Source organism: Saccopteryx bilineata, chromosome 1 (genome assembly GCF_036850765.1).
Source record: "Saccopteryx bilineata isolate mSacBil1 chromosome 1, mSacBil1_pri_phased_curated, whole genome shotgun sequence".
In the NCBI taxonomy this organism is placed as follows: Eukaryota; Metazoa; Chordata; class Mammalia; order Chiroptera; family Emballonuridae; genus Saccopteryx; species Saccopteryx bilineata.
Genome location: NC_089490.1, coordinates 128,507,258 through 128,576,646, shown reverse-complemented (window position 1 = coordinate 128,576,646; position 69,389 = coordinate 128,507,258). Strand labels below are relative to the sequence as shown.

The 69,389-nt window shown below is 48.8% G+C and overlaps 4 protein-coding genes across 4 annotated transcripts in view; all 4 read left to right on the top strand.

Annotated features, from left to right (window-relative positions):
• The window catches only part of LOC136320086 (keratin, type II cytoskeletal 75-like), a 10,637-nt gene extending 1,360 nt beyond the window's left edge, over positions 1–9,277 (top strand). The window contains exons 3-9 of the mRNA XM_066253231.1: positions 907–967; positions 1,809–1,904; positions 2,732–2,896; positions 4,777–4,902; positions 5,044–5,264; positions 6,632–6,666; positions 8,617–9,277. Coding sequence (XP_066109328.1) covers positions 907–967; positions 1,809–1,904; positions 2,732–2,896; positions 4,777–4,902; positions 5,044–5,264; positions 6,632–6,666; positions 8,617–8,837 — 925 coding nt within the window. The 3' untranslated portion in view covers positions 8,838–9,277. The remainder of the gene's footprint in view (positions 1–906; positions 968–1,808; positions 1,905–2,731; positions 2,897–4,776; positions 4,903–5,043; positions 5,265–6,631; positions 6,667–8,616) is intronic.
• A 1,470-nt stretch (positions 9,278–10,747) lies between these two features.
• LOC136329454 (keratin, type II cytoskeletal 5-like) lies at positions 10,748–24,728 on the top strand. Its single transcript, XM_066265627.1, has 9 exons — positions 10,748–11,250; positions 13,457–13,665; positions 16,373–16,433; positions 17,232–17,327; positions 20,035–20,199; positions 21,010–21,135; positions 21,620–21,840; positions 22,439–22,473; positions 23,788–24,728. Exons 1-9 carry the CDS (start codon positions 10,774–10,776, stop codon positions 23,994–23,996), a joined length of 1,599 nt encoding a protein of 532 aa, XP_066121724.1. The 5' UTR covers positions 10,748–10,773; the 3' UTR covers positions 23,997–24,728.
• A 3,277-nt stretch (positions 24,729–28,005) lies between these two features.
• Positions 28,006–41,463, top strand: KRT82 (keratin 82). The gene is made up of 9 exons (XM_066265674.1): positions 28,006–28,410; positions 30,635–30,843; positions 33,536–33,596; positions 34,278–34,373; positions 34,701–34,865; positions 38,656–38,781; positions 40,277–40,497; positions 40,703–40,734; positions 41,202–41,463. Exons 1-9 carry the CDS (start codon positions 28,006–28,008, stop codon positions 41,441–41,443), a joined length of 1,557 nt encoding a protein of 518 aa, XP_066121771.1. The 3' UTR covers positions 41,444–41,463.
• A 10,009-nt stretch (positions 41,464–51,472) lies between these two features.
• KRT84 (keratin 84) lies at positions 51,473–60,228 on the top strand. Its single transcript, XM_066265577.1, has 9 exons — positions 51,473–52,110; positions 53,318–53,526; positions 54,155–54,215; positions 54,667–54,762; positions 55,670–55,834; positions 55,987–56,112; positions 57,011–57,231; positions 57,636–57,667; positions 59,083–60,228. Exons 1-9 carry the CDS (start codon positions 51,559–51,561, stop codon positions 59,424–59,426), a joined length of 1,806 nt encoding a protein of 601 aa, XP_066121674.1. The 5' UTR covers positions 51,473–51,558; the 3' UTR covers positions 59,427–60,228.
• The last annotated feature ends 9,161 nt before the right edge of the window (positions 60,229–69,389 follow it).

The following is a 69,389-nucleotide window of genomic DNA, read 5'->3' as shown; positions in this document are numbered from 1 at the left end:
CTTTTTATGAATACCACAGAGATGCAAAGGAGCAGACACCCATTATCAGCCAGGACGTTTGGAACTTGCAGTCATTATTCCATAAGATGAAGATAGCATGGTGGAGGTAACAGAGGGACCTTCACACCATGCATCGCTATGAACAAGAAGCCTTGTTCTTACCTGTCAACACGACCACAAAGGGATATCTATATCACCTAAGATAATATTGTTATACTGGAAAGCATATTATTTTGAGATTAGCATATTACTTAATTCCACTGGGCATGGGTTCTATTATTGCAATGGCTTGCATTCCCAGGATGCACACTAGACTAAAACAAGGCAATCTGGTCTTCCTTAGAGAGGCAAAATTTGACTGGTGTCCATTCTGGCTGCAGCAGGCCAGAGATGTCCTGCATGAGGAGGTGGTCCTCGCTCGCCCCTTAGGTGCCTTACCCTTGGTTTCTGAGTTACAGCTAGACCTACTTAATAAAGGCACACTGCCCAAATGGCTGTGCTGAGGGTCAGGGAAATTATACCAAAATCTACCAGGAACAATGTCTTGAACAAAGTTTACAGAAGGCACTTGAAGCAGCAATTTTTTTTTTTTAAGATTTTAATTGTACATCTCTAAGAAGATGGAGCTGCCTAAATACAAATTTTTATTTCCATAAGTTTCACACTCACCTACTAGTCTTACAAAAGAAGAAAGGAAAAAAAAGTTCTGGCAGAAGAAATTATTTTCCTTTTATAAAGGGAGAAATAGAGATTAAGTAAATCACCCAAAGTCAAACACAGGTCAGCAGAAGAGCTGAAGGGGATGAGAGGTCTCTTGACTCTTGCTGTATCAGCACCCTCCTGCTCAGCCTGGGAAGGCTCCCTCAAAACCTGGCTCAACAGCACGCCCCTCTCCTTTGCTCACAGGTATGAGGATGAAATTAACAAGCGCACTGCAGCTGAGAATGAGTTTGTGGCCTTGAAGAAGGTGGGTGGAAATGTCTCTCAAAGGAGAAGATTCAAAATTGAATCTTGGAGCCTGACCGGTGGTAGCACAGTCAATAGAGCATCAACTTGGGACACTGAGATCCCAGGTTCAAAACCCTGAGATCACTAGCTTGAGTGTGGGCTTATCTGACTTGAGTGCAGGATTGCCGGCTTGAGCCCAAGGTCATTGGCTTGAGCAAGGGGTCATTCACTCAACTGACACCCCCCAGTCAAGGCACATATGAGAAGTAATCAATGAACAACTAAAAGTGATCCAACTACAAGTTGATGCTTCTCATTTCCATCTCTTCCTGTCTCTCTCCCTCTCTCTCTCTCTCTCTCTCTCTCTCTCTCTCTCTCTGTCTCAAAAACAACAACAAAAACTGAATCTTGGAGTATAGTGTAATCCAATCCTAGGGCCACCCAAGAAATGTCTCATGACTTGGAAAATATCTGGAGAACTTAAACCTGCCAAAATGTTCCCTGTATTTATGGCCCCATGCCCCTACTCCCTGTATTTATGGCCCCATGCCCCTACTCCCTGTATTTATGGCCCCATGCCCCTACTCCCTGTATTTATGGCCCCATGCCCCTACTCCCTGTATTTATGGCCCCATGCCCCTACTCCCTGTATTTATGGCCCCATGCCCCTACTTAGCGTTTTGTTAGCTCAGGGAACTCAAGCCTCCAGTTCTTAGTAATCACCCCCTCAACCCCCAACCCCAGATGCAGAGTTTGCTAAAATCCAACCTAGAAGAGCCAGAGAGAAATCTGCTCAGCTCCTCTTGGACTTGCTGCATGTGGCTAGGGTCTCAGAGGAGCATCTTGTGCTGTTGTTCCAGGATGTGGACACTTCCTACATGAACAAGGTGGAGCTGGAGGCCAAGGTCAGCTGTATTACTGACGAGGTCAACTTCTTACGGATGCTCTATGAGGAAGTAAGAGACTGAAAATGTTTTTATCCCTCCTAGGACTGGCCCCTGGAAAAAGAGCACCATCCCATGGTGTCTCCACACAGCATTGTGCCCCTGATGCTCCCAGCTAGGGTTTGAAAGGTCAGAGAACTCAGGAGAACTGCTTGAAATCTTGCCACACTAAACCATATTCCAGCTGTGAAGCTTAGCCCCCCCCCCAATTCCATAATAGATCAAGGAAGGAATGCTGATTCTTCAATCCCAGGTCACTTGGTAACATTCCCAAGAGATCAAGACCCACCACTCCATTTCCCCTCCCAGGAAAGTCCAAAAGGCAAACTGTGCCTCAGTTCATTAGTCAGCTTCCTGGCCTCTGAAGACACTTTATTCTGGTCACTGCCACTCTGAAAGCAGAGACCTGAGCCTGTGGGGAGGGAGAAGAAGCAGAGAGGGATAAAGACATACTGTGCAGGGGTCAGAGGGTCCTAAAAAGCATCTCATCCTAAGAAACCATTTATGCCAGCACGTGACTGAACATACATCATATTCACCTGCTTGTAATTGGGATTAGAAAACACTGACACACCCTTCATAGCCAAGGAAAGCCCACAAATGAAAGTCTCAAGAAGTGATACTGGGGACACACTCTGTCACACTGATCTATGGCCCAGACACCTCTCACGGGTTGGCATGGAACACTGTAAATTCTGGAAGTGCCCAGAGAATAAGCAGAAGACTCCCTGCCAGGAATGCCGAAGGAGGGCTTCCTGACCTAGGTAGTTGGCCAACCGCATGATTTCAAGTTCCCTTCTTTTTATGCCTTGATGACACTGAGTTTACTGGCTCTGCAGGAGCTGTCCCAAATGCAGACTCAGGTCACTGACACATCTGTGGTCCTGTCGATGGACAACAACCGCAGCCTGGACCTGAACAGCATCATCGCCGAGGTCAAAGCCCAGTATGAAGACATTGCCAACCGCAGCCGGGCTGAGGCCGAGTCTTGGTACCAGACCAAGGTCAGTGTGGGCAACTCCATGATAGGGTTCAGGGCTAGTGTTCTCGGAAGCTCCAAACCATCATTTCACTATTTGCCACAAGCTTCCAGAAACATGTGAGTATTTCTATCTCTTTCAACTTGACAGAAGCATTTTTGATACTATGAAAACTTAGCTTGAAAATGCATATGGAAAGCCAACTATAGGCATTATTATGTGGTCACGCAATGTTTGGTGTTCAGGACAGCCACCGTCCCCACGTCACTTATGATCCGGTTGGAGACTGACGGAGACTCCAAACTTCTAAGAAACAGCCATAAAGCTGTTTCTAAAGGGCTTATTTATTCAGTACATGTTTATAGAGCTCCTACTATATGCCAAGTAGGTTACAGAGTTGCAAATAAATAAACTGCAAACAGAACACAAGATCTGGGAGGCCGGGAAGTGAATGGACAGTTTTGGAAGGGAAAAAGACAACATTAACAAAAAACTTCCAAGAAGAGGTGAGTTTTCGGTTGACTTTGGAAGCAGTGAGACACAAAAGAGTGCCAAGAAGGGAGTGGTGTTCAAGGCTGAGCAAGAAGCTCTGTGGGGCTGGAAGGCAGAAATTAGCACTTTGCTGAGCAAAAGAGTTTGTATCTGAAAGAGGGAGGTCAGGACAACCAGAGAGAGCCACAGTCCAAATGGCCAGAAGAAGGAGTGGCTTGGAGGGGTATATAGGCAGGACAGTTCAACCCATGAGATAAGCTCCCTGCCAAATCAAGATGCTTTTCACAGGTAGCTGCTCAACTACAAGCTGGTTCTTATCCCGTGCCCACTCTGTGCCTTTATGCCTTAGTTCCTACACTGTAAGGTGGTGGGAAGGAAGAGGGTGTCAGCTCACAGGGGTGCACCAAGCAGGGGCAAGCCCTTGACAGTGAATGGAGGTGGAACCTCACCCCCAAGTGGAGTTGCTGAAATTTATAGCAAGTGATTTCTTTTGTTGGTGACGCTGTTGTTCCTTTAACCATGTGTGTCTAGAAACAGGAGCTGAGCTATTCAGCACTCTCAAAACCTGGCAGATACTTGCTCAGGCAAAAGCCCTCACTCCAGGCTGCTAGAGGGAACAGGGTGCATTTATTTTTCCTAAATGAATGTGTCCTGGATGTGCCCCTAGATGCGATGGAGAGCTGCCTGAGATGGAGAATTCTGTTACCAAGTCTTCAGAAGTGAGCCCTCTATTGCTGCGGCTTCATCCAACACCATTTCCTTGCACCTCATCCTGTTTCCCCAGCATTGATGTCTGGAGGGCTACCAAAACTCATGATCACAGTCAGTCTGGATGTATGTCCTGGGACCAGGAACTCCTCAAGGACAGTGACCAAGTGCCCTCTCATTCCTAGAGCTCACCATGCTCCTTACTGCCCCAGGGTCCTCACACAGTTGCTTTCCCCTGTCTGGAGTGGTCTCTCCCCAGCTGGTCACTTAGCTCACTCCCTCCCATCCTTCAGGGCACAGCCCAAGCATCTTACTCTCTGGAAAGACTTCCCTGAGCATCACCCCCATTTCCATACCTACATCAGCTTCCTTTATTACACTTGCAGGACTCTATTTATTTCCCAAGGGGCACTTATCTCAGTTTGGATCCATAGGTTCAATAATATGTTGATTTGATTAATGTCTATCTCCCCCAATAAACCACAGGCAAGGAGTCTACATTCTTCATGATATTCCCTGAGCTTAGTATGTGCCCATGAAGTGGATGAGCTCAAGAAATATCAACTGAGTAAATGAACGAGGGAATGTGTGAATGATCAGTGACAGGATGGGCCCGCTGTGGACTGAGGGCCAGGCTATGCACACAGGGAGTGCCCCCGCCCAGGTGTTTGACAAGTTGACTGATTCTGTTCTGGTCCCTTTAGTATGAGGAGCTGCAGGTCACAGCAGGCAGACATGGCGATGATCTTCGGAACACCAAACAAGAGATCTCTGAGATGAACCGGATGATCCAGAGGCTGCGAGCCGAGATCGACAACATGAAAAAGCAGGTAAAGTTCTGGCAGGGCCATGAGCTCTCTGCACACTCATTTCCTCTGGGCCATTCTGCCATGCATACAGGACTTTAACCAAGAAGCACCACATGTCCAGAGGTTGCCAGCAAGGCTCATGGCTTCTTCCTTTCCTCACAGTGTTCCAGCTTGCAAATGGCCATCGCTGATGCCGAACAGCGTGGAGAACTGGCCCTCAAGGATGCGCGAGCCAAGCTGGTGGACCTGGAGGAGGCTCTGCAGAAGGCCAAGCAGGACATGGCCCGGCTGCTGCGGGAGTACCAGGAGCTGATGAATGTCAAGTTGGCCCTAGATGTGGAGATCGCCACCTACCGCAAGCTGCTGGAAGGAGAGGAGTGCAGGTGAGGGCACAGGCAGTAACTCCGTCCCAGCTACCTGACCATTCCTAGGGGCTCAGGTTTCTGCAGCCCCCTCCTCACCTGGAAAAGAGAGCAAACTGCAGGTGGAACTGGGTTATGACAAAGAATAGAGGTGCAATTTCTTTCAGGTTAGTAAATCATTATCAGATTCCCATGTTTGAAGTACAACTACTTTTAGTACCCCATAGAAGTCTAAGACCTAATCAGGTCTAAGTAATCAAATTTCATCAAAAGAGAAATCTGGTTCCATGGCAGGACTGGATATGTGGCATGAAAGGTTCTAGACTGAGAATAAATTGTCCTAGGATTTAGGCTTACATGCCTGCCACTAACAGGCTGTGTAACCAGAGGAAGGTCAGTATCCCCTCACTGGCCCTGATTTTCTTCAATGGCAGAATAAAGTCCAGGTCACATGATCTGACTCAGTAGGAGCGTTGTGTTCTGCCAATTACCAGCTGTGTGACCCAGAACAGATTACTTACCCTCTCCATTCTTCAGAGTCCTCACTTGAAAAATGGGGATAACCATAGTTCCCAGCTCATATATTTGTAGAGAGACTTTACACAAAACTCTGAAAACAATGCATGATTTACAAAAAGTGTTCATTAAGTGATAGTTATCATTCAGTTTAGAGACCAAAGACATGGGCTTGGGTGTCACGTGAACCCGGCTTCCAATCCAACTTTGTGACCATGGGCAAATTAATTAACCTTTCTGAGCTTCTATTTCTCCGTGTGTAAAACTGAGATAATAATACCTACTTAATGGGGTTGTTGAGACAATCAAGTGACATAACATAAGGAACAGGTACCCAATCGTTGTTAGCTCTTTTAGTGTTCTAGGTGTGTATTTATAAATGAATGCCAGTTCTGTCCTCAAGGTGCTAAAACAAAACTACTCTAGTTGCTACCACGATAATAGACTGATTATTGCTGGTGTTATGTTTATGACTCAGATGCCTCTCCACACCTATAATAAACTCAGCACTGCCCAGTGCATGACAATAGCCCATTGTTGAGAGAGAACACTGTTTGTTCCATGACAAGCCCTGCCTTTTCAGTGGACACCAGTGTATGATTAGCTTTGATTTTCATAAGGTGTCTACTTAGATTAAAATAAAAATGTGTTTCTGGTATTATAGGTTTTACTCCTATGAGCCTCAAACTCCACATTATTTCATTCACTAAATTATTTTTTAATACTACTAGTATGTAGATAATTTCAACCTTCATTATTTCTGCAATAAAAAATTTTTGATACATTTAAAACAATTATAAAAATGTCATTTCATATGCCCACAATCTTCTAGACACAATAGTAACCTCCTTCTCTCCCCTCCTCTCAACCAGGCTGAATGGAGAGGGCATTTCTCCAGTTAATATCTGTGAGTATGACATCCTTTGTGTCATTTGGAGTGTGTGTGATTGGAGAATGGGGAGGTGGTGGGCGTGCATGAGGCATTGGAAGGGATCCCACCAAAAGGGCTCATTTTGAGAAGGTTTGACATTTACAATTCATTAAAAATAGAGCCATATTAAGAGAGAGTCTTCAATGTCACAATACTTACCTCTTTTCAAGTGAGAAAGTGCCACAGAAGGGCAATGGGCACTTTGCTGTCCTCCTTCTGCATGGGTTTAGAATACCCACAGGCCCCACCTCCCACCTCCTAGGACTCCACATCATTCTTGCTGAGGCTGCAGGTCTAGCCAGAGATGAGTATTCAATGTAGACAGAATTTACGAAAACTCCTGGTCTGCTCTCAGCCTTTGAAGGGAGCCTTCATGCTGAGCACAAAGCATTGCCATCTAGGCAGCCCTTCCCAGAGCAATCTGGGAAGAAGCCCCACTGTTTGGTTTAACTCTGCAGGTTATAGCTGCAGAGAGTTACCAAGGGTTTTCAAGGCAGTGAGGGCACCATAAGACATGGCAGGTGCTTGCAGCTACTGAGAAACAGGAGGGTGTTAGCAAGCTGGCCCAGCCCTGTGCCTTAAGAGCAAAAGGCATCACTCACAGAGCTCAGTGCTGGCATCTTGAGGCCAACAGAAATGATTTCTACAAGTTATACTCTACCAATGAGTTTGGTTTACTTGATGTAGGATTCACAAAAGCAATTGATTGCATTAGCCAACGGTTCTAGAAGACAGAGCCCTCTGAACCACCCAGGTGTCCTTCTTTGTTGCTTTTGTCTAGTGTCTCCAGAGATCCTCAGAGCTAATTATGGGAATGGATGGCACAACCACTAAAGTTTTCTTTCTCTTGAAAGCTCCTAAAAGTCTGTAGTGGCTGTCACAGCAAAGTACTGTGCAGACTGGGTGGCTTAAAACAGAAATTTATTGTCTCATGGTTCTGCAGGCTAGAAACCCCAAACTGAGGTGCCAGCAGGACCATGCTCCCTCTGAAACCTGTGAAGGACAGTTCCCACTTGCCTTTCTAGTTTCTAGTGGTTTCTGTCAGTCTTTGCTCATCACTCCCATCTCTGTCTCTGTAATCACATGACCATTTCCTTGTGGGTCTGTCTTCATATAAGGACATCTTTCCTCTTCTTATAATGACACTAGTCATATTAGCTTAGAGCCCACCCTAATGATTATTCTCTTAACTTGATTATATCTGCAAGATCCTATTCCAAATAAGATCACATTTATAGGTACTAGGGATTATAACTTCAACATATTTTTTGGAGAAAACAATTAATACCATAACAGAGCTTATTTTTTTATTTTAATTTTTCTTCTCAAAAGCTCAAAGCACAATACTAGATGTTTAAGGTGAGGGTGGTTATAAAAGTTAGGAAAAGAACAGGTTGGAGAGAAAAGAAAGACTGAGTTGGCTGGCCAATGAGTCATCTGTCATTTGGTCTATCAAGAGTATTCCAGCCTTCCTCTGGAATTCAGAGCACAAAGATTAGAGGACACAAAGGGACACATATACATGCTCCTCTATGAGCTTCCTGCAGGAAGAGAGACCCCAGCGCCAGGCCCTCAGAGGAAGGTGGGGATGGAGCATCAGGAGAGAGCGTAGCAGGGTCAAAGGGCAAGGCCGATGGCCTGGAACAGCTTCCCAGAGAATAAAAGTCTCCATTACATTCTAGAAGGAAAAGAGAGGCACTGAGTAGTAGAAGGGAAGCAGAAAGCCATTCTAGACTGGGAGAATGCCTGGAGCTGCACACAGCGAGAACCAGGCTGAGGCATGGGACAGTAACCTCACTACACAGGCGGGAAAGTTAGAAGGAGGCTACCCGGTCCCCACCCCAGGAACTCCAGGCACAAGCCCCAACACCCCAGGTGTCTCCTTTCCTGCCCGTGATTCTGATCACATCTCCTCTCTTCCGGCAGCTGTGGTCACCTCCACCGTTTCCAGTGGTTACGGCAGTGGAAGCTTTGGTCTCGGTGGGGGCAGCGGCTACTCCTTCACCAACAGCGGTGGGCACAGCTTGGGTATGGGCCAGGGGGGTTCTTGCTTCAGTGCCAGTAGCAACCGGGGCCTCAAGGGCAATGGCTCCAGCGTCAAGTTTGTCTCTACTACATCCTCCAGTCGAAAGAGCTATAAGCACTAAATGCAGCCACCCCACTCCCTCCCCCTGTCCTGAAACCAGTCCTGCCCACTGACCTGGCCTGTGTGCACTCATCCCTGGACTCTTGGGTCCTTCTCCTTCTTCTTTCCTCCACAAGGTTCACCTTTGCTGCTAGAAAGCCTGGCTTCCTGGCAAAACCCCGTTCCCCAACCTGAGCTGGTCTCTGCCCCTCCACCCAACAGTCCCCAGACCAGTCCTGGTGTCCTCTCTGTCAAAGCGCAGACACTGTCAAGATTCACGTTCAGCTGGTCTTGTAGAGACTCCCCCTTCAGCTCCACCTTCCTCCCTCCCTCCAGATGCAGAAAGGGGTGCTTGTTTCTCCCAGGCCATCTTGCCAGGTTGTCAGCCCCTTGTCTCATGGTGCTTATAAGCTGCCTGCTGGGAGTGAGGGCTCCCTTTCTCCCCTCCCTGGAACGTGTCAATTAAATGTATGTGTAATGTGTTGGGTGTTCAGCCTCTGTTTAGAATGGTAATGGAGCACCGAGCAATTCTCCTCCTCTGCCTTCTCCTCCAGGCTTCCTCCCAGCACAAAGACCCACATAGAAGTGCTCAGAGCACATCAAACCTCCCTTCCCCACTCCCTGCCCCCCCCCAACTAAGAAGGCTGGACTGGGGACAGATGGGAGGGAGAGGAGGGAAGATTCTGCACCCAAGCCTCTACCTACTTCCTCCTCCCTCTCAGGATGCCTTCTCTGAGAAGCCCAAGCCCCCGGGCAGAAGCTCTGCCCAGCCTCCCCACTACATATGTCATGCAGGGTGATGTCATCCTCTGCCAAAGCCAGAATCTTCCTCCAAGATACTGACAAAGGGTGGGCTGCCCAGCCCTCTGCCACCAAAAGGGCCATTGTTCCCTGACAGCTTCAAACTTGCAGACCCAAGCAAAGAAATAACAGGGCAAAAGCAGTTAAACACCAGCCCTGGGGCAGTGCTTCCACATAGCAGAGGAGGCATTTAGATAATTGCAGCAATGAGACATCAGGAAGCTCCCACATTCCTGAGTTTACAGCGTCCCAGACCCCTCTCATCAGGGAAGATTCAGAAGGGTAGAGAGGGAGAGGATGGCAAGAAGAGAAATGACACTAAGAACAATTGTTAAATATCCCTGATGGAGTAGGAGAGGGGCAAGTTAAGACCTGGAACAAGGGGAATAGAGGGCACAGGAATTTGGAGTGAGATCCTGAGCCTGCTTCTCTTTGACAAGCCCCCTCTCTCCATCGCTGAGATACAACCAGACCGCTGGGCCCTGACCTCGGAGCAGCCATCAGCAGCTGTGTGACGTCTGCCTCATTCACTGCATGTGCAAAGCAAGAACAGTAACAGCCACCACGTGGCGCTACGTAAAGATTAAATGAGAAGACAGGTGTAGAACAAGTGCCTGTAGTAGCTGCTCAGTAAACGTTAGCGATTTCTGTTGCCGTCTACCCTCACAAAGAATCAAATGACACAGTGCTTGCAACTGACCTGCCAAATGGTCTTGCAAAGAGTGACTCCTCAATGAAATTGAGATTCTTTCTAAGTGACCATGACAGAAAGGGTATGGTCAAGCACTCGGGTTCAGAGTCCAGCACCTGGAAATCAGGAAGGGAGGATCAGATGAGAAGCAGTGGGAGTGTCTCCAGCATGTGGCAGAGTGCCCACAGGCGGGGGTCTCCGGACCCAGGCCTGCCCCAGGCTTGAATGCCCAGGCCCAGTCCTGCCCTAGGTAGGATGTTCCCAGGATGATTAGCAGGGCAGAAAGATGGGCCGTGGCCAGAAATGCCATTGAGATGAACTCAATACAGTGGTCTGTGATCTTCTCTGGCCAAGCCCAGTTCTTGAAAGGGATAAAAGTCAAGGAAACATCGGGAGAGTTAGACTCTGAAGGCTCCTCTTCCCTTTGACATTTCACTCCTCTGACCCTCTGGCACCAGCTCCCACTATGACCCAGCGGTCCTCCACCACCATCAAGTCGGGGGGCACTCGGAACTTCAGTGCTTCCTCTGCGAACCTTCTCCCGGGCTGCCGGCCCCGCTTCAGCTCTGTCTCTGTGACCCAGAGCGGGAAGAGCTTCGGGGGTGGCTTTGGGGGTGGCTTTGGGACCAGGAGCCTTCATGGCCTAGGGGGCAGCAAGAGAATCTCCGTCGGCGGGGGTTACCGCTCAGGCTGGGGCGGCTTTGGCGGTGCTGGGCATGGGCTGTGTTCTGGCACAGGGTACAGGGCAGGGGGAGCCTACAGCGGGTACGGATTCGGAGGTGGGATGAATCTTGGAGCTGGGGGCATCCAGGAGGTCACTGTCAACCAGAGCCTTCTGACCCCTCTCCACCTGGAGATCGACCCCTCCCTCCAGCGGGTGCGGAAGGAAGAGAAGGAGCAGATCAAGACCCTCAACAACAAGTTCGCCTCCTTCATCGACAAGGTGAGAGGCAGGTGTTCCCACCAGAAATGTTAGGGAAACCGCTTTCTGCACTTTTCTGAGGTCAACTGAAACTTGCCCAAGGCCTGAGGTCCTGGGGAGCGGGGAGACCACTGACAGAATGGAGGAGGTGGTGGTTTTCCACTTTGTGAAGTGGGAGCAGAAAAATGTCCACCTTCTGGCTCCAGAGCTTTCTTTTTTTTTTTTTTTTTTTTTACAGAGACAGAGAGTGAGTCAGAGAGAGGGATAGACAGGGACAGACAGACAGGAATGGAGAGAGATGAGAAGCATCAATCATTAGTTTTTCATTGCACGTTGCAACATCTTAGTTGTTCATTGATTGCTTTCTCATATGTGCCTTGACCGTGGGCCTTCAGCAGACCGAGTAACCCCTTGCTTGAGCCAGGGACCTTGGGTCCAAGCTGGTGAGCTTTTGCTCAAAACAGATGAGTCTGCACTCAAGCTGGCGACCTCGGGGTCTCGAACCTGGGTCCTTCCGCATCCAAGTCCAACGCTCTACCCACTGCGCCACCTCCTGGTCAGGCTGGCTCCAGAGCTTTCTGACCCACTACAAGGACACTGCTATTTTGATAGATAGTGATCACGTCTTGGGCTTAAACAGTAAAAAGGAATCAGGTTGGAGGGAAAGGGGTAAAAGAAAGATAGGGTTACAAGTTCAGTTCACGGAAGTGGGCCGAGGTCAGTTTTTTGTGTCCAGTTTAAAAGCAGCAACTCCTTCTGTGGCAACCTCATTAGTGATTTGGTTACGTCTGGCAAGCTGGGTGGTTGGCGAGGGGCGGTTCAGATTGTTTCACTCAGTTATTTGAAGAGAAGAAAGCTATGACTTCAGCCCTGGGTCCCCTTGCTGTGTGGCCTGGAATCCTAGGGATTTCCCCAGTTTGGGAAAAGAAATCATTCTATTTTGGATTCTGTTTTGCATCACCACTGGGTCACACCCGAGCTGCTTGTTTTTGCCCGGGAAGAACCAATACAGGGATCTGGATCACTCAGACTCCACGCCTGGGACCTAGAACAAAAAGCACTAACCAGCCCAGGTCTTATTTTTGGCTCTACTCCTAGAAGAATCACTGATTTCTCAGGTCTTGGTTGGCTTGGACAGATGGACTCTAAGGTGCCTTTGCAGGTCTAAGAGCCCATACATGCCTCATCATACTGACCCAGATCTTTAAATGTGTAAAACCTAACCACTAAGGCAGTGGTTCTTTAATTTTATCACTAGGTCACCCACTGGGCCTGGTGTTTGCATCAACATCTGTGAGATTTTTCAGGAACCTGGCTCTGAAGGAAAGAATGTGGGCCCTCCTTTTCCTAGGTCCATCTGGAGGGAACATGGTAAATAAAGGGTTGGAACGAGGGATGGGCTCAGAGCCAGGACTGCCTTCTCTCCTGGGGGGGGGGGGGTAGGTGTGTTTTGTCAGTGACTCTTCTGCATGTACATTGCCATCTCCGAAGTCTTAAAGGCCCTGTTTCTTCATTCACCGAGGCTGTGTGTCATTCCAGCTATTCTTAATGGAAGGACTTTGCTTAGGGAGAGAAATGTTTTGCATATTTTTCCAGACTGAGTGGTAAATAAGTGCAATTCAAGAAAACCAAATTTGTAGCACTAAAACCACAGAGGACCTAAGAGAGCAGAGACAGGAAAAGGCATGCCAAGGCCACACAGCTAGAGGGACAAGGCTGGGATTGTGCCCTGCCCCCCTCAGTACGACCCTACAGAGACCTATTCCAGCATTCCTGGAGTGTGTGGGCAACTAGATCCTAGATCTCAAGAAATCCTGTTGGAAAGAAAATAGGTTGAATTTTCTGCCAAGAACCTCCTGTCTGTTTAATGGGAATCAAAGTTCACTTAGCAATGTGATGGTGGAGTGTCCTTTTCTCCACGCAGCACACATCAGCAGGGTTTAGTGTGGTCAGAGAGTTTCCAGCCCCCTCTGGCCCTCCTTGTTGCTCCCACCTCCAAACTAAGCCGCCACCTGTCTCCCAGGTCCATGGCACCTACATTTGCTTGGCTCTTTACATGTCAGCCTTCTTCCAGGCTGAGGAAGAAGAGCCCGTCACCTGGAATTGGAGATCTTACAGCCCCCCCCCACCCACCCACCCTTGCACTGTTGGGTGTCCTGAATCCCAGAGCTCTCTGGGAGGCTGCTGCAAGGAAGCCCTCACAGTTTCTCACCTCTGCCTCGCACAGGTGCGGTTCCTGGAGCAGCAGAACAAGGTCCTAGAGACCAAGTGGAGCCTCCTGCAGGAGCATAAAACCACCAGGGCCAACATCGAGCCCATGTTTGAAGCCTACATCAACAACCTGAAGCGGCAGCTGGACAGCCTGGGCGGGGAGCGGGGGAGGCTGGAGATGGAGCTGAAGAACATGCAGGATGTGGTGGAGGACTTCAAGAACAAGTGAGTGGGCCCTCAGCCAGCTCCTGGGAAGGGCCTGCCCTGAGGCTCCCGGAGAGGTTCTGCTCCCCAAAAGCGTCTAGTCTAGTGGGGACATGGGACACACACTTAGGGCACCGAGGTGGACTCAGAAGATGAACTGGGACCCTGTGGTCAAGGATGGTGGGGCTTTGGGAGCAGCGGGGGTTATATGGGATGATAACTAACGTGAGCACAGATAGCTTGATACACACAACAATCTGATAAATACTGCAGATGAGGAAAGTAAGGCTCTGAGAGATTAACTGACTCATCCAAGTTTATACCGTGGCAACGTGTGAGTTAACAATTAAACCTATAAAATCTCACCCTCACATTTGTTCAACTCAGTAGTCCCTTTGCTAACTTATACAATGTCCATGCATTTACCCCAACTCTGGCCAAGGGGCAGAGAACAGAGGAAAAAGAACTATATATAGAAACACACACCACTAAACATAATAGTATGCTTGTGCCTATAAACATGAGTAATTTCTTATTTTTATTGTTCTAATTTAGTTCTAATTGGTTTGGTCAAAACAAAATAAGTCACTTGATGAGGAGTTTTAGTTACTGTTTGTGTTCTATAGTAAGAGTTCAGGCTTGAGAGTTGTGTAACATGGTAGCCACTAGCCACGTGTGCCTATTTAAATGCAAATAATTAAAATTGAATGAACTTTAAAATTCAGCTCCTCTATCTCACTAGCCACATTTCTGGTGCTCAGTCCACCTGTGGCTAACGGATGCTATGCAGAGTACTTCTATGATCACAGGGTGTTCTATTGGACAGCAATATAGAGTCTAGTCAGTGGCTTTAAAATCTTGGCTCAACCATTTACTAGCTGAAAGATCTAAAGAAAACTAACTTCTGTAAGCCCCAGTTCCTTTGACTGTTAAAGAGGATATTAATAGTACCCACCTTAAAGGGGACTTGAGAATATTAAATCAAAACTTGCATGTAAACTAGTTTGATGCCCAGTGCCTGGCACATAGTAAGTTGTTAATAAGTGTTAGCTACCTATATTTTTACTGTATTGATGTTTAGGTATATCTGTGAAGTAATAAGAAAAGCAAGTATAGATGGATAATTTATCATATATATGCAAATGTGGAATAACAATGTTTCAATCGAAGAAGGCTTCCTGGAGGAGGAGATAAAAGCTTGATGTTGAGAAGTAGAGGCACAGAGGATGGATATGGGGTGGTGTCTGTTGAAGAGTGCACTCCTATTAACGATGGCAATGTTCCTGCAGCAGGTATCTAAGAGGCCTGTGCAGGACCGCATGGTGCTCACCCTCTGGCCGAGGGGCCTGTGAGCTGGGAAACACAGAAGACAGGACAGTTGCATAGAAATAGAAAAAGAGCAGATGTTCATGTTTAGTGAAAAGGCAATGCCCTGGCCGGTTGGCTCAGCGGTAGAGCGTCAGCCTGGCGTGCGGGGGACCCGGGTTTGATTCCCGGCCAGGGCACATAGGAGAAGCGCCCATTTGCTTCTCCACCCCCCCCCTCCTTCCTCTCTGTCTCTCTCTTCCCCTCCCACAGTCAAGGCTCCATTGGAGCAAAGATGGCCTGGGTGCTGGGGATGGCTCCTTGGCCTCTGCCCCAGGCGCTAGAGTGGCTCTGGTCGCGGCAGAGCGACGCCCCGGAGGGGCAGAGCATTGCCCCCTGGTGGGCATGCCGGGTGGATCCCGGTCGGGCGCATGCGGGAGTCTGTCTGACTGACTCTCTCCGTTTCCAGCTTCAGAAAAATACAAAAAAACAAACAAACAAACAAAAAAAAAAAAGGCAATGTGAGGAAACAAAGAAAAAGAAAACCAAGTCAATTGGCAGAAAAGAGCTCGTCTCAGATCCTACTGGACAACAGAAGCAATATACCAGCAGGGGATATCTGGAGATATATATATATCATGTGGGAAGTTCTTTGTGGTTTTATAGATGGAAAGGGCATCTATAAGAGGTTAAGTAACCTGCCAAGGGTCACTCAGCTGGAAGGTAGAGGAGCAAAGCCCCAATCACAGCAGCCCAGAGCCACTGAGAGGGAGGGACTGCCCAATACTTTGAAAGGTTGGGTGGGAAATGGGCCACTAGAGCAGAAGTGCAACTCCCTTCCCAGAGATCAGTGAGCAGTGGGCAGAGAAGGGTGGCTGCTGCCGAAGGGAAGATGGAAGAATGAGGAAATGGAAGAAGGGATGGGTCCCTCCTATTAGCCTGAAGACTGCTTCTATGCCAGGGTCAGTGTAGCTGAGAACAAAACAGAGAGACATGAGGGCACCATCGGATGCAAAAGCCACTGAGGCCTAGAACTGCCCCTCTCCTGTTGTTCACTCTGTTCCTCCCCTCGTGGCCTCTGTTTGGGTTGGGGCAAGACCATTGGGTATACAAGACACACGCACGCCCCTTTATGGGGCCTAAGCACTCTAAGAAGCAAACCTGGGTGGAAAGCAAGCTCAGAAAGAATGAGGGCTGGTTCTGTTTTGTTGTTGTCTGGGTTTTGAGCTTTGTTTGGACAGGGGTAAGTGGGTGTGCATTGTCATGAGATTTGGGGCACATGTGTAACAGGACAGCTGTGCTGTAGCAGCGCATTTTCCAGGTCTGCTCTTCAGACCCATCGCTGCCACTTAGAGACCCACAGTTTGACCTCACCCCCAGAACCCCTGCTCTTAACATCAACCACGTCTGATTCTTCCCACAGGTACGAAGAAGAAATCAACAAGCGCACAGTGGCGGAGAATGAGTTTGTGGTGCTCAAGAAGGTGAGGGGGCAGGGATACTCTCTTCTGACCCCCAGGCAGCCCCTTCCAGGAGTGATAGCTGCCACTTAAGCTAGTGGCCTTGCGTACAAGGCTTTATTGTGCAACCAATCTTGCAAGCAGCTTTTACTTTAGTAGTGAAAAAACTCAGGCTCAGGAGGTTAATCAAGTTGCCCCAGGTTACCCAGATAATCAAAAGTGAGTCAGAATCCAGGGCTTCAAAGTCCAAGCCATCAATCACAACACCAGCCCCCTCCCCACGTGCAGTTCAGTGCAGGGAGTGGTGAAGCAAAATAGGCCTTATGCTGGGCTGGGTCTCCAGGACATCAAGGCAGGCTTGGAGGACAGGTGCAGGACAGGAATTAGCTCCACAGAGATTTGGACGTTCCTGGTTAGTGGGGGCAGGCTAAGGGAGGGGAGAACCAGCCCTGAGTTAAGCTTAAGGAGGAAGAATGGAGCAGTGGTATACGAAGGGAGGAAGAGGCAGAGAGTGTGAAGAGGAGGGCAAGCCACTGAAAGCCTCAGGGAGAGGCTAGGAGAGCCCAAGGGCTAGAATGGTTTGGTCCTCCCCTCGTGGAGGAGACATAGGAAACCTTTCCTCATGGCACCAGCTGATGAGCTGGCGGGCGTACCCTGAGAGCCCTGGTCCTCACACAGTTTGGAACCCCCTGCCAGTCCCACTCCATAGCCTGGAATAAAGAACTGCTCTCATCCCTGGGAGCTGAAGTTATCCAGCCCAACAGAGGGACTGGTTAGCCCAGACCAGGTAGGACTCAGAGTGACAGCATGTTCTATGCTCAGGACGTGGATGCCGCCTACATGAACAAGGTGGAGCTGGAGGCCAGGGTAGATGCCTTAATGGATGAGATCAACTTCCTGAGAGCTTTCTACGATGCGGTAAGCAGGGCTCACAGCTTCCCTTCAGAGGGGCTGCAGGCTGGGTGGCCTTGGCTGGGCAGAGGCTGCCAGCTCCTGCTCTACTCCCTTCCCTGCTCCCCACCTCATCCTTGGGTTGGAATTCATGGAGTAGAGCTGCTTCCCCTACCAAGGGAGAAAATGAGGTTCCATCGGGTAGCTGGTGGGTCCGGCGAGATGAGAAATTTAACCTTGACTACCTGGATCGAGCATGTTCTACAGGTCAGGCAAAAGAACTGCCTGCCGTTGAATTACATGTGGTTTCCACAGAACTGTCTAAGCAACCCGGCTCACTGACTTCAGCTTAAATTTACCTGTTATTCTTGGCTGCAGGATGATGCAATTATGCAATCAAGTGACCGTTAGTGAGCCTTCATGTGCTGCTAGGAGCGCACAAGACAATTGCCTGATTCTCCTGAAGATATGATTTGTTCAGAGCCAGACTTTGTTCTTAGAAACTGCTGGCAAATCACTGAGCAGACACAATGAGTCTTCTGAGTCTTGGAGCTTCTCTTACAGTGGGGGAGGCAGGCGTCAGAGACACAATACCATTTCAGGCACAATGGGGACAATGAAAAGAATGACAATAAGGGCCCTGGCCAGTTGGCTCAGTGGTAGAGTGTCGGCCTGGTGTGCAGGAGTCCCGGGTTTGATTCCCGGCCAGGGCACACAGGAGAAGCACCCATCTGCTTCTCCACCCCTCTCCCTCTCCTTCCTCTCTGTATCTCTCTTCCCCTCCCACAGCCAGGGCTCCATTGGAGCAAAGGTGGCCCGGGCGCTAGGGGTGGCTCTATGGCCTCTGCCTCAGGCGCTAGAATGGCTCTGGTTCCAACAGAGAAATGCTCCAGATGGGCAGAGCATCGCCCCCTGGTGGGCATGCCGGGTGGATCCCAGTTGGGCGCATGTGGGAGTCTGTCTGACTGCCTCCCCGTTTCCAACTTCAGAAAAAAAAAAAAAAGAATGACAATAAGGAGCAATGGCAAGGCAGATGGCAAACAATGTCTGAAGAAGAACTGAAAGGCACTAAGGACCAAGGAATGCCAGGAAGAGGCCAAGGTGGCTAGAGTAGAATGAGTGGGGGGAGAGTGGCAGAGATGGGATCAGTGATGTCCAGGAGAGAGTTTAGGGAACACTATGTGCTTCTACATAGGCCTGGTAAGGACCCGTGATACCCTCAGGGCATTACATATGTTTGGTCCCCAACAGAAGTTGGTCATGTTGTTCCAGGAGCAGGAACATCAGCTCTGTGACTTTAGATGGGTTGAGTGACCATCCAACAGCCCACATGGAGTAAAAAAAGGCATCATTTTCTCTGCTTATTCACTTTAATGCTGACAACCAATGTGGTGCTGGCTCCTAATTCTGAACTAGCCCACAGTCTAACAAGCCCCTGGGTTGAGACCCATAAGCTATGTCAGCTAGCAGCAAAAAAAAAGTTATTTGGGAAAAACAAATTACAGGACAAGACGAAATAATTTCTTGAATCAGGGAATGCATGAACCAATTGTTAATAATAAAAAAAAAAGAAGGGATATTTTTAAGATTTGTGATTTAGAAGTTATTCTGAAATTTTATAATGCATCAGAATCTTCTAGAAGTCTTAATGAAACACCAATTCTGAGACAGCGAGTGGAGGCTGGAGCCCAAAATGTTGCGTTTCAACCAAGTTCTCAGGTGATGCTGATGTGCTGGTCTATGGATCACAGTTTTGGAACCACTGCTCTAGATGGATCTGAGGAGTGATCATTAACAGGTTAACTGTGGGTTTACAGTTTCAAAAATCATCTTACATGGGCAAGGATTTATTTGATGCTCCTCTTTGAGACTCAGAGATGCTATTTAAAATGCTTGGCAGACCCAAGTCTTGAGTTTTTCAGTCCAGTGCCCTTTCTGCCATTTCCAGCAAATTTCCATTTCCCATCCCCAAGGAGCTGGGAGGAGCCAAGTTAGGAAATAAGATTGAGATGCAACAAAGCTTTCTGGCTCCTTCTGATTTAGTTTTCTTTCACAAGATGATTTCTTTATTTGGTGTGAAAGGCTGTGCTCTCCTCAGAACCTGAGACATCATGGCACTAACAGGTTGCAACAAGGTGCATTTCCTTGGCAACCAGAGTGACAGAGAGGCTAGATTGCCCGTACTACTGCTCCCTCCGTGCAGATGAGCTGATGATAAAGAATGGGAGTGAGCCTAACCTGTGGTGGTGCAGTGAATAAGGTGTCGACCTAGAGTGCCGAGGGTGCTGGTTCAAGACCCTGGGCTTGCCTGTTCAAGGCACATATGGGAGTTGATGCTTCCTGCTCCTCCCCCCTTCTCTCTCTCTCTCTCTCTCTCTCTCTCTCTCTCTGCTCTCTGCTCTTTTCTCTCTAAACTGAATAAAATGTTGTCTATGGTAATACCACCCTAAACGCACCCAATCTCATCTGATCTCAGAAGCTAAGCAGGGTCGGGCCTGGTTAATACCTGGATGAGAGAATGGGAGTGAGCCCAGAGACCTCCATAATGTCCTTCCCAGCCCTTGTAGACCTAAGCAGTGTTCTACGCCAACAGTGGTAAGTGAGGCCCTTGAAGCCAAGAGCTGTTCCAGGGGTCTGCTCACAGCATCCTGACACTAAGACACACACGTGCATGCACACACATACACACACATGCACATCCTGCTTCAGGTCTCCCATTTGGACCCCATCTTAGGAGCTGGCTCAGCTTCAGGCCCAGATCTCCGAGACCTCCGTGGTCCTGTCCATGGACAACAACCGCAAGCTGGACCTGGACAGCATCATTGCCGAGGTCAAAGCCCAGTATGAGGACATTGCCAACCGCAGCCGGGCCGAGGCTGAGTCCTGGTACCAGACCAAGGTGAGGTGTCAGCATCAAGTTTATGAAACGATTTTAGAGAACTGGGATTTCAAAGGCAATGCAGATAAGAGCCTCGTCCTCTCAGATGCCTCAATCTGATGGGGTCAAAGGCATCTATCTGAGCTTAGCTTAGGGCTTACCCTCTGCACTGAGCACCCCTTAGGCTGCACCATCAGGACCTGGGGGAATAGCCAGATGAAGGCAGGAGGTGGTCAGTCCTTCTGCCACTGGAAGGATGGACACACTTCCAACGTCCTGTAGAGGAAAGGCAAGGAACAGCTGAACAGTACCACCACCAGTGCCAGGAGGAATAAGAGAGAGAGGGTGGGAACAAGAGGCAGGCTGAACCTCCTGGATCCAGAAAAGAAAAGTAGAACTGCCTGGGGCTGAGAAGCTCAGAGGAGGGTAGGGGGCAAATGCTGGATATGGGTCATACAGTGAGACTTTCCAGGTTAGCGCAAGCACTCTGAGCTGGTGAGTCACTGGGGAATGAGATGCGGTACCAAGAAAAACAAATGTGAAAAAGCTTTTAAATCTGAGAGTGACAGGTTGAGAATGAGATACTTGGTGTCAAAGGAGAGGGACAAAAGACCGGGTCCAAGAAGAAAGTTCCGACTGTGGTGCAGAGTCTGGGGACACTGAGTGTGAGAGGCAGAGCCCGGGGTGGGTGGGGATGGATCTGATGGAGAGTAGTGGGGACACGGGGAGGGCCCTCCAAGCAGCATATTGAACGCCTGTTGGGCCCTAGGAAACCACTGTCTTCACTTCTCTGGCTTGGCTCTCCCTGCCTCTCGCTTCTCCTGCCCCCAGTATGAGGAGCTGCAGCGGTCCGCTGGCCAGCACGGGGACGACCTCCGCACCACCAGGATGGAGATCTCTGAGCTGAACCGGATGATGCAGAGGCTGCGCTCTGAGATTGACAGCCTGAAGAAGCAGGTAGGACTGAGCTCCCAGAGGCCGCCTGATCCACGGCCCGCCCCAGGCAGACCTGGGCCTGGCCCTAACTCAGCTCACGCAGAGTGAAGCCGCCCTATATGAGCGACCACCCAGGAAGGCGCAGTCCCCTCCCTCACCAAGCGTGTCAGGACCTTCTTCCTAAATATTGTCCAGCATCAATTCCTCTAGGGAAGGCTCTGTCCTCTGGAAGCACCCATGGCAGCACTCTGACCTGCTTTACTTACCCACTATTCAGAGACATTCAGCATAGAAAAGGACCCCTCCGAATTAGTTTCTCTATCCTGGCTAAGTCTCAAATTATCCAAGGGAGACAAAGATTAATCTTACTTTTAAACATGCTGAAGCTCCAGCCTTCTTCGCATGAAGTCCATTTCAAAAAATTCCTCCATATTTTTATCCTAAAACCCACATCTTTCTGAATTCTCTGCGAACCAGTTCACAAACTCCTGTATCCCTCTGGTAGTGTGCTGCCCTGCAGGCCGCCATCGCTGAGGCTGAGCAGCGTGGGGAGCTGGCCCTCAAGGACGCCAAGCACAAGCTGGCCGAGCTGGAGGACGCCCTGCAGAAGGCCAAGCAGGACATGGCCCGGCAGCTGCGCGAGTACCAGGAACTGATGAACGTCAAGCTGGCCCTGGACATCGAGATCGCCACCTACCGCAAGCTGCTGGAGGGCGAGGAGTGCCGGTGGGTTACCTTTCCTCTTACCCAGGCTCAAGCAGACCCCACCAGAGCACGGCAGCAATGCCGCAGAGGCCAAGAGCCCCACAGGGCCAGGCCCCACATAGAAATCCCAAGGGTAGAAACAGAATTCAAGCACAGCTGCTTCCAGGAGGCCTCCTACAGTCACAGCCCCTCTCACAGCTCCTGTTGGACCCAGGAGAGAGGGCTCATGTAAAAGGTGTCAGGGAAAAGCGACCCATGATGACCTGAAATGCCCTAATCAGGGCCATTTTTCCCAGACCATGTGACAAATGAGGCCACACTTAGGACAACCCCCGGGGGCTCTGTGTTGCCCAGAGATGCCTACAAGCCTAACTGCCCCTCTCTAGCGAATGAGCATGGATCCCTCTCCCCATTTCTCTACATACCTTGACTGAATTCATCTTCTAAACGTCCCCTCACAGATTCACATTAACTTCCTTAAGCTAACGAGATGAGTGAAAGCTTGTTAAGCATAGTGCCTGGCACACAGTAAGTGCGCTGCGCTGAAAATGCTAAACACAAAGGGCCCAGGGCTCTGTAACATCTCAGCAAATGTCTCTTTCTCTCCTGTCTGCCACAGGCTCACTGGAGAAGGTGTCGGACCCGTGAACATCTGTGAGTAAATGTCCTGGGGTGACAGAAAAGTGGGAGGCACAGCGAAAGCTAATAGCATCACTAACAAGGATTTGATGATGGGAACGAATGAGCTGGGTTGGGGGTGTCATTAAGACCCTCTTAGGGAGATACCTCTCTTCTTTGGCTCTTTCTCCCAGTAGGGTCAAGGGAGACTTGTGATGACTCCTTACCCCCAGGACCCATCCCAGTGAGGTCATATGTCTCTCACAGGAGAGACCCCAGTCATGGGACAGGACTACTCACACAACAATGGGTCCCCCGTATGAACCCCTGATTTCTCAGCTAGTTCTGGCAGGAACTCAAACTCATACAACTGGCAAGAGGCTACTAAACAGGTTAAATGTAAAGACCTATATTTAGAATTGAAGCAAATGAACTTAACAAACAGAGCAGAGACTAACCTGGCTTGGCCTCAGCCCATGGGAGGCAGCTGGGGAGGGAGGGATCTTCTCACGTGACTCAGCAGTGGCATTCATGAAGCCCTGAGCCCTGGGCATGGGAAGTGGAGCCCCTTGGGTCCCATGTGGGTCAGGTCACAGGAGAGAGGCTGAAGAACCAGGATGGGGGAAGATATGAAACCAATTAATAACAGGAACAGGAATTGTTCCCCTAGAGAAACATGAACTGAGAGGGGAGGTCAAAAAGGTATCTTCAGATGTTTGACAGGCTGTGGGGAGCTGCCTCTAGGGACAGTGAGCTCCCTGTCACTGCAAGCATTGATATTTGAGCAGAAGCTAAACAATTGCCCCAAGGGACAGAGTAGAAGGGATTTGAATCCTGGGGGAGGTTCATTTGGATGGCCCTCCAGCCTCTTCCAGCATGGGAGTCTCTGGTCCCCTCAGAGTAGGTGGGGTCTCCCATTCCATTCAGTGAGAGCCCCTGGTATGGATGAGGAATGAACACAGCACAGGAGCCTGATGCTTTGGTTTCTGGCAGAAGGGACCTTGGGCTTGCCACTTGATCTCTGTGCCTCCAGTTTTCCCTCTGTAAAGTGGCAGGGGGATGCTCATAGTAATAATAACATCCCCTCTGGCCTGTTGTGATCAGTGTGGTCACAGCTGTGAAAGAGCTTTGAAAATTGTGATGACGTGTGCAGATGCTCATGCTGCAACAGAGTGCGATGGGGACAGGGAGACCATGCCCACCCTCCAATCCTGGCTTCTGGGGACTGAGGAGATACCTGTTCCCCAAGGAAGTGTGGTGGGAGGGACCCCACGGGCACCGGTCCTGGGGAGTGTGGGTCTTGGGAAACTGAAGGAGACTGCCAGTGTGCCTTGTGCCTTCCCTCCACAGCTGTGGTCTCCTCCTCGGGGGGCACAGGCTACAGTGGGGGCAGCGGCCTGTGTGTAGGCAGTGGCGGCTACAGCGGCGGCTATGGCAGCGGCCTCTCCTACGGCAGCGGGGGCTTCAGTTCGACCAGCGGCCGCAACTTGGGCGGCAGCACCTCCAGCGTGCGCGTCATCTCCAAGACTTCCTCCACCAAGAAGAGCTACAGGAGCTAAGGGCCCTGCCCGCCTCCGCCCCCACCCTGTCCCACCAGGTGTCCAGCCAGCCCCGAGGCCTGCCGCTTTGCTGACACCCCCCTCACCCCACCCAAAATCAGTCCTGGCAGCAGGAAGCACAGGGAGTGAGGAAGAGGACTGTGCATTCTAAGGTCACCTCATAAACCCCTCTACTTCCAGACAGGTCCGCAGAGGCACTCCACTCGCTCCCCATCCCAGAAGCCTCCAGTGGCCACGTGTATCCATTCTAACACACACTGACTCAGCTGCTCTGAACCAAGGCCTAGGCTAGGATCTTTGCCTTTCCATCGCTTCCAGAGCAGGGGTACATTGTCCTTCCTCCTCCTGTCTGACCCAGATACACTACAACTAAGGTCCTTCACAAGGGGCTTAGTATTGACCTGGGTGCTCCAAGAAAGCTGAGTGCAGTCTAGGCCAGAGTTCCCACGTGAGCTTTCTTAGCACAGAAAGAATACTTTTCCTGCAGGCCGCTGAGACCAGGAAGTGTTGCAAACCCTGTCTGCCTATGGCCTCCTCACCACCTTCCTTCTTTGTCCTTGCCCAGGCCGCCAGCCACTTCCTCTGACAACTCCCACCAGCAGAATATTTGAATAAGGAATAAACAACCACAAAAATATTGCCAAATCTTGATTATTTGTAGGAGAATGGAATAATTTTATCAAGAATCCAAAAGTTCTCCATGTCCAGGGGGGAATGCAATAAATGATCTTTATAACCAAGCCCCTTTCAAATCTGCCTCATGTAAGCCAATATTAGAAGTAGGGCCCAAACAGAAATGTGCTGGAGATGAGGATGAGAAGGCAGACTCGTGTGCAGGTGTGGGGCAGCCAGCTCAGCACGGTGCCTACGACGCAGTTGTGAAAGGATCCCAGTGAGCCTGGGTCAGAACCACCCTGGGAGCGGCCTCCCCCTCAGTAGCCCTCCAGGCTCGGGACTTCTGTTCCTCTGTGCTGGCCATATCTCTTTCCTGGAAAGTTTTTTTTTTTCTTTTTATTTTCCTTTTCCTTTTCTACCACGCTCTTTCTACCTTCTCTTTCCCCCTCGTTCCTTTCCTACTCATCCTCTACCATCTGTCTCCTCCGTCCACCTCTCCTCTCTAGTCTGTCCCTATTTCTCTCTTTTCTTCCTCTCCTCTTCACCCCCCACTCTGTCTGGTAATACATTTCCTGCTGTTTCTCTCTCCTGACCTTTCTTTTTCTATCTTCCTGTTTCTGAAATGCCTATAGTGTGTACTAGCCCAACCCCAGCATTAGGCACAATGACACTCGTGAAAGCAGTCCACTAAATGCCGTGCCCACAGGTAAACCCCGAGAGAGCACACTCGGGAGAGAGGCAGTTCTCCCATCAGTACTCCTGGGGGACACGTCGCTCAGCCCCTTAAAGGAAGCAGAGGTAGGGTGGCAGTGGAACAGGAGAGTGAGGGATGCACAGACGTCTTTCTGAGGCTGGCCTTCACAGGGTGATTTCCCTATTTAGTTAGAAGAGTTGTAAACCCTCAAAATGCCTGCCGTGTAGCCAAGACAAAATGTGCTCCCAAGGCAAGTGGAGACTGGTGCCTGCTGTTGACATGAGGTTGGGAAAGTTCACTAGTTCAAAACATTCACTCCTGCTCTGGTCAGTTCAAAGCCTCTGAACTGCCTGCTCCCTGTGCCTGCCCGTTTCCTAAAACAGCTTCAATAAAATGTCACCGAGTTCTCTGGGTCTTGACTGAGTCTGTGTCTTATCTCACATTCAAAGGGCAGCCTTGGACTGGTGTCCTTAGGGAACAAGTGCCTTCCAATGAACTATCTTCCTCTCTGGCCAGAGCTCTGGTCCCGGGCTCCAGGGAGTCCAGCGCAGCCCTTGAGACCACACTCTGGCCTGGATGTGTCCGGGGTTTGCGGTCCCGTGTCCACATTGCTCAGTTATTCCCTCTGGCAGGAGTCTGGAAGGAGTCTGCGCTCTGGTCTGGGTTCACGGCGTCTCTCCCTCCACTAACACTTTCTCCTGGGCTAGTGCTCTGACACTTCCTCCGAGGCACAGCAAGAATCCCCTTCCCCTGCACCATGTGACAAGACCCCACCCCACCATCGCCCATAGTCTCTTACTATAACCCTCCCTGCCCCGGCCCCAATCTTCCCTCTTCAGCACACAGGGACCCAAAATCAAGACGATGCAAAAGGAAACATTGTGAAATGTCACAGTTAAACTGCGAATTTTCTATAAGAAGTGTTTGAGTTCTAGTCTTCTAATCTATAGAATGGGGAAGCCAAGGGAAAGAGAAAAGGCCATGCATATTGGCAGCAGACCTCTGATGCCTAACCCAGGCCTCTCTCCACCAGAACAGTGGGCACAGTGGCATCAGAAAGAGTGGAATCGAATCCAGCCTTGGGGGAGTGCACCCACTCTGCTCCTTGCTTTCCTCATTTGTAAAATAGAAACTCCACCATGGTGACATCATAAGAATTAAATGAGCCTGACCAGGTGGTGGCGCAGTGGATAGAGCATCGGACTGGGATGCGGAAGGACCCAGGTTCGAGACCCCGAGGTAGCCAGCTTGAGCGCGGGCTCATCTGGCTTGAGCAAAGAGCTCACCAGCTTAGACCCAAGGTCCCTGGCTCCAGCAGGGGGTTACTTGGTCTGCTGAAGGCCCGTGGTCAAGGCACATGTGAGAAAGCAATCAATGAACAACTAAGGAGTCGCAACGCGCAACGAGAAACTGATGATTGATGCTTCTCATCTCTCTCCGTTCCTGTCTGTCTGTCCCTGTCTATCTCTGCCTCTGTAAAAAAAAAAAAAAAAAAAATTAAATGAGATAATGAATGGAGAGCTCAGAGTGGTCTAGCACAGAGTAATTACTCAATAAATGTTCTTACGATTAGTATTATTATTATTATTGAGTTGATTCTGACCTGGAAAAAGTCACGACATGAAAAGGAAAGACCCTTTGGCCACAGCAGCAGTTCCACTGATGGGACCGATGGAAAGAGGGAGGGAATAGAATGGGGTGGCAGTTCCAGCATCTTCAAAGAGCTGTAACCTGGATGCTGGGGAGAAGGCCTGTATCCTGCATCCACCCCAACAACTCCTAAGGGCAGCGACTATCCTCAGAGATGTCCTCAGGCCAAAGCAGGCTCTGTTTACCTCAGGGGCGCTTGGGATGGGGTGGGAGAGAAAGGAAAGAAACAGTGACGTGGAACCCCAACCTAACAGCTGACGTCAATGCATGTTTTGGGGAAAGCATCCCTTTCTCTCCTCTGCTCAAGCATAAGGTGTCTGTCTCCTCTTGAGTCCCTTATGGCCTTTTTTGGGTTAAACAGTCCATGAGGACAAGACTCTACGTCTGGAGCCTTCTATCTCAGAGCCTTAGGAGACAAGGTGTAAGGGGGCCAGAGCCAGGACTCCGCCTGGCCTGAGGAGGGGCAGGGCGCAGCCTGCTTATGAGGCTCCTCCCACCCCAACACCTGCCCGGGAGCCCCATGGGTCACCTGGAAGTCCATGGAGGGCACTTGGATCTAGAGCATCTACAGAAACGCATAAAAACAGTCTCAAGAAAGTAGGGCATCCTCAAGTGTATCAACGTGGGCCTCTAATCCCAGGGCAGCAGGGTGTATAATTCATGCTCCCTCTGTTATGAAATGACATGAAGTCCCAACTCTCCCTTTCCTCGAGACTGAGCCTCTGAATATGCCAGACATATCTGTCTGCTTGACCCCTTTTATGACCCCTGTGAACAAGGAAGGAGGACACATGGGACATTTTATAGGGCCACCAGCACTGACCATTGGCTCTCTTTCTCTGCTCTTTGCTACCCTAATTATCCACCTGGGTACTTTAGAGTTCCCAATCTCCCAAGCTTATAAACCTGGTTTAATGATGATTGGGGGTTTGACCAGCTCAGCCCTCCATCCCCCTACCAGATAAAAAGGTGGGAGCTGAGCAGACTTGATAGGCCTCGCCTCCCATTCTCCCCACGAGAACCCGCCTCTCTGCCTCTCTCTCTCCTGCCATGGCGTGCCGATCCTTCCAGCAGGGCTCCAGGTGTGGCAGTCGGACCTTTAGCTCGTGTTCGGCTGTCCTCCCCCAGGTGGTCACCCACTATGCCGTGAGTAAGGGGCCATGCCGGCCCGGGAGTGGCGGGGGCCTCCGGGCCCTGGGCTGCCTCGGCTCATGGAGCCTGTGCAACATGGGCTTCAGGAGGCCCCGGGTTGCCTCCAGGTGCGGCCTTCCTGGCTTCGGATACCGAGTGGGGGCCACCTGTGGGCCTCCTACTTGCATCACCCCTGTCACCATTAATGAGAGGCTGCTGGTCCCACTCGAACTGGAAATTGACCCGACCGTGCAGAGTGTGAAGAGGGACGAGAAGGAGCAGATCAAGTGCCTCAATAGCCGCTTTGCATCCTTTATCAACAAGGTGAGGGGTCAAAGACCGTGGGATGCAAGGAGTACCTTGTGTCTGGTCCAGAGAGGAAGGGGAAAACTGACCATAAGGAAGCCACTGTTCATCTATTGACTTCTCCTGTGCTCCATGATCACTAACCAGTGAAAGATGGTTAGATCAGGCTCAGTACTAAACATTTCTGTTTGCTGACCCTGTTTTTAATATGTCATCTCTCTCTGGCTATTATCTGATAAAATCACCAAGGTTGCCTCAGGTCAGACTACAAGAGGAACTTCCAGAGCAATGGTAGATACTGAAAGGAACAACTTAAAAGGGCTTTTTGATGAGCTTTAACAACAGAGCTGCTTTCTAAGTGCCTGAGCTGGGGCCAGACCCTTGGGCTTGGAGGTGAGAATGGACACTATGACCTTGGAATTTGCCATTAGGTTAGGCCTGTGATGAGGAGGAGGTGGAGCAGTGAGAGCTAGGGATAAAGCTGGTCATGACCAAAGTCTTCTTTCTATCTGTCAATCCCAGAGCCACAGCTCTGAAACCCATGGCAAAGAGTGGTGTGCTGTCTTTGAATGGCACTAAATTGGCCCACCCCTGTCACCCTCAGCCACCTCTGGGCCTGTCCCTATACTTCAGAAAGCCTCTTGGAACTCAGGACACATGCCAAGGGCTGCACAGGCATTTCTGATGGCCCCAAGGTCTACGGCAGAGAGTCCTGGGCCAGAAATCAGGAGAACTGGACTCTGGTATTGGCTTCACTCCAGACTGTTGCCCTGAGGCCCTGTGCAAACTGCTCACTGCCCAGCCTCAGGAAGGGTAGGGGGTGGGGGAGTGAAAATTAAAGGAAGTGATAGATGCAAAAGCCTTCCCAAAAGGAACTGGTTTTATTATATGGAAACTGTTACACGGTTCAATTTTTTAATTGATTTTTAAGAGTGAGAGGAAGGGAGGGAGGGAGGGAGAGAGAGAGAGAGAGAGAGAGAGAGAGAAACATCAATTTGTTGTTCCACTTACTTAGGCATTCTTTGGTTGATTCTTGTATGTGCCCTGACCAGAGATTGAACCCACAACCTTAGCATATGAGGACAACACTCTAACCAACTGAGCTTACTGGCCAGGGCAACAGAGTTTACTTTTTATTTAATATTTTTAAATTATTTTTATTTATTCATATTTTTTTTAGAGAAGAGAGAGAGAGAAGGGGGGAGGAGCAGGAAGCATCAACTCCCATACATGACTTGATTGGGCAAGCCTAGGGCTTTGAACCAGTGACCTCAGAGTTCCAAGTTGACGCTTGATCCACTGCACCACCACAGGTCAGGCACAACAGAGTTTAGTTTTAAAAGCTCATAAGGTTTGGTTGTAAGCTCATTCTAACAACACAGGTCCTGGCTGTCAACAACATCACACCACCCTCTGTGAGGCTGGAGGCCTTCCGGTGACATGGCCATTGACCAGAAGTAGGGCAATGCTACTTCTTCTGCAGTTTCTTTGAGTGCACAATGTGGAAAATCTCAGAGTGAGGACTGGAGAGTGTGTTCCTCTGCCAATGACTAGCTGGGTGACTGTGGTCAATTCACTAAGCTTCTCCTGATACAGGTTTTCAAGCCACAGAAACGGAGGAGGTGAGCCAGCAGCTCTCCACATTACTGTAACAGGGACTATTTTAGATGCAGTGCTGCTGCAGGATGGGGTGAAGTGGGTGAAAAGAGCTGGAAGTCCTGGGACAGAGCCTTTCATATGACCTTTTCCCTGATTGTCCCTGGGTTGTAATTGAAGAGAGCCTGACAACTCCTGAGTATAATGTCACCTGCTTACATTAGAATGAATATCTGTAAAGTGCTTCCCATTCACAACCCCAAGCAGGAGCTTTAGGAAAGAAAACAAGGCTTACAGGGATGGGATGGCCTAGACTGGACAAAGTTACAAGTCCAGCAGGAGGCAGGCAGACAGGGCTGGAAGGGGGACCTGCCCAGGCTTTGTGGAACAGTGTTCTTTCTACAACAGTGTGCAACCCCTCGGTAGAAGGAGGGTCCTATCAGCTCCTCCAAGCAGGGAAGACACAGAGAGATAACCTCAGGTGCCAGTCTATGCAGAGACCCAATCTGTAAACTTTAGCATATTAGCAGTGGTGTGTCAAGAGAGGGAGCAGAAACTGATTCACTGCCCCCATCGCCATTTATTCTCTCCAAGCCATGGTCCCCAGGTAACCTGCCGCCCAGTGATATCTTGGTCTTGGCTGCAGGTCCGGTTCCTAGAGCAGAAGAACAAGCTGCTGGATACCAAGTGGAAGTTCACGCAGCAGCAGAGGAGCTGCCAGAGCAACATGGAGCCCATCTTTGAGGCCTACATCTGCGGCCTCCGGAGGCAGCTGGAAGGCGTGACAGGGGACCGGGCTCGGCTGGAGGCCGAGCTCTGCAGCCTCCAGGACACGCTGGAGGGCTACCGGAAAAGGTGAGTTTGCTCCAATGTCACCCCCGAGAGCGTCCTAGGTGAGCCAGGCAAACAATCTGGGCCTTGGTCTCCCTATCTATAAGAAGCTTTAGGGAACCCTAAAACTTAGCTTACTAGTTAGTAGAACTAAGAGTAGGAAGGATGATATAGGATACTGCCCATTTGGCACAAGGTAGGAATTCTGAAATTGTGTATTTGTCTTCATCTCCCTTCCCACCACCCTGCCTAAGGAAGGCCCTCACCCTCTCCCTCAGTATAAAACATGGCCTTTTTCCTGCCATTTCTGGCATTCCAGATTCTGCTTCAAACCACCTGTTCTGCCCTGTCTTCCACCAATCATTTCGCATTTCCTGAACTACTTCTTATTCCCCAAACAGATCCCCAAACCCTCTTACCTCTGAGCTTTTGCTCCCCCTGTTCTTTCTTCTGATAAGCCCCTCTCAGCATCTCTTTGAACCACATCCAGGCTAATATATCCCACATTTCCTCTCACCCCTGACTCCTGGATTCCCTCCTCCCATCACAGCTGGAAGTCCTCACCCCACACTCATCAGCAGATCCTCTGTCTCTCTGTCTTCAGTCCCAGCTTCTGGTGGTGAAGGTTCTGTAGCCTGCTAGACTTGCAGCTCATGCCTGACTCACACAGCAGGAGGTGGTTGATAAGCATATGTAAATGAAGAGCTTGAAGGATTATAGCAGGAGTCCCCAAACTTTTTACACAGGGGGCCAGTTCACTGTCCCTCAGACCACTGGAGGGCTGGACTATAAAAAAAAACTATGAACAAATCCCTACGCACACTGCACATATCTTATTTTAAAGTAAAAAAACAAAACAGGACCAAATACAATATTTAAAATAAAAAACAAGTAAATTTAAATCAACAAACTGACCAGTATTTCAATGGGAACTATGCTCCTCTCACTGACCACCAATGAAAGAGGTGCCCCTTCTGGAAGTGCGGTAGGGGCCGGATAAATGGCCTCGGGGGGCCGCATGCGGCCCGCGGGCCGTAGTTTGAGGACCCCTGGATTATAGGATCCAGTGCTTACAAGAAGATAAATTGCTTAATCCTAGGACCACCTGGTCCTAGGTGGGTCTCTCCCAGAACCAGGATCCCATGGAGCACATGTTGGTGGGGGAGAGCTGAGAAAGACACATTTCCATTAACAAGAAACAGTGTGAAATATTGAAAGCAATGGTTCATAAGGGTTGTGGGTCATGGAGTTGAGCCATGTGGGGGATACTCATGCTGAAGGTGTCAACCACGTGCCTATTCATGGTTGATGGAAAAGTCTGGCTCCTTCCTACAAGATGCCACAGTCCAATAAGCACAGACTTTCATGCATACACACCATCAGTTGCAAGGTGGTACAGGGCAGAAAGGAAAAGAATCCTACGAGACTGAGAGAGCAGAGGGGGCCTAGAAACCCATCCTGGGGGTAGGTGCCATTTACTCAGGGCCTTGAAGAATATGTTCCATTGCAGTTACTTCTTAAAAAGGAGAAGTCTGGAGTGGACCCTGGAAAAGGAGCAGGTTATAAGGAAGGGCCAGAATGTTCCAAGTTAGAGTAGATGACTCCAGTAACCAGAACGTGTGACAAAGCCATGTGAGGCCAGCCCTCTCGGCAGGAGCAATGCCTGACCAAGGGGTAAGGCACGCAATGGTCAGGAAACGTGGCTTGCAGCTCAAGATTAGGACTTTGGATCTTAGAAGTGAGACAGTAGGAGAAAGATGAGATCAAGTGGTATTTTAACAATAATAACCAGCACTTACACAGTACAGACCCTTTGCCAAGCTTAATAGCTTTGCAGATATTAACTCATTGTGATATGCTAACTCACAACCCTGTGAGACAGGACCAGTGTAATCCTCATTCTACAAATGATGACACTAAGCCACAGAGAAGCCAAATCACTTACTCAAGATCACAGGACTAGCACTTGCCAAGCCCGGATTCAAACCCAGAGGCAGGCTTCAGCACCAGTGTCCGTGCTACAGCAGTGCCCACTGGGAAAAGGAAGGATGGGTGTCAGGAAGTGCAGGGAAGCTTTTAAAGGTTCAATTTTACTCTTCAAACTGAGTCATTCTGGCCAGACTGAACCTCTTGACCCTGATTCCATAGCCATGGGGGCAGTGAGTGGGTGAGGACCTAGAGGAAATGGCTGGGCTGTGACTCTGGGTCTGCTAAAGTGGTTAATTGCTACCTCTGCAACTGAACTGCAGGAAGAGACCAGATTCAGTACTCTCTGGTGAGGAGGGCACAGGGTCAGCTGGGATTTCTGTGGTTATAATATAACTTCCTCTCAGAACAACTCAGAACAGACAGCTCTGCCAACAACAGGCAGCCAGCTTGTCACCACCTTCTTAGAGGAAACAATCAGATAAAGTGGGCTTCCTAAGCAGCAAGACAGAATGAAGTTAAGCTTACAGAGTACTCCCCAGAGGATGACTCACCACTAGGCTAGTGGGGAGTAGGCTAAACTAACAAATTGGCTAATGAAAGGCTATGATAATAATCACCTGTCTTGAATGGTTGGAGTAACTAGAATTGTCCAGAGACAGAGGCTGGACCTGGTGACTCAGGGCATTCAGTCAGTGAGAAGCAGATTTGCCCCCAAAGGCCCCTTCCCTCAGGTCCCTTCAGAATGACACAGGTTGACTGAAACATTTTTTCCTGCCCATTCCACCAGATATGAAGAGGAGCTGTCCCTGCGGTCCTGTGCAGAAAATGAGTTTGTTGCCTTAAAGAAGGTGAGGAAGATGGTACAGAGAGGGAGAAAGCCTCCAGAGCCAGGCCAGCCGGCCTCAGGACACTCAGCTCTGGGATTGTGTCCAAACAAGTCTGCAGCCCACCCACCTGCAAAACGGTCCCTCACCCCTCAGACCCCAGTGCCGGCCCCAGTGACCCTGAGAAAGATGAGGGCCAGCATCACCCACCCCTTGCTAAAGGGCGGTGATCCACAGGGCCTCCACCTCCCAACCCATAGGGGCCAAAGCTGGTTAAGGTTGTGTCTACACCTACCCAAGAAGCCAGAGATGTAATTAATGCCAAATCAAAATCATAACAAAAACTCTGACTCAAACCCCAAAAGATGAAAACCATTGCCATGATTTCTCAGAAAAATAGCTAGATATTTTCTGGCCTGAGCCCCACAGCTCTGAGAAGCTGTGTTCAAGTCTCCTTCAAACCCTGCTCGCTCAGATCCTTCCCCAACAGGGTACCAAGCCCAGGAGTGTGGTCCTGGGGCTGAGGACCCCTCCCTCCTTCCTTGGCTTTGTGACCGCTTCACTTTCACATGGGCTTACACGAGGAAAGGTGTGTACACACCTGCCACCTACTACCAGCTTGTTAGGAGTAGCCCAGCGGGTGGAGGGCGTGGCCCAGCCATATCCTCCAGCCCCGGGTTATAGTTGCCAATGCTCTGAACACAGGATGTGGATACGGCCTTCCTGCTGAAGGCTGACCTGGAGACCAACGTGGAGGCTCTGGTCCAGGAGATCGACTTCCTGAAAGGCCTGTATGAGGAGGTACCTGCAGCCATGCTTCCCACAGGTGGTAGATCAGGGGCAGTTCTACACAGACATGGGTTGGGAAAGCTCCAGCCCAGTGGGGACATTTCAGAAAAGTAAGCATGTAAAGAAGTCAGCTCTTTTTATGGGACAGCTGGTTCTCTGGCAGTGAGACCCTGAAAGTCAGATGGCCCAGACCTTGGCTCTCAGGTCTCTGTGTAATTGGAGTGGGGGACAGGAAGCCAGTTGGTGATTGAAGACCTGGGGTGCCACAGCCAAGTCCTGTGGAAAGCTGCTGTGGGAAAGTCATCCTCAAAGAGCTCACCTGTGCTCCCCCACCCCCAGGAGATCTGCCTGCTCCAGTCTCAGATCTCAGAGACCTCAGTCATTGTGAAGATGGACAATGGCCGGGTGCTGGACGTGGACAGCATCATTGCTGAGATCAAGGCTCAGTATGATGACATCGCCAGCCGCAGCAAAGCTGAAGCGGAGGCCTGGTACCAGTGCCGGGTGAGGCCCGGGTGAGGGAGGGGGTTTCAGACCCACTTCCCCAAAAAGTGGGTGAGAAGATAATGAAAGACTCATGCCATGCCATAGAGACAGGGAACCCCATAAATCCCAACCCTTATTGTTTCTGCCAGGCCTCAGGCCAGGTGCCCGTGGAACATGTGGGAGTGGACCCCGCAGCCAGCCCAAGCCTCTCATCAATGTGCCAGGGTGCCCAGCTTTATTAACCATAGACTCCCTCAACGTGAAGTCAGAGAATACTAATTGGCAATAATGCAAAGAGGGCTCTGGGCTTCAAGGTGTCAGAGGAAGATAATGGTGGAGCAGAAATGGTGATTTAAGGTGACCCTAGCCTTAGGTAATTAGGGGCTGGCTGAAAGGGCAGTTGGACTTGATTGAACCAATATCATCTCAGCCTCACCTGCCCTATCTGTGAAAGACACCAAGTATTCATTCATGCGTTCTCTCATTCATTTACTCAAGAACTCAAGAACTGTTTCTTGAGCGTTTGTCTTGTGCCAAACACTGCTCTAGATGCAGGATTCCAGCAGGGAGCAAAACAGACAGCAGTCCCTGCCTTCCTGTCACTTTCATTCTGGAAGCTGGGGAGGGACAGACAACAAACAGTAACAAGTACATGTGTGTCAGATGGTGCTGCATGCTATGGAGAAAACAAATCAGGGTGAAGTGTAGGGAATGTTGTGGGAATATGGTTTTAAATAGTAGCCAGGGAAAGATGGCTGTAAAACCAGTAGCCACGGCCACCATCACAGCCGCCTGGCCCATGCAGGTTCGGATTTGATTAAGACAGACGGTAATAAAACAAAGGAGCCAAGAACTGGTGGGCCATTAGCTTTAATCCTAGCTTGCACATGGCGGGCAAGAAATACACACAGTGGGAAAACACTTCCCTTTCCATTCAATGTTCCCAAAGCCACTGACTTATCCAAGTTTCCTAGAATCAAAGTTCCTACCTCACCAGCTTTATTCACCTCTGTTCCCCATCTCCTTCTCTCTGCACAAACTGGCTTCTCCTTCAGCACTCTGCCATCTTGGCTGCCTCTCTGTTGCAATGCTAATTTCAGGAAGAGAGAGAGACAGACAGAGAGAGAGAGAGGGCCTCCAGTCTGCCCCATTTTATAGTGTAGAAATCAAAACCTTTAATCCAATATACAAATAAGGAAGTCTCTGATACAAAGTCTGAGGCATAAATGGGATTCCTCATAAGAGTGCACCACCCTACATCATGCAACAGTCAAGGGTGTGGAGAAAAGCTTAGTGTTGAGAAGATCTTAGTATTAAAAGGGTGGGAAAGGCTTAGTCTTAAAACTAAGCCTTAGGCTATAAGGACTCTGCCTGCTTACAGTCTGTCCCTCACACCCAATGCAGACTATAAGGGAGCAAACAGATATATCATATTTACAAACTTATTTGACCCACAATGGCCTAACTGAGGGGTGTTGGCACCACGAGGATACTCAGATCACACCACCCCTATGCTCAAGATTACAGTATACAGGGAGAGAAACGGGTCACCAACCAAACAGAAAAACAAAGTAGCATGAAGTGTCTGGAATGACAGAGGCATCGGCATTTGATCTGGATCTTGGAGGTCAAGAACAACAGGAGCATGAGGGAAGGGTGTGTCTGGCTGGGGCAGCAGGAGCCAGGATACAAAGCATGAACGGGGAGTTCCCAGTATGAAGCATCGTGAAGGAGATGGAGCTGGCGGGGTAGCAAGGGGCCAGATCACAGCAAATCTTCAGTGCTGTGCTAAGTACTTTGGACTTTTCTGAAGGCAGTGGGTACCACCACCCAAAGTGATGTTCTATCCATTTTCTGGAGATTCATTGTGATCCAAGGTATCAAACCGTAGCCTGAAGTCGGCTCCCAGAGACTCTGTGGCTCAACCACACCAGGTTTCATCCTGGCTAGTCCCCCTCCAGCTGCTCCCCTGGACTGCCCATCAATCAAGCACACTCAGAGAAAACAATCTCATTTTCCTATTGTTGGGCAGCTAAAATGTATTATGCTCACTTTGTTAAAAATGGCGCTGCCCACGTGAGGCCGTAGCCCAGGTGATATTAATGTGTGTTGAGAATCCTTGTAGCCTGGGGCTTGGTTTTGGGATTAAGCCTTTCCCACCCTTTTTGATGTGGGGTGGTACAATCCAATCATGCCTCAGAGAAGTGACTTTGTATTAGAGACTTCCCTATTTTGTATATTGGATTAGAGGTTGTGAAGCTACAATATAAAATGGGGGCAGAACGAGAGTTTGCGCTCTTGGTTCCTGGGATGATTAGCATGAGAGAGCAGAGGGAGCAGTGCAGAGAGCAGAAAGAGGCCATGTGGCCAGGAGAAGCAGCCAAGATGGCGGAGTGCTGAGCGAGATGCCAGTTTGTGTAGAGTTTGTATCTGGGATAAGGAAGGAGATGGGGAACTGAGGAGAATAAGGCTGGTGAGCTAGAAACCTTTGATTCTAGGAAACTCGGATAAGTCAGTAGCTTTGTGAGCACTGAATGTGAGTGGGTTTTGGAGCCCAGTGTGTGTTTTTACTTGCCCGCCGGGTGCAAGCTAGAATCAAAGAAAATGGCCTATCAAGTTTTTGGCTCCATTGTTTCTTTACCGACTGTCTGAATCCAATGCGAACCTGCATGTGAATGGCCACGATGGTGGCTCCTGGCTTTACACCTATCCTCCTAAATCAGAACCAGAAAGACAACTTTATCATTTAAAGATTGTATTTACCTGTAAGGATCAGAAATTTTAAAAAATAATTTTAAGTACAGGAATAGACTACCCACAATTAACCCAAGGATCTATGTCACCATCAAGGACACAGACTCTTTCTAGCTTTCTTTTCTGCCATCCTTAACATTGCTTTAATACGGTTGCCATCTGTCTCAGGACGGCTGTCATACCACCAATCTCACATGCTCATTTCAGGCAGAAAGGATAGCAGAGGGCAGAAGAAACATTCCAAGTGAATCATCTCCCACTTCAAAGAACTTTCCCCGGAAACCCTACTCAGCAGGGGTCATAGACCTCATTCATGAGAAGGCTAAGCAATATCCTCTTATCTGGCTTATGACCACCCCAAACAAAAGCAGAAGAGGAAAGTAGTTATTAATTAGGCAACTATTGGCTTTCACACAATAGCCAAATACCCCATGGGCCAAAGAGGTTTTGGGCTTATCTCGTTTTTGCATTTTCAATGCTGCCATCCATTATGTGCAAAAAGCTAGTTGGCTAATTTTCAAAACTCTGCAAATGTAATCTACAATAGGCTATTCAGAAATTGGCTTCAGAGTTGCAAAGGTGAAGAAGTGTTTAGCCAAGGTAGAAGAAAATATTGCATTTTGTTTTCAATTGCTTTGGAGAAGAATATACAATCATACTCACCCTGGGGGCAGACATGGTCTGTCCTCTGTCCTTGGTCTGTTAGGCATCCCAAGCTGAGGTCCAGAGGGACATCTAAAAGGGAGGGAACCCTCCGGAGACCTTTGGGCTCTGGGGCAGAGAGAAAGGACAAGACACAGAACAGCTAAACAGAGAGGAGGGGACCTTGGAAATTGGAGAAGGATTTAATAAGCCTAACTGTTCAGGGCTGGAAGGTGAGAAGAGACTGAGGAGCAGCCCAGAAAAGGACCCAAAATTGGCCAGAAATGGTAAAAATATGGGGAACAGAGAAAGTGTGAGAATTAGAGAGCACCTGAGCCAGGAAGTCATCAGAGGAGAGACTCGGGACAGTGAGAAAGGGGGGCGCTGGGTTCTGACTTCTCGGTCCCTGCAGTATGAGGAGCTGCGGCTGACCTCCGGGAGCCAGTGTGACGACCTCCGCAACCGCAAGAGTGAGATCCTGGAAATGAAGAAGCGGACCCAGCGGCTACAGCAAGAGATTGAGAGTGTCAAAGCCCAGGTGAGGCCAGAGAGGCCTGGTCCTGAGGGGCCATTGAGGCTGACCCACCATCTGGTCATGTGGGGCGGGTCCATACGCCCAGGGAGTGCTATTGGAGAGGCAATAAACATAGGCTGCCTCAATTAAGAGGGCACATCCCTTTCTACAGAAGAGCTCACCAACCACAGGAAGAGCAGCTGTAGGAAACAGCAGGGTCCCCAACAGAGGCCAGGCCACCTATTATCAAAGATGAGAGAGCAAAGGTGCTTCAGTAGATGGGAGCATAAAAAAAAGACTGTCTCCATGGTCTTTTCCAGCCCAAAGACTGCAATTCAATTATCCTGAAGGTCAAGGTGACTCTGCAGAGTTCATTAAATCAGACCCACTCCGTTCTCCGACGAGTGAAGACCAGCCAGGCACAAAATCTATTAGCCCTCAAGAAATTGCTCAGTGTGTCTAAGAGAAACTCTCAAATCTCCCTGAGGCGTTGCAGATAGGAAAACCGTTGCCAGTCCTCCAGAGGAATCACATGTCACAATCCTAGGATGAAACCCACAGCAGATTTAAATCTTCTGTGTAACCAAGACTGTAGGAAAACTTACAAAACTTCTGACATCAGATGTGTAGGGTTTTGCCCACACCAAGCAATTCTGTGATACCAGCTGGGTGTTCTACAATTTAACTCAATTCTGATACTATCTACCTGGAAACAGTGTCAGATCCCACAGGTTAAGGGCTATCCCACAAGACTGCCCCACTTTAGATGCCAATCACAGGTCCAGGTTGACCCTGAGCTTCCTACCATTCTGCTAGAAATTGGAACCCCTTCCTTGGGATTGATTAATTTGCTAGAGTGGCTCACAGAACTCAAGGATAGTTTACTTGCCGTTCACCATTTTGTTAGTAAAGGACATGATAGAGAATACACGTGACCATGCAAACGGAAGGGGTGCGGAGGGGCGCAGAGTCTCCACGCTCTCTCTGAGCACATCACTGTCGCACCACCGCCACAAACCCATACTTGGGAACTTTTATGGAGGCTTCCTCATGTACGCATGATCAATCATTTCCAGCCCTGAAGGGTGGAGGGTGGCACTGAAAATTGCAAGCCTCTACTCATGGCTTGATCTTGCTGGTGAACCACCCTCACCCAGGAGCCCTCCAGACGCCCACCCAGAGCCTCATTAGAGCAAAAGATACTGCTGTCACTCAGGAAATTCCAAGAAATTTAGGAACTCTGTGTCAAGAGCCTGGATCAGAGACCAAATATTAGAACAAAAGATGCTCTTAGTGCTTTTATCACTTAGGAGATTACAAGGGTCTTAGGAGCTCTGTACCAGATATAGAGACAGGTATAGAAAGGTATTGATAGATAGATAGATAGATAGATAGATAGATAGATAGATAGATAGATAGATCCTGTTATTTTATAATGACCGTGTTCACTCTGTTCTTCTGAGAGTCGGCCTAGGGCTCCAAAGGTCTCCAATAATGCCTTCTGTGCCCACTCCCCCAGCGCTGCAAATTGGAAGCTGCAGTGACCCAGGCTGAGCAGCAGGGCGAGACGGCCCTCAACGATGCCAAGTGCAAACTGACCGGGCTGGAGGAGGCCCTGCAGAAGGCCAAGCAGGACATGGCCTGCCTGCTCAAGGAGTACCAGGAGGTGATGAACTCCAAGCTGGGCCTGGACATCGAGATCGCCACCTACAGGCGCCTGCTGGAGGGCGAGGAGCAGAGGTGAGTGTAGGATGTGGATACTCTCCTGCCCTCGGATTGCTGCTGGTATAGCCCATCTGCAGTCATAAAAAATGTAGAGCAGGGCCCAGTCTGAGTGCCCTCGTGGACGTGTTCTGTGGTGCGGGTGGAAAATGGGGTTGTCTGTGCTTATTGGCCTTGGCTTCTTTAATGCAGTTACCTTGTGTCTTTTTTCCTCTCACCTCAGGCTGTGTGAAGGCATTGGGCCCGTGAATATCTGTGAGTAGATGTGTACTCCCCAAGGCTCTGGGTCCTTGGGGGCTGATCAACCCAACATAGGCTCCAGCACCCCTGCCCATACCTTGGCATGCCTCCTCACCCAAAGGAAGAGTCTGTCTGTTGGAGCTCCTGGTCGGAGGGAGAAGCTCTGCTGCAGGGCTACTTAAGTCTGTGGGAATCAGAATGGGGAGCAGATATGCAGCATGGTCCCAGTGCTTCAGGGCCCAGAAGCTGCAAGGATCCATACTGACATGAAGATGCTTTGCTAGAGAAAGAGGATTTGAAGCAGGCTCAGAGAAGCAGAAACAAAGAGGGTGAAGCTGAAGCCATGGCTCTGGGAATAGAGGAGACGCATGTGGGGAACTGGTGGGCACTCTGTGGCTGGGGTGAGATGAGGTTCCTTAGGGGTGAATGGCAGCAGGTGGGGGCATGATCTTAGTGAACGATTCCTGATCCTATTCCCACAGCTGTGAGCAGCTCAAAAGGTGCCATCCTGTATAAGCCATGTGTGGTCAGCACGCCCATGCTGAGGACCGAATACTGCCCAGAGGATGCCAGTGTGATCAAGAGCAGTGGAGGCTGCAGTGTCGTGGGCACCAGTGAACTCTACATCCCCTGCGAGCCCCAGGGGCTCCTGGGCTGCTCCAGCGAGTGGAGCTCCAGCATGAAGCTGGGGTCTGGAGGCAGCTCCTCCTGCCACAAGTGTTAGCACTGCTGCAGAGGCTGGAAGTCCAGGACACAGGGCACTAGTGCCCAGCCTGGAAAACCAGGAGATTCCAAAACCTCACCTTCCTGTTCTGAATGCAGATTTCCCTTGGGTTGTTGCTGGTATTCCTCAGCTCTGTCCTAACTTCTAGAGCCATTTTTCACTTAACTGTGTGCAGACCCTGAGCTAGCTTAGGTGTAGGGGTGGGATGCAAAGAAAGAGAATGCATCTCCCTTGTGCCCTGGAGCCCTGGTTGGCAAACCGCGGCTCTTTGACCCCTTGAGTGTGGCTCTTCCACAAAATACCATGTGCAGGCGCTACTTCAATAAGGAATGTACCTACCTATATAGTGTAAGTTTAAAAAACTTGGCTCTCAAAAGAAATTTCAATTGTTGTACTGTTGATATTTGGCTGAGTTTGCCGACCACTGGCCTAGAGTGCGGACAGTTGGGTCAAGAGAATGGCAGTAACCACCTACCACTTCTCTTCGGGATGAGAAGCCCAACTGCGCACATCCCAGTTCTGCTTTGTGGATTAAATCATAGAAGCTTCCCCACAAAACTAGCCTCCCTGAATCCCCAGAAGTTCCTCACCTCCTTTACCTCTGATTCTCATGCACCTAAGAAAAATGAGCTTCTTTTAACAGCCACCTAAAACATGCACTATTGCAAATGTCAAAAGGAGATATTCCAAAACTCCATTCTGAATTCCAAGGCCAAAGGCCAGGATTTGGGGACCACTCAACACCTGTCCATGGTCCTCTCAGTTAACAAAGAATCAACAGGTGGCCTTTGGGCAGTGGATTTAACTACTCAGATGTGTTGAACTCAAACTATGAAAATAGGTGTTGTTTTTTCTGAGCTCACATTGGCTTCTGATAGTAGAGACATGCCTAGAACAGAGGGGAGGGGACATGGAATATGTACTCAACGGAGGAACAATCAAGAGCTGACTTATTTGCTAAATGGAAGCAAGCCCCACCCACCTTCTGTACCTACCGCCAGTCTCCTAGTCCCTCTCCTTCCACACACTCTCGCATTGGGTCTGATAGGAATGTGTTTTCCTGGCTACAGCTATGTGGTGGCGCCAGCAGATTTACAGGCTGCGGCTCAGGGGCTCTGATGGAGGAGGAGGTGCTGGACAGACCCCATCCTCCCAGAGGCCCCATCCCTAGTGCTACATCTCCGAAAGCCCCACCCACCCAGATATCCAGGTCTCCACAAGGAGCCTCAGGGCTTGTCTGTTCCCAATAAACTAACTAGTCACAGGTTACAGCAATCAGGATTATTTGGCCTGCTTGTGGGGTGTGAAAGAAGGAACTTCCTCTGTAGAAGACTAAATAAGCAACTTTTAAGGCCGGAAGCCAGGGGACTTGAGGGTGGAAATGAAGGTTACTGTACAAGTGGGAAAACGACACATGAACAATTAGTAAGTGGCCTGTGGAATAAATGTGGACCCACACAAATTGCACCTAAAAACTGCACATCACACCCCAACAAGTCACTTGCCACATTAAGAACCACAAGCCTATTGCACACAGGCCTCCTCACCACATGGTCTCCGCACATGTCACAGAGAAGGTTTATGGAGCACCCTAGCATGTCTATACTTATCAGGCTCCAAGGCCTGGGTTCTCGGTTCTGCCTCCCCATCCTGGATCGTCTTGGTGCAGGACATTCCTGGCCCTGGGAAAACAGTGAGGATGGGTGGCAGACCAGTCAGAGAGGAGAGCCCTCTCATCTCTTCTTCCTCTTTACAGAGCCCTAAAGTCTGGAAATGAGACTTGGTAGTGAAAGTTTCACCCTCTGTAGGTCCCGATACGCTCCCTGTTGCCTCACTGATTCCCCGAAACAACCCCCCACCACAAACGTCCCTGTGGCTCTCCTCTCCTGAGCACTGAAGTACAGCTCCTCTTCTGCACAGGCCCCCACAGAGCAGCTATTCTGTGCCAATGGGAAGCTGGTGGTACAGAGGTGACCAAGACACCTTCTGTGCCCTGGAGGGACTCTGCCTCACAGAGAAGTCATTAATGAGAGCCAGGGACTATGAGAACAATGAGAAAAAACAACTCATGATTATGCCCAGCAGAGGGGTCAGAGAGAGAGTCACAGAGAGGATTGTAAGAACAAAGACTAAAGGGAAGTCTAGAGTTCATATTTAAAAGAACCCATGCACTCACTTCTTTCATTCAATTTATATCTACCAAGCACCTGCTATGAGTCAGGCCACTCAGGGGCTGGTGGCATAGTGGTGAACAAGACAGTCCCAGTCAGGGCCAACTCACCCAGCAGGCATGGTAGATACAGTACTTACAGCCCATTATAGGAGCTGTAAGTTGGTGCAGCCACTCTGGAAAACAGTCTGGTAGTTCCTCAAATGTTAAACATAAGACCCAGAGTTACCACATGACCCAGCAATTTCACTCATAGGTATATAACCAGGAGAAATGAAAACACATGTTCACACAAAAACTGGTAAGTGGATGTCCACAACAGCACTAGTAATGATGGGCAAAAATGGAAAAAACCCAAATGTCCATCAACAGACAAATGGATAATCAAATGTGGTATATTCATACAATAGGTTATTATTCTCTCTTAAAAAGGAATGAAGTACTAATAAATGCTACAACATGGATGAACCTTAAAAATGTATAGAAGGTAAAAGAAGCCAGACACAAAGACCATATAGAATACAATTCCCTTCATATGAAAGTCTAGAATATAAAAATCCATGGAGACGAAAGCAGATTAGCGGTTGCTAAGGGCTGGAAGAAAGAGAAGACGAAGGCAGAGGGGAGGTGTGGGGGTGATTTTTAAAAAAGCGAGTTTTTTTGTGATGAAAGTGTTCTAAAATTGACAGTGATGATAATTGTATATGTCTTGGAATATACTAAAATCACTGAATTGTACATTTTAAATGAATAAATTATATGGTATGTGAAATATATCTCCATAATAAAGAGCAGGGAATTCAGACTTGGAACATGAAAGTACAGATGGGAGAAGTGGTGTGAAGGGGACATATCTGAGGTTCCCATCCCAGTCACTGGCCTTGAGAAGGTCCCCAGGAGGGGGCGGGGCAGGCAAGCTGGGTCCTGAAGGACAGCTGGACTTAGGAAAAGAAAACAGAGGCCCTGGCCGGTTGGCTCAGTGGTAGAGCGTCGGCCTGGCATGTGGAAGTCCAGGGTTCGATTCCCAGCCAGGGCACACAGGAGAGGCGCCCATCTGCTTCTCCACCCCGCCCCCTCTCCTTCCTCTCTGTCTCTCTCTTCTCCTCCCGCAGCCGAGGCTCCATTGGAGCAAAAGATGGCCCCGGGCGCTGGGGATGGCTCTGTGGCCTCTGCCCCAGGCGCTAGAGTGGCTCTGGTCACAACAGAGTGATGCCCCGGATGGGCAGAGCATCACCTTCTGATGAGCATGCCGGTTGGATCCCAGTCGGGTGCATGCAGAAGTCTGTCTGACTGCCTCCCCGTTTCCAGCTTCAGGAAAAAAAAAAAAAAAACCAGAGAGTGTGTTCCACACTGAGGGGTGGGCAACTGTGAACCAGAAGGCAGAGCACCCACCCCATGAGAGTCTGTGATTCAGAAATGTATGTCCACATGCGGAAAAGGAGGGGACAGAACAATGGGCCACAGAACTTTAACTCCCACTTCAATTCCTGTCACTCTGGACCTGGCCCTAGAGCCAGCAAAGTTCCTTGCTGATTAATAACTCAGAGTTCTGAAAACTTACCGAGATGCTCTGGTCTAGAAGATTCCAATAGACCGCCCATCCCTATCCCATAGATCAGTACATGCAGCCCAGGAAACACGCCGCTGGAATAAAGGAGAAGAGGGAGGGCAGATTCCCCCACTGTCACTTAGAGGGGGCCTTGGGCCTGAGGACTGTCCATTTGGAATTTCCCATTCTGGAGTGCCCAGGCCCTTGGGGAAGGGAGGCACCAATCAGCCAATATTGAGGGCACCCCAACTTGGACCTAGATGTGAGCTCAGAGGCCTGGGCACACCCTCTCCAGAACTTCTACCAGGGGAACCCCTTAAGTGATGTGTAGCAATGACATCCCCCTTCTTTCTCAGGAGATGAATTGAGGCAGGTGGGAAAACATGCCTTGCTGGGGTCCCGCTCTGGGAGGAATCCAGGGGTCCCACAGGAATAGATAGCAAGAAACGAGTGAGAAAGCCAAATTCTTTAGTTCATCTGCCAGGCATCTCTGCCAATTGCTAATATAGCTTCATTTTATACACTAAGTTATAATCACATGGTATGCAGAATACATTGATTAATAGTTATTTTTGCTTTAATGTGGATAAATATTCCAGGAAGAGGTTAATACATTTCTTTAAGCTATAAATCAGGTGGTAAACCATTCTAAGTACAGTTATACAATAACTTGAGCAGCAACAACAATATTGGCATCAGCCTTACGCAAGCTAAAGGGTCCCAAATGAGTAATAACTCTGCTTTGCCTAATGGCCTATTGTCTAGTAAAATCATGTCTGTCTGCTTTTTACATATACTAGTTAAGTTCTAACTTTATTTTTCTCAGAGTGCTCCACTAGCTGAAGGTCAGGTATGTAAGAGGAACGGAAAGTTTTTCTATTCTTCTACAATATGAAAAGGCTAGGGGGGTTAAGTAATGGATTACGGAAAGGCTGAAAGGTGCTTTTGTGTTTAGCTACTGTTTCCTACCTATTCATAAGTCACAATCTATTTTTTCTTAATATGATTTATAGGAGGGAGTTTTTCCACAGACTTATCCCCTTTCAGGGGATATCATAGCCAGCCTCCTATGTCCATGGACCCAGGCAAGGGGGTTTATAGGCTTTTCTGTGGAATTCACACCCTCTGTCTCATTTCCAGAGAAATCACTGCGAATCTGCTGGGAAAGCACAGTGCAACTATTAATTCCAGACGCTGACCTTGTGCCATAAGTGACAGCACACACACCCAAAAAGGAGGAAGAACAATCAAATAGATCCAAGAAGTTAGGAGAGAAGTGTTATTGCACCTCTTCTTCTTTGCTGTGACTGTGTCAACCAGCAGCTGTTGATCAGCTCCCAACAATGCCTCCTAGTGGCGGCCTGGTGATTCACATTCTCTTCACCTGGGCAAGCATCTGAGCTTCCTGGGCCAGCCTCACAAGGTGCTGGGATACAGAGAGGATCAGGCCCCCCCACACCTAGTCTGGGGTAGGAAGGGCGACCCAGCTGCCAGAGCCAGAGCATCACTGTATTCCATTTGCCTCGGGACTCCAAATCCAGGCCCATCCAGAACTCTGCAGTGGGGAACCACTCAAAGAGGCGGGGGGGGGGGCGGCGGGGGGCAGGGAGAATCCAGATAGAGCTCCTTATATCTGTGTCTGTCTCCATAGAATGTCTCCCATTTTCTTGTTCCTCTTCTTACCTTCTCAGTGGGGCCTCTCTTCTCACCAGAGGCTCTCTGCCTCTGCCCCCCAGAGCCACTTGTCTCTCCAGGATCCCTTCTTCATCTCAGTCCCATCAGTGGTGTCAAGTGTACTCCCTCCTGCCACTCTGCACCTGGAGCTCAGATTGGGGGAAATGGTTTCAGAAGTGGCTCTATGAGCAGAGGAGGGCAAACTTAGGACCACTGAGTCTAATAGAAAGAAGCAGGCTGGGCACCAGTCATCCCAGCACCTAAACACAATGCCAAGCACACATCAGCCCCCAATAAAGGTTTGTAGAAGCAAACAGACCTTACACCTATGATGGGCAATATTTTTACCCTGGACAAGTGAAGCTGTGTGGGCAATGTGAAGAATTTAGATTAAATGTGAAAAAATCATCCTGCCTGGGGGGTGAGGATGGACCCAAACAAGAAGGGAAACTCTCTCTCCTAAGAAGTGTTTAGATCCCATCTAAGGGGCATCAGTCTGAGAAGGCAGAGAGGTAGAGGGCATGGGCAGGGTGGGCTCAGCCTCTCCCTGCCTCCCTCCTGCTGGGGGACTCCTGACCTTCCCTTCCCACAGAGCAGGTCTCAGCAGGAACACCTCCCAGTGAGGGCCTCTCTCCAGCACAAACTTGTCTCTGGGCAAAACGGAAACACTCTGAAGGAGGCATTTAGCAAAGCCCTCTTAGTATCTGGGATTTCCCTGTCACCTCCTTCCCTTCCGTTTGCTCCAGTACACACACACACACACACACGCACACACACACACACAGCAAGCCCAGGGTTCCCAGACCCTGCGTAGCCCCTCCCCGCCCCCGTCTCCCTTCCATCAGCAGTCTCCCTCCTTCCCCCTGCACAGATTGCATCCTGACAAGCCAGCAATCATCCTACAGCAGCACAGTGAGACGCCGTGGCTGGGCTGGGCCAGCAAGTATCAGGATTACATTCAGGCTGACTGGCAGCAGTAAGAAGAAACTGTCATCAGAGTAACAAAATATTCAGCCTGGAGTTCCCAGGGCAACTCCTCTTCCTCTTACCTCCTAAAAATGACTGAGGGTTGTGTTGTGCATCATCTGGTGAAATAATACCAGAGAATTAAAAACTGCTGATGGTGTCAGCTCATCCCAGAACAGGGGTTACGCTTGACTGGTCCCAATTACCCCCACCCCACCCAGCCTGGTCAGGGTTGAGGAAAGCTGAACCCAGATGTGGGACAGCCCAGGAATGGCTGATGGGGTAATGAATGACTGCTGGAGCGGGAAGGGGGTGCGGTGCTGAGCAGGAACAGGGATGACTGCTTAGAAGTGAAGGGAAGGTTATGCAAGAAAGAGGAGAGGCAGAAGGAAAAGAGGGAAGGAGGGAGGGAGGGAGGAAAGACAGCAGGGGAAAATGGATGACAATAACCACACAGTGTACACCAAACACCTTCACATTTAATCCTCATGGTACTGGGGAGTAGGAACCACTTCATTCTACAGATGAAGAAATCTCCCCCAGGTCACTCGTATACCATGGAGGGAGAGTGTTTGTTGACTAGCAGTGCACAGTGACAATAAAAAGTGGATCAACTTTTAGTTGGTTATATTATTGTTTTTAAGTTCTCTACAGACAAGCACCCCTTATTGCCTCCTCTCCAGAGCAAAACCCTGCCACCACCTTGCCCTCGGTGCACACTGTCTAAGGTCACACTGCTGGCAGGAGGCAACACTGGGCCTAAACCCAGTCCATCTAATTCCAAGGCCTGGATCAAGTCTTCAGTCCTGGGCCTGGCACGCTGGCTGGTGTTCTCTATGCCATCCCTTCAGCTCACCTCTCCCTGTCACCTCAACAGGGGTCCCCTGGTCCCCTCCCCAGTCTCCTGCATCCCCTTGCTTCAACTCAGAGGAGGTGGATGCCCTCTCCTCAAAGTGCCAGCCTCAAGCTCCAAGAGGCCAGAGCTGGAGGACAAACTGGGTTAGTTCACCTGCGAGTACTTGCATTTCTGCACCACCAAATGCCTAAGTTCCTCTTCTTTTTACACCCTGTTCCTATTTCCCCTTCCCTCCCCCCTCCACCTTTAATCTTTGTGGTGTCTTATTCATTCAACAAAGCTACAAAACATGCTTACCATGTACCCCATCCTGCTGAGGAGTGGAAACACAGAAGAGAGCAAAATATGTAGCAATGCCTGCCTCTTGCTTTATTCCAGCAAAGGGTGACCGTCTCTGAGCCAGCAAATCCATGCAGGAGAGGACCGCAGTGGTGAGAAGTGCTGGGGGAAAGGGCACAGGGAGGGGAGACAGGCAGTACATGGAGGAGGGGTTTTTATTTTTTTTGTTTGTTTGTTTTTTTTGGGGGGTTGTATTTTTTCTGAAGCTGGAAATGGGGAGAGACAGTCAGACAGACTCCCTCATGCGCCCGACAGGGATCCACCAGCACGCCCACCAGGGGGCGATGCTCTGCCCCTCCGGGGCGTCGCTCTGCCACAACCAGAGCCACTCTAGCGCCTGGGGCAGAGGCCAAGGAGCCATCCCCAGCGCCCGGGCCATCTTTGCTCCAATGGAGCCTTGGCTGCGGGAGGGGAAGAGAGAGACAGAGAGGAAGGAGAGGGGGTGGAGAAGCAAATGGGCGCTTCTCCTATGTGCCCTGGCTGGGAATCGAACCCGGGTCCCCCACACGCCAGGCCGACGCTCTACCGCTGAGCCAACCAGCCAGGGCCGAGGAGGGGTTTTTAATAGGGGTTGGCCTATGATCAAAGACCTGGAAGAGTTGGAGTGTGGAGTGCAGAAGGGAAGCTCAGGATAAAGATATGCCTTGGGCAGTCATTAGTAGATAGATAGTATTTGAAATCATCAAGTTGTATGATCTCACCAAGGGGATGAGTATAGATAAAGATGAGAAAGTATACAAGGGCAGAGTCCAAGAGGCTGCAGTGTTAGAGGCTGGCACCATGAAGAGGAACTGGCTGAGAAGACTGAAAAGAAGCAGCCAGTAATAGGGCAAGAAAATCAAGAGAGTGTGGTGTCTGGAAAGCAAAAAGAAGAAAGTGTTTCAAGGAAAAAGGAATGATCACTTATGTCAAATACTGCTAATGAGTCAAGTTAAATGAGAGCTGAGAACAGAGCACTGAATTTAGCAGCATAGGGGCCACTAATAATCTTTACAAGATGTATTCCTTTATCATTGTTTTTCTGCTCCTTCTCCTATTAGACACCTGATAACTGGGTCTATGAAAAACAACAGAGAGACTTGATAAAGAATATCTACCAAAAAACCTAAAGCTCACATCATGCTTGATGATGAGAAAATTGAAGCTTTTCTACTAAAATTGGGAATAAGGCAAAGATATTCCTTCTCATCACTGCTTTTCAACATCATATTGAAGTTGTGGCAATTTCAATAAGGCAAGAAAGGGAAATAAAAGGTATAGAGAGTGGGAAGGAAGAAAGAAAGGAGCTCCAGTCAGAAGCACACATCCCCTTCCAAGTAGAATCCCAAGCATCGCAAAAGATCCCGGTGTCCCATTAAGCATAGGTGTCCCCAGGCACAGGACAGGTAAAACAAACCATGTTATCTGCTAAAATACAAAAGGAAAATGCCTGCTTCTGAATCCTGAAATATCTGCAATATTGATAACAATGATAACAATATTTAGTCTTAGAATTTTTCATCTTCTATTTAATGCTTATTGCTTTATGTCTATCTTAACCAAAGATTCATCAATAATTAAGAAACCTGCACAGACAGAGCTATAGATGAGCCCTCATCTGAATTGGAGTGGGGGGCTCAAAATCTTGTGCTTAACTTTCCACACAGATAAATGGCCAAATTATTGGTATGTTTTAGCTTCAAATTATGCATCAAAAGTATTGACTGGTGGAACTCCTCAAGGTTAATCTCCCCCACCACCATGAAGGCAGAGGCTGTCTTTTCTGTCTCTGTTCTTGTAGTACCAAGCACACGGACTGGGACACAGTATGCATCTGATAATTGTTGAATGAATTAATTAATTAATCTCCTTTGAGTGTCTCAAGTTAGGCCTGTGTCTACTCTAACCCAGATAAGCTTTACTAAAGATTGGACTCCTGTGTAAACAGCCAAATCAGATCAAAGAGGATAGATAAAGCACTGCAAACAATTTTTGGACAATTTACTCCATTATACAGAAATGCAATAAACTGTATTCTCACTGTACATTTCTTATTAGGAGCTCTGAAGAGCCTCTCTCTCTTCTGTACACCCCATCTCTTTAGTGGGGTATGTCTATATAGATTCATCCCTTGTGAGCCTCTTGCTATAGCTATCACCATCCTAACTTTCTGGTGGTTAGCCACTGTTACAGTGAAAAAGTCTATTGGATTTATGACCAGAGCAAATGAATGTCCCCTAATAGCAATTGTGGTGGAGTTGTGGGGAAAAAAATAGGACCATAATGTTTATGTGTTATGCGTTTTTAATGTTTATAAGTTTGATGTTAAGCACTAATCCTAAGGAGAACAGGTGTGTCTGTGATCAGCTCATTGTCAGGGAGGTTATAGGCATGAAGAGTTTCTGCTAACTACCCAAGCTCATAAATGCCTCCAAATGGCTTTTTTCACTTTTATGAGGCCAATCTTCAGATCCCCATACACATAAAAAGGGTGAGAGGGATCCACTAGCCTTAGAGGGACTCCCAGCTCCAGCCTGCCCGCACTCTGCAACTGCTGCTTTGCTTTCACCCAGGAAGCCACCATGTCTTGCCGCTCCTACCGAGTTAGCTCTAGTCGCCGTGTGGGCAACTTCAGCTCTTGCTCAGCAGTGGCTCCTCAGAACCTGAACCGCTTCCGGGCCAGCTCTGTCTCCTGCAGGAGTGGGTCCAGCTTCCAAGGCCTTGGTGGCTTTGGTAGTCGGAGCGTCGTCACCTATGGATCATGCTCACCCCGGGTAGCAGCTGTAGGCCTTCGTCCTATCTCCTGTGGACTTGGCTTTGGTGCTGGCGGTGGAATGGCCCTTGGCTATGGTGATGGATGTGGTGCGGGTGTCGGCTTTGGGGCAGGCAGTGGTGTTGGGCTGGGGTTTGGAACCAGGAGTTGCCTTGGCTATGGCTTTGGTGGCCCTGGCTTTGGCTACAGAGTTGGAGGAGTTGGAGTCCCAGCACCCCCATCTATCACAGCAGTGACTGTTAACCAGAGCCTGCTGACCCCTCTCAACTTGGAGATTGACCCCAACGCCCAGAGGGTGAAGAGGGATGAGAAGGAGCAAATCAAAACCCTCAACAACAAATTTGCCTCCTTCATCGACAAGGTACTCAATCTCTGGGTCTGGGGTGATGAGAGCTAAAATACACTGGGGTGTTATTTCCCTTAAAAATATGGCCCTGGCCTGGGGCATCGCTCAGATCCTTCAGGTGTGACCCAAAGGCATTGTAGTATGGTTTCTGGGCACTCTGCCATGGAGTGAGGACAAGCCTGAGGAGCATTGCTGGTGGGATAGACTGACACAGAGGTTGTATGTGCTGGAGTAAAGAGATCCAGCCACATCTGAGGGCATCAGTACAAACTGAGACCTATGACCCAGCCACTTAGAACTACCTCTCAAACAGGCTGGAGACATTAGGATTTTGGCCAGGTGCTGGCTATTAGAAGTTTTAAACATTTTGTCCTTTGAGTCTCTCGTGCTCTCTCTGAAGTTTCCATAGTTCCTGAGGCTGGGTGGCCACATCTGTCCAGATTTAGAACATTAGAGAGTGGAGTTGAGTTATTTTTGCACAAAACAAAGAATCTGTACATCCATGTGGGGTATCCGGGTTCAGCCTAGTTGCCTAAATTGAAGGAATAGTGGGGGAACCACTATGAGTAGTCATTGATCTTCAGACTGATGAGAGGAACAGTGATATGGAACTGATATCCCACAAACGATGTCTCCATGGAGTGGGAATGCTCTGATTGTATCTGAGATTGGAAACTCACTTCTGCAAGCTTCAGTTTCCTCATCTAAAATGAGGGGTTGGAGCAGATGATCTCTGAGATCTCCTCTGGCTCTGTAAGTCTCAGCTGACAGGATATGTGGGTTGGTGGGTATGACCTGTGACTAGTGAATTCCTACCTCCCAATGCCATATCCCACCCCAAATATATTTTATTTTGCTCCTCATTTCCTGCCAGGGATGGCTGACATCAGTTTTTAGATTTAGACGAACCCCAGCTCAAGCAGAATCAATCTAACTTCCCGATGAACTGGGGAAGTTTTCTCAGAGGGCAGAAGGAGAAATGGTCCTGAGTGTTTTGGTTCAAAAGCCTCTATTTGTAACTAAAACTGGCTGAACACAGGAGGGAGTTGCAGCCCTGATCTTCCAGATTCTACTGAAGGAAAGGAGAAATGAAAGCCAACAGAGGAGAAAGCAATATCACCACCATGTTGAGAGTCATTTCTGGCCCTCTGAAGAACTGGTGGACATGTAGGTGACTCTGTCAGGCACTTCAATTGCCCCTTCTGTGCCCCTGTGGATTTAGGTGCGATTCCTGGAACAGCAGAATAAGCTTCTAGAGACCAAGTGGAACTTCCTCCAAGAGCAGAAATGTGCCAGGGGCAACCTGGAGCCCCTCTTCGAGAACTACATCACCAACCTGCGGAGGCAGCTGGATGTATCCAACAGCGACCGGGCCCGTCTGGAGGCTGAGAGAAACAACATGCAGGATGTCCTGGAGGGTTTCAAGAAGAAGTAAGTGGCATCTGGATTCCACTGACTAAGGACTGACATGGGTTGGTATCTAGAGCGGCCCCCAAGCTCAGATGAGAGCAGCTGGAAGAACCAGGGTTGAATGCTGGGTTCAATACCCATCCTGGAAACAGAGGTGGGGACAGTGATACATAAGGGAGCAGGCCCTCTGTGGGCCTAGAGGAAAAAGAAGATTTGAAATTGGGCATGGTTTTTTTCTTAATCCTGACTGTGGGATTGGGTGAGTTAGCCTCCCCCCCCCAAAAAAAAAATAAATGAGCCCTCTGGTTTTGAGAACAGTGCTCAGGTTCAGCAGCAAAGTGAGTCCTACTTCCTCTATGGTCGTGTGCAATGATCTTAAATCTTTTTTAACAGACGAGCATAAAAATGAACCAGATTTTCATATCCCACTTCATATTTGAGAAAGTAAGAGAGATTTGGAGAAACCGAGAGCTACTAGCTCATGCAAGGTCTTAAAGAAGGGACAGAGTGGCTGAGAGCACGTAGATGGCAACAGGACACTGTGCTCCTGGGCAGAACAGGAGAGGTCTTAAGAGGCTCACTAGGGAGCAAGAAATCATTGGCTCTCAGCTCAGAATGAGAACTCACCCTCTTAATTTTTATCATCCAGGTATGAAGAGGAGGTGGGATTACGGGCCAATGCTGAGAATGAATTTGTGGCTCTGAAGAAGGTAAGGGAGAGCAATGGGTCCTGGCAAACTTCTTCTCTGGACAGCAAATGTTCTCAAGACCCCACCACCCCCAGGAAATTACCCAGACAGCCCTGTGACATGGCACCCTTAAGGTCACAATAGGTTCCCATCAGAGTTCTAACTTGGTCTCAGATCATTTAAAATCAATTAGATTATTTCTATGTCCTTTTAAGAATCTTAGATTATCCAGATTCTCTTGCCTCTAACTAAGCATCAAAAAAGTTCTAGAAGAGTTTTTATGTGGCCGTAGAAGAAAAGTAATAGTCACTAAGCCACATTTCTACCCAGTGACTTTACCATCCTTCTCACAGCCTGTCCTGGCCCTGTGAGGACAGGTCTGATCTTCCTACCCATCTCCAGACTCTGCCATGGTGAAGAGGGTAAACAGTGCACAAGTAATGAACATCTTATCCTTCTCTCTTTTATGCAGGATGTGGATACAACTTTCTTAAATAAATCTGATCTAGAAGCCAACGTGGACACCCTAGCTCAGGAAATTGAATTCCTGAAAAACTTATACATGGAGGTAAGGGCTCATCCCCTCTGAGTCATATGAGATCAGTGATTAGCCTGGACTCCCTGGGGAGTTCATCAGGACTGGAATATTTCCTAACAGTTGTTGTCATAGATCTTTCTTCCCACTTAAACCTGTATCCTCTATGAGTCAATGTACCTGCCAGTGGAGAAGGCAAGGCAAGCAGGCTTCTTGGCAGCCTGACTCATGTCTCTAAATGAACTCCCTGGGTCTATGACCCAACCTCTCCATGGCCAATCCGAAGATTGGGGTCTAGGAATGTCACTTCCTAACTATTGACCAGAAGACGCTGGAAATTGATTTGTTAGGAGATCTAAAAAAACAAACAAACTATGTTTGACCTAATTAGCCAAATGAACTAGCTCTCTTTTGCTTCCTAAGTGGTCTGTTTGGTCTGGTATAGACTCAGCCAGAGCCGAATGTCTGGTTCTGAGTAGAAATGCTAAAGAGCCCTCACCTTGCAGGTCAGTTCATGCTCTCTGGTTCTACTAAGGACTTGGGTTATAAAAATTCCTAGACTGCCATGTTCTCAAGTGTTGTCAGCTCACAATAATCCATGAATGGCACAGCCACTCTGTGGATAGAGTTTAAGCCTTAGCATAATTCTCACTCCTCTTCACCTAAAACCAAGGCCCTATGGCCTTACTATTCACCTGAGCAAGATGGGGTGTTAAAGGTAGGTCTCCGAGTACATAACAAGAGTTGAAAGTCAAATGGAAATGGTTCTCGGTCATGTCTTTTTCTTTGCCCTTGGTTTGGACAGCCTGTTCCATTGCTTTGCTCTGAACAAATAAGTAATGCTCTCTGCTCCTGACACTGCATCCTGGGGACCCTGAGGTGGCATCCCAGTCACTAATGAGACTCTGAGTCTATCTGTCTTACTGATCTTCCAACACAGGAAATACAGTTGTTGCAGTCACACATCTCAGAGACCTCAGTCATTGTGAAGATGGACAATAGCCGGGACCTAGACTTGGATGGAATCATTGCTGAAATCAAGGCCCAGTATGAAGAGGTGGCCAGGCGCAGTAGGGCTGATGCGGAGGCTTGGTACCAGACCAAGGTGGGCAGAGGCAGGCTGGGGAAGGGTAGAGGCAGCTCTGGGGTAAGACTTGTGTACAATGAAGTAGGCTGAGATCCCTAACTCAGCTGAAGTTGTGGTCTTGACCCAGCCTTTGAGCCCTCAGAATATCCCCTCTTCCCCACCCCTTCCAGTATGAGGAGATGCAGGTGACAGCTGGCCAGCACTGTGACAACCTACGCAACACACGGAACACGATCAGTGAGCTGACCCGCCTGATCCAGAGGCTGAAGACAGAGATTGAGCACGCCAAGGCTCAGGTGGGTAAAGAAAAATAGAGAAATCCCTGGAGGGAGAAGGAAAAGGACTCTAAGATTTGAGGTGCCCCAACTCTGATGAGATAGGGGAGACCACCAGGACCCAAAATTGAACCAATGGAAGGATTAGTCCAGGAAGACTTTACTGGAAAAAAAAAATGTGGAAGGGAAGGTGAGTTTCCCATGTAGAAGGTCTGGGATGACTTGGAGGAGCAGGTAAAGCAGAAAGACTAGCTTTACTCTCTGGACCCCATGGCTCTTGGAGCAAACAGACATCAGGAAGTACAAAGTCAGTTGGAATGGAAACTGAAAAATAGCAATGCTTCACCCATGGTGACATCAAACTTCAGGATCACAGTCCCTAAGAAAGTAGCCACGTAGGCTCCATCACAGGCTTAGCACCAGGCTGTGTCCCCACTAACAGGGAGCTATGTTTCCTTTTTCCTCTTTTCTGCATTTTTCTGAAGCTGGAAACGTGGAGAGAGTCAGACAGACTTCCGCATGCGCCCGACCGGGATCCACCCGGCACGCCCACCAGGGGGCGATGCTCTGCCCCTCCGAGGCCTTGCTCTCTTGTGACCAGAGCCACTCTGGTGCCTGGGGCAGAGGCCAAGGAGCCATCCCCAGCGCCCGGGCCATCTTTGCTCCAGTGGAGCCTCGGCTGGGCTGCAGGAGGGGAAGAGAGAGACAGAAAGGAAGGAGAGGGGGCAGGGTGGAGAAGCAGATGGGCGCTTCTCCTGTGTGCCCTGACCAGGAATTGAACCCGGGACCTCTGCACGCCAGGCCGACACTCTACCACTGAGCCAACCGGCCAGGGCCTAACAGGGAGCTATGTTTCTAGCCCCATCTGGGGATCCCCTCATTGCTGCCAAAACCCACCTGCAAACTGCCTCCCCTGCAGCGGGCCAAGGTGGAGGCTGCAGTGGCTGAGGCGGAGCAGCAGGGCGAGGCGGCCCTCAAGGATGCCAAATGCAAACTGGCAGATCTGGAAGGCGCCCTGCAACAGGCCAAGCAGGACATGGCCCGGCAGCTGCGCGAGTACCAGGAGCTGATGAATGTCAAGCTGGGCCTGGACATCGAGATCGCCACCTACAGGCGCCTGCTGGAGGGCGAGGAGATCCGGTGAGTGCTCTCAGAGCAGCAAGAGGGAATGAGGTCAGACTTGGGCATCCGGACTAAGTCGAGAGAGGGACTGGGTGAATTGCTGCAATAAGCAATCTCTAGAAGTAAGAGAGCCTTTTCTGCACACACCTTGGTGGAGGATTAGAAGATGACTAAATCTGTGCCTCCGAAAGCAAGTCTGTAGGTAGGCTGTACCAGGAACATAGGGATTTGGTTAGCTTGCTAAATAGTTTTAGAGGAGGATTTAGGAACATGTCATTTTTAAAAGCTCTCTGAATGCTTGTACAGCCAAGGGTGAAAACCTGGTCCACTGGTCTACTCAGCCAAGAAAGCCCTGCTGAGAGCAAGCAGGTTTTCAGGGAACAACACTACTTGTTGACTGACTTACTTCTTTCTTTCTCCAGGCTCTGTGAAGGTGTTGGACCAGTAAACATATGTAAGAAACTTAAGTTTTTTCCTCTTCACATTTTTCTCCTGAGGCCCTTCAAATTTCCTTTAAACTCAAGCCCATATTAGGGTCAGGAGCCCATGCTTGGGCTGGCCAGGAAAGTCAGGGGAGCAGGGACCATCTGGCCCTGGACTGGGAGCATCCCTTTAGCAGAGGTCTAAGATCTCCCCAGAGCCTGCCTTCCACAGGGTAAGTAATCACTAAGGTTTGCAGGACCTCCTAAGTGGAGCGGGTCCCAGAAGAACGACAGCCCTTTTGTTTTGAGTGGCCTTGTCCTTTAGGAACAAAAGCCAGGGGAGAAACGGAAGGCCTAGGGAGTTTTCTACCCCCCTGATGGCAGGGGATGGGGCAAGGCTGAACGGAAGTCCCTCTGCTGCTGCAGCTGCTGCCGCCAAAGTATTGGTTGTATTCAAAGCAGGCAGGGCACCATGCTTGGCACTGCCGGGTGGGGACACGAAGGTGAGCCCCAGCCCCTGCCCTCTAGAATTACAAGCTTCTTGAGGAGATGAGTCCTATACACTGTTAGCCTGCTCCTCAAAGGAACCGGGTGGGGAGCGGAGGCACTGGCAACTCCCTTTCACTCGCTCAGGAAAAAAATACGTGATTTGCCAGAAGTAACATAGTCAGTAGCACAACCAGAATTCAAACCCAGATTTCTGACTCCGAAAGCACAAAAATACACAGGTGTGTGGTAGAACTGAGTGCTAAACTGGATAGGTCAGATAGAGCTGCAAATGCTTGGAGGACAGTGCCTGCCTAGGGAAGCAGGCATCGAGGAACAGCTCTCTGCAGGAGGTCAGGCTTGAGCAGAGGTCAGAAAGAATTCTGATAAGAGGAAAGGCAAGGGCGGTGGGGATCACAGATGAAAGCTATCTAAGCAAGCTGTAGTCAGATTAGGGTCCTGGGAGCACGGAGGTGTGCCCAGTGGAAACCAGAGGGCTACAGAGCAGGGCCATCAGTGGGTCAGAAGAGGACTGACAAGTTCTTGGACAAGTAATTGGAGGGGCAATGTGGGGACCACCAAGGGGCAGGATATAATCAGAAGACAGAAGCCTCATGGCTTTGTAAAAGCTGCTGCTTCAACTATCAGTATAATGTGGCTCACTACCTTCTCAACAATACCCAGCCAAACTTTGGCCATTTATAAATGAGAACCAACCTATGGCTATATGCAAATATCTGGGGAACTGGCTGAATCCTTCCATTTTACTCTGAATGTTTGACTCTAGTAGAAGCCTTTGAGTCATCCTGACAAGAGAACAAAACCGTGGGTATTGACTGTAAACAACAGGGACCACTCTCACCCAGCCCACTCCCCTGATGCCACCAGCCCTGCCCTCCCACCCTGCAGTGGAGAGCATGAAGGACACGGCAGCCTTGCTGACGATTTCTTCTTCCTGCAGCCGTGAGCAGCTCCCGCGGCGGCATGGTGTGCGGGCCTGAGCCCCTGGCCCCCAGCTCCACCCTCTCGCACGGCAGAGTCACCTTCTCCAGTGGCAATATCCACTCTGGCGGCATCTGTGGATCCAGCCTGGGTGGGGCCCGGGTTGCCATGTGCAGTGGAGACCCACTGAGCACAGGCCCCCGGGGAGGCTCCATGCTCCTGGGGGAGGCCTGTGCCCCCAGTGTGCCCTGCCTGCTGCCCACCGAGGGTGGCTTCAGCAGCTGTAGTGGAGGCCGCAGCAGCCGTGGTTCCAGCGTTCGCTTCATGTCCACCACCACCACCTCCCGCCGAACCAAGTATTGAGAGCCTGGTGCCAGCTAACCACTGCCCAGAGAAGAACCATCTCATTGTATCCTGCTTCTGTCCCCAAGGCGCCTGGACTCTGTGCTGGAGGGACTACCCTTCAGCCCAGGAAGTGACACAGCTCTGTCTGGTCTTCATCCTCTGGGGGCCATTTTCGCCACCTAGACACTCCATCCGCAGCCCCATCCAGACTGGTTTCTCTCTGATTTCCAATTTCCTTCCCTTGGATCACTCCTCAGCATACAGCTGAACAGCCTCAAAAAAGTATGGATTTAATACAATTATAAAAATCTACCTGGGGAGAAGAGGAACAGTCCAAACCAAAAAGAATGCATGGGCACCGTGGCCAGCCTAGCTTTGGATTGATGTGGAGAACAGAAGTTGACTGTCCACATTACAGGTGTCCTTGGCCCACCATCCTTGCTTCCTTCCTCTTACTCTCCCTGGCAGAAGAAATTTATTTCCTTCTTTCCCTGAACCAGAAAGATCCACAGTCCGTGATGGCCTAGGGGATCTCTTAGTCCCCGAGATGGTTCTTCTCTTAGGGGCACATGTTCTGGCTGCTTCTTTTCCTGGGTTATTGGTTAACTCTATGGCGTGTGAGCTCATGCAGTGGGTTGGGTATTCACAGAGAGGTGGGCTCTGCTATACCCCACACAGCTGTTGGTGGTGTGAAGGAGGCCCAGCCGCATCCACTGCAAAAGGGCTTATGTCTGCAAGTTCCAGGGAGGCGTGGGGTGGGTAAGGTACCTATTTGTACTGCTCTTTGTGTTCCTGGGTTTTCAATAAACTTGCCAAGCTACCATCACTGGGACTCTGGCCTCTCCTTCTGGATCATGCTGGAGTGGAGGAAGTTGCCTCCTAGACTCCATCCTGGGGACATGCTAAAGGCAGAGGCTGGTACCTTGGGCGCAGGGTAGGTGCTGAACAAAGAGGGCTTAGGCCTCTCTCTGGAGGAGCTCACAGTTCAACATAAGAGAGAAGACATAAAGCAAAGTCTCTGAAAACAAGCGCCCACTTCTCTCCAGGCCTTGCCCTGCAAGCCCTAGGTGTGCTTATCCTGACCAAGGTGAACCCTTCCATCTGTTCCTTGGATCCCACCCCACACCCAGTCCCTCTGGGATCACTACAGGAGCCTCCTGATTTTTCTGTCCCCATTCGTATCCTCATCCAACTCATTTGCCATGAAACTACTACTACAGAGGCCTTGCTCACATAGAAAACTGATGATGCTTATAGCCCTAAATAGCTCCCCATTGCCTTCCAAACAAAATAGCTCAAACTTCTTAACATGGCGTATAAACCTGAGTGATCTTCTCACACACCCTGTGCATCCCCCTTCCCCATGTACTCCACTTTCAGTCTATTCTCCTTTATCTGTTCATTCAACACTTGATAAGTGCTTACTACATGCCTGGCCTGATGCTTCGGAAATGATAGTGAACAGGACTTAGTCCTTATCCTCAAAGAGTTTATAGTCTGCTTCCTAGATAGACAGGCAAACAAGCAATCGTGACTCAATATGCTAATTGCTGTGTTAAAGGTAGAATCAGCCTGCAGTGGCGCAGTGGATAGAGCATCAGACTGGGATGCAGAGGATCCAGGTTCAAAACCCCGAGGTCACCAGCTTGAGCCCAGGCTCATCCAGCTTGAGCACAGGCTCCCTAGCTTAAGTGTAGGGTCACCAGCTTGAGCGTGGGATCATAGACATGACCCTCCCATGGCTGGCTTGAGCCCAAAGGTCACTGGCTTGAAGCCCTAGGTCACTGGCCTGAGCTGGCTTGAGCAAGGGGTCACTCACTCTGCTGTAGCCCCTTGGGTCAAGGCACATATGAAAAAGCAATTAATGAACAACTAAGGTACCACAAAGAAAAATTGATGCTTCTCATCTCTCTCCCTTCCTGTCTGTCTGTCTCTATCTGTTCCTCTCTCTGACTCTCTGTCTCTGTCAAAAAAAAAAAAAAAAAAAAAGTAGAATCAGTGCCCCAGTGCACAGAGGAGAGGCTCATCCCAGATTTAGGGCATTGTTAACTGCTTCCTGGTGATGTGGTGCCTCAGCAGAGAGATGTGAAGAATGATAAGTTAGTCAAACTAAGAAGTAAAAAGTGTCCCAAGCAGAGGCAACAGCATGTGTAAAACCAAGAGGTTCAAAAGAGCATGCCCATTTTGGGGGTCTGCCTGAGTGTGAGTATGACTATAGCACAGATGGAGGCAGAAGTCAGCCAAGGTGCAGCTGTGACCAGCACCCTGGACAGAGTCCCATTAGGACACGTATCTCACAACAGGTAGTGTGTGCCATGCTGCCTCACCTCAAGAGTCGTCCTTAGAGAGCAGGAGGCACATTTTCTATCATTATAGCTGCCGCCTTGCCCAGATTTCATCTAGCAAACTGAGAACTTGCAGTTTGTTCTGCTCACAGCCTAAGGCTTGCCTGACCCAGTCTCACCAGCCTCCTGCCCTCCTGCTTCAGTGGGCTACTGACTTCTCACCTCATCTCCCACGTGCAAAGTCACACGTACCCCTCCGGTGACAGCAACATCAAGGTTGTTCCAATCTTGCCTTGGTATCTGTCCTCAGCCAGACTCCCATGTACCTTGTGTCAGTTATCAATTTATTGCCTCAAGTACAAATTCTCCCTTGTCGGCTATGCTGTGCAAATGAATCTGATCCCTTTAGCTATTTCTTTTTGTCAGCTAACACGAAGTGAAGGCTTGTTGGTGGGCATTTCCATGGGCATTGGAGAGACATTGCGCATTCGGGGACTTTGCTTCCGTTGCACTCTCTCTGCAGTTCCCCAGAGCCAGTTCCTCAGTGCAGACACCTCCATCCTGTCAGGCCCCGCCTCCATCCTGTCAGGCCCCGCCTTCATCCCGTTGAGCCCCACCTGCATAGCAGTGGTGGCAGCCAGCCCTTCCTCACACCCTTTTTTTGGGCAAGTGCATAACAAAGTGCCTCCAGCAAGTCGCTGCCTTGTGAGAGGCTTTTTCTAGCACCCTAAAAGGTGTATTTCTGGTAAGCTCTGGATGGAAGGTTTCCACCAAGTTTCATTGGTGTGACTTCTCTGGAACCCAGTGAGTAGTGACTGTGCCCTCTCCAATGGAGTCTGTATCTCAGCCATGGCTTTTCCTGGATATTTCTATCACAGCCCTAGTTGCTACTCCTCACATCTGTCACTTTCGTACTCTTGAGAGTTCTTTTTCCCTCATGACTCCAGCCCCCAATATTATCTATATTAAATTTCTCTTGTCCAAGTGACTGTGTGGTACTGTCCCTTGATTGGACCCTGACTGGCAAGTGCCGTTTGGACAGCACTGCTTCCAACCCGTCAGCCAGACAACAAGCCAACACGGACTCCTCTGGCTCCAGTGTCAGGTTTCTCTCTTCTCTCTCCATCTCACCCCACAGATGATCTCACTCAGTGTCGTGGCTATAAATGCCATTCATATGCCAATGACCCGAAGTTTATATCTCCAGCCCAGAACTTCCATTAACCATAGGCTAGTGTATACAGATTGCTCACGGACATCTTCATTTGCATATCAAATGGGCATCTCAAACTAAACATGTCCAAAAACAAATTCCTCATCTTCCTTCTTCCCCCTCCATGTGGCTCCTTCTATATTAATGGCAAGTTCATTCAGTTGCTTAGAATAAATACATAAATAAATAAAATCTTAGAATCGTCTTTAACCCCTCTATCTCTCTCACATAATTATCTATCTCCCCATAATTAATGCATCAGCAAATCGTGTCGGCTTAACCTTCAAATAATATCCATGCAACTGCCCTCCCCTCACCTCCATGACTACCATTGAGGCCCAACCTACCATGACTGGTGCCTGGACCACTGCAGGTCCCTCCTAACTGGGCTTTCTGCTTCTCTTCCTTCAGTCTGTTCTCAAAAAAATAGCCAAGGTGATCCTGATAAAACTATGTTGACTTTCAGTACCCTCCATGGTGGAATGAGCCGATTACAGCCCGTGTCTCCCACTGATTACAACTAAAAACTCTGGATAAAATTTAAAAAAAAAAAAAAAAAGAGAGAGAGAGAACTATCAGAGGTCTCAGAAAAGTAAAAAAAAAAAGCAAGTAGACACACCGGAAGACAAAGCTTGCAGCAGTGACCCACATGTGTCTTCCCTGTGCTCACATGGCTTTGAATTGGAAGTGGGCCATTTGTGGGGCTGTGAACCATCAACATGACCAACTAAAACTCCAATAGAAATCCTGTTTTTCTAACTAGAGAAAGCAGGAAAAGGATCCCTGTGGGCTGGGAAATGTGGAAGGGGAATCCTTATGTTCTTTTGTCTCACAGGGCTTTGCCCTAAGAGCAGATCGCTGTCACGGAGCCGCGCAGCTACAATGATCTAGGCTGCAAAACTCCAGGAGAAACCTGGTCTTTCTGGCTAAACTAAGAAAAGAGACCCCTACAAAGGGGGACTGAGGGGAGGAGAAAGGGATTCCTCTGGGTATGAATCCTCTCAAGTCCGGGGCTCTCCCTTGAGCTGCACATGCATGGGAGACCCAAAGCAGCAATTCAAAGGCTTTGAGAACTGAGGTAAGATTTAAAACCCTGCCCAAGTTTCAGGCATACCCCTCAGCACCATATACACTGCTTGGACCCAAAGCAGCAAGCAAAGGCTTGGAAAATTGAACTGTTTGGATCCATTGTCCACATAGGAGAGACAACATTTGCAATCTGAACCTAACTAGGCTGATTCCAAAACACAAATGAAAATTCTCCAGAGGACTTTCGCAGGACCAAGAGTCCACACTGCATAATATTTTAAATGTCCAGGATATGAGTTAAAATTATTTTGACATTCAAGAAACCAGGAAAATGTGACCAATCCTCAAGGGAAAAAGAAATCAACAGATGTGCCAATCCCAAGCTGGAATTATTACACAAAAACCCTAAAGCCTCATTACAACTCTTGTCCATGAGATAAAGGTAAAAACATTTGAAGCGAAAGGAAGTTTCTTAGCAGAAAATAGAAACTATAAAAGCAGAACCAAATGGAGATTTTAGAACTGAAAAATACTACATTTAAAAAAAAACTTTTAAATCATTGATAAGCTCCATGGCAAAAAGTAGAGGCTAAAAACAGAGTAAATAACTTGATAAATTAATAGAAATTATCTAATCTAAAGAATAAAGAGTGCTGGCCAGACAGCTCTGTTGGGTGGAACATAGTCCTGGAGCACAGAGGTTGCCAGTTCGATTCCCCAGTCAGGAAACATACAGCTCAATGTTCCTGTCTCTCTCTCTCTTTCTTCCTCTCTCAGAAAAAAAATAATAATACTAAATAAAGGAAAATAATATTAGGAAAAAGTATTTTTAAGTTAAATGAAAATTACACATTTTATGTAGGAGAACAATTCAAATGACCACAGATTTTTCATCAGAAACTAGGAAATACAGAGGAGAGTGGAACAATACTTTTAAGTGCTGTCAGCCTGGAATTTTATATCTGGAGAAAATATCCTTCAGGAGTGAAGGCAAAGAAGAAAGAGGAGGGGGGGGAGGAGAAAAAGAAGAAGGAGGAGGAGAAGGAGAAAAAGGAAGAAAGAGAAGGAGGAGAAGAAGAAAAAGAAAAAGGAGGAGAAGGAGGAAGAGGAGGAGAAGAAGACATTCTCAGCTGAAAGAAAACTAAGAGAATTTGTCACCTGCTCTAAAAAGAAGGCAAAAGTTGTTAAGAACGAAGGAAAATAATGCTGAAGGGAAACAATAAACCTCTTGCCTTCTCTCTAAGATGGGGATGTATTTTCTATGTCGAAGAGTTGTTGTGGAGACTACTCACAACAGCATAACTAAAGTGCCTGGCACATAGTCCAGCACACAGTAGGTGTACAATAAATGGTTGCTATTGTTTTGATGATGAGGGGAAGGAGTCTAGTTTTACTACTAATGAGGAATGCTTTATTTGGCAGCTCAGCCACTCCAGTGCCAAGCACAGGTGGACGCTGCAGTGTCAGTGGACTGTTTTCCCCATCCACATCCACGGTACCTGAGCCCTGAGTGGCCAGAAGTAGGCAGGCAGCTGCCTGGCCTTTCCTTCTGCAGCCAGGCCTGAGCCTCTGCCCATCAGCTGTGGGGGTTTGCTGCCCTCTGCTGGCTGCCACTTTCCACGGTGCCACTGCACAAGGCACTTTCAAAGCAGCGTTTGGCAATTTGACATTGTTGGAGAGCTTAGAATATTTTAAAACAATTTTCTTCCAAAATTGTGTTTAGGACACAAACATTACAACGATGAATAACAACTTTAAAAAAGAAATCCTCCCGCTCTCTCAGGAGGCCAACACAGCACTGCTTTCACTTTTCTGTGTTTATGTCACTCTTTGTTCCCACAGGTGTTAAGAAACCCACAACCGCAAAGCAGGAAGAAGCCACAGAGGGCTCTGAGTCTCATGGTTTTCAAACTGGGTGTGCTCCTTCGGGCCTAAGTGCCAGAGCTTCCCACAGGTAGCATTTTCTGCCAAACATCAAATATCTGAAGTATCCAAGATAGCCATTCATTTATATATTCAGTCAACAAATATTTACTGAGCATTTACCATATTACCCACATTGTTCTAAGTGCTTAAAAACCATCAATGAAAAAACAGATGAAAGCCCTGCTCCCATGGAGTTTATTTTGGGGTGAGAGGCAAAACCGACTATAATCAATAAATAGAATAAATAAGTCAATGATAGAATGTTATAGAAAGTGTTAAGTGCTGTGGAACAAAAAGGAAGATCCAAACAAGATGAACCTGATGGAGAATGTCTCAGAATGGGAGGACAGGTTGCCATTTTAAAAAGGAGGATCAACTGCAAATAATGATAGTTTCACTTCTTCTTTTCCAACTTGAATGCCTTTTATTTCTTCTTCTTGTCTGATTGCTGTGGCTAGGACTTCCAGGACTATGTTAAATAAGAGTGGTGAAAGGGGGCACCCCTGCCTTGTTCCTGATCTTAAGGGTATTGCTTTTAATTTTTGCCCATTGAGTATGATGTTGGCTGTGGGTTTCTCATAGATGGCCTTTATCATGTTGAGGTATGTTCCCTGTATTCCCACTTTGCTGAGAGTTTTGATCATGAATGGGTGCTGGATTTTATCAATGCTTTTTCTGCATCTATTGAAATTATCATATGGTTTTTCTCCTTCTTTTTGTTTATGTGATGAATCACATTGATTGATTTACAAATATTGTACCAGCCTTGCACTGCTGGTGGGAATGCAGACTGATGCAGCCACTGTGGAAAACAGTATGGAGATTCCTCAAAAAACTGAAAATTGAACTGCCTTTTGACCCAGCTATCCCACTTTTAGGAATATACCCCAAGGACACCATAGAACGGCTCCAAAAGGAGAAATGCACCCCCATATTTGTGGCAGCATTGTTCACAATAGCCAAGATCTGGAAACAGCCCAAGTGTCCGTCAGAGGACGAGTGGATAAAAAGGCTTTGGGCCTGACCTGTGGTGGCGCAGTGTATAAAGCGTCGACCTGGAAATGCTGAGGTTGCCGGTTCGAAACCCTGGGCTTGCCTGGTCAAGGCACATATGAGGGCTGATGCTTCCAGCTCCTCCCCCCTGTCTCTCTCTCTCTCTCCCTCTCTCTCTCCTCTCTAAAATGAATAAATAAAATAAAATAAAATAAAAAAAAATTAAAAGGAAAAGGCTTTGGTACATATATACTATGGAATACTACTCAGCCATAAGAAATGATGACATCGGATCATTTACAATAACATGGATGGACCTTGATAACATTATACAGAGTGAAATAAGTAAATCAGAAAAAAAACTAAGAACTATATGAATCCATACATAGAAGGGACATAAAAATGAGACTCAGAGACATGAACAAGAATGTGATGGCAATGGGGTGGGGGGTGGGGGGAGGGGGGATGGGGCGAAGAAGGAGTGAGGGGTTGGGGGAGGGGAGGGGCACAAAGAAAACCAGATAGAAGGTGACAGAAGACAATTTAACTTTAGGGGAGGGGTATACAGCACAATCAAATGTCAAAATAATCTAGAGATGTTTTCTCTCAACATATGTACCCTGATTTATCAATGTCACTGCATTAAATTTAATAAATAAATTTTTTTAAAAAAAGAAAGATCAGAGGCTCTATCAGAAGCAATATTTGAGCAAAGACCCAACTGGCAATAGAGCAAGCCATGTGGCTGAGGGAAGAGCATTCTGGACAGAAGGGACGGCCAGTGCAAAGGCGCTGAGTCAGGAGTCTGCCAGTATGATGAGTAGTAGCGAAAGCTGCCAAGAGCAAGAAGCTTACATGAGAGAGATAACAACAGGGGCAGGCAGTACACGGTCTTGTTGGCCACTGTTAGGGTTTGTCTTTTATTCCTAGTGAAATGGAAAATCATCAGGGTGTTTGAGCACAGGAGTGACGCAACCCAACTTAGTGTTTTAAGGAGATCACTCTGCGGTGTTGAGAATGGAGTGGAAAGGGCCAGGCCATGTAAAGAGACAAGAATGTCAGTCTTAGCTGTTTTTATAACTAAATATACAGTCATGTATATATTGTCACTTAACAACAGGGATATATTCTGAGAAATACATTGTTAGGTGATTTTGTCATTGCGTGAACATCATAGAGTACACTCACACAAACCTAGGCAGTACAGCTTACTACACCACTAGGTTATACAGTATAGCCTATTGCTCTTATGCTATAAGCTTATACAGCATGGTACTGTGCTAAATATTGAAGGCAATTATAACACAATGGTAACTATTTGTGTATATAAATATAGAAAAGGCACAGTAAAAATATAGTATAAAAGATAAAGATGGTCCCATATAGGGCACCTACCATGAATGGAGTTCACAGGACTAGAAACTGCTCTGAGTGAGTTACTAAGTAAGTGGTGAGTGACTGTGAAGGCCCGGGACATTACTGTACAGTACTGTAGACTTTATAGCCACTATACACTTAGACTACACTAAATTTATAAAAAATATATATATTTTTCTGGCCTGACCAGGAAGTGGTGCAGTAGATATAGCATCAGCCTGGAATGCTGAGGACCCAAGTTTAAACCCCAAGGTTGCCAGTTTGAGTGCAAGTTCACCAGCTTGAGCACAGGGTTGCCGGCTTGAGCGTAGGATCATAGACATGACCCCAACGTTGCTGGCTTGAGCCCAGAGTCACTGACTTGAGCCCACAGCCATTGGCTTGAGCCCAAAGTCACTGGCATGAACAAGGGGTCACTGGTTCAGCTGGAGCCCCCCATACTCCCGAGTCAAGGTACATATGAGAAAGCAATCAACAAACAACTAAGGTGCCGTAACAAAGAACTGATGCTTCGTGTGTGTGTGTGTGTGTGTGTGTGTTCTTTTTTTTTTTTTCTTTTTTTTCCTGAAGCTGGAAATGGGGAGAGACAGTCAGATAGACTCCCGCATGCGCCCGACCGGGATCCACCCGGCACGCCCACCAGGGGGCGATGCTCTGCCCCTCCGGGGCGTCGCTCTGTTGCGACCAGAGCCACTCTAGTGCCTGAGGCAGAGGCCAAGGAGCCATCCCCAGCGCCCGGGCCATCTTTGCTCCAATGGAGCCTTGGCTGCGGGAGGGGAAGAGAGAGACAGAGAGGAAGGAGGGGGGGGGTGGAGAAGCAAATGGGCGCCTCTCCTATGTGCCCTGGCCGGAAATTGAACCCGGGTCCCCCCGCACGCCAGGCCGACGTTCTACCGCTGAGCCAACCGGCCAGGGCCAGAACTGATGCTTCTCATCTCTCTTCCTACCTATTTGTCTGTCTCTGTCTGTCTCTCTCTCTCACTAAAAAAAATAAATAAAATTTTTTTCTTTCTTTAATAAGAAATTAAACTTAGCTTATTGTAATGTTTTTAACTACATAAACTTTTTTATTTTTTTAACCTTTCAATTCTTTTGTAACAGTTTAAAACACAAACACATTGCGCAGATGTACAAAAAATATTTTCTTTCTTTGTATTC

Bases quoted from the DNA above. Each gene is read 5' to 3' on its own strand.
- LOC136329454 (XM_066265627.1), top strand. From the start codon at position 10,774: ATGACCCAGCGGTCCTCCACCACCATCAAGTCGGGGGGCACTCGGAAC. The intron at 16,434-17,231 runs GTGAGGGGGCAG...TTCTATGCTCAG, and splicing joins AGTTTGTGGTGCTCAAGAAG to GACGTGGATGCCGCCTACAT. The intron at 20,200-21,009 runs GTGAGGTGTCAG...TCCTGCCCCCAG, and splicing joins AGTCCTGGTACCAGACCAAG to TATGAGGAGCTGCAGCGGTC.
- KRT82 (XM_066265674.1), top strand. From the start codon at position 28,006: ATGGCGTGCCGATCCTTCCAGCAGGGCTCCAGGTGTGGCAGTCGGACC. The intron at 28,411-30,634 runs GTGAGGGGTCAA...TCTTGGCTGCAG, and splicing joins TTGCATCCTTTATCAACAAG to GTCCGGTTCCTAGAGCAGAA. The intron at 34,866-38,655 runs GTGAGGCCCGGG...CGGTCCCTGCAG, and splicing joins AGGCCTGGTACCAGTGCCGG to TATGAGGAGCTGCGGCTGAC.
- KRT84 (XM_066265577.1), top strand. From the start codon at position 51,559: ATGTCTTGCCGCTCCTACCGAGTTAGCTCTAGTCGCCGTGTGGGCAAC. The intron at 53,527-54,154 runs GTAAGTGGCATC...TTTATCATCCAG, and splicing joins CTGGAGGGTTTCAAGAAGAA to GTATGAAGAGGAGGTGGGAT. The intron at 54,216-54,666 runs GTAAGGGAGAGC...TCTTTTATGCAG, and splicing joins AATTTGTGGCTCTGAAGAAG to GATGTGGATACAACTTTCTT.